At 35.5% G+C, this 71,087-nt stretch overlaps 6 protein-coding genes across 11 annotated transcripts in view; 2 read left to right on the top strand and 4 right to left on the bottom strand.

Moving 5' to 3' along the window:
- LOC7474072 (2-methylpropanoate--CoA ligase CCL4) overlaps window positions 1-1,852 on the bottom strand; it is a 2,103-nt gene extending 251 nt beyond the window's left edge. Inside the window, exon 1 of the mRNA XM_002321898.4 lies at window positions 1-1,852. This exon is cut by the window's left edge and continues 251 nt beyond it. Within this exon, the coding sequence (XP_002321934.3) occupies window positions 62-1,723 (1,662 nt within the window). The 5' untranslated portion in view covers window positions 1,724-1,852 and the 3' untranslated portion in view covers window positions 1-61.
- Window positions 1,853-10,482: 8,630 nt separating this feature from the next.
- LOC7474071 (nibrin homolog) lies at window positions 10,483-19,958 on the top strand. Of its 3 annotated transcripts, none has more exons than XR_002978189.2 (13): window positions 10,483-10,655; window positions 10,826-10,879; window positions 11,037-11,286; window positions 11,496-11,584; window positions 12,591-12,721; window positions 13,230-13,276; window positions 13,384-13,492; window positions 14,931-15,017; window positions 16,442-16,613; window positions 18,251-18,609; window positions 19,031-19,092; window positions 19,331-19,411; window positions 19,541-19,690. XR_002978189.2 is itself a non-coding variant. In XM_002322460.4 (13 exons), the coding sequence occupies exons 1-13, from the start codon at window positions 10,619-10,621 to the stop codon at window positions 19,592-19,594; spliced, it is 1,554 nt and encodes a 517-aa protein (XP_002322496.3). In that variant the 5' UTR covers window positions 10,483-10,618; the 3' UTR covers window positions 19,595-19,958. The 3 variants fall into 3 exon arrangements, 2 of the variants coding, with proteins under 2 accessions (XP_002322496.3, XP_052303552.1); XM_002322460.4 differs by having other exon boundaries at window positions 19,309-19,411; window positions 19,541-19,958; XM_052447592.1 differs by lacking the exon at window positions 12,591-12,721 and having other exon boundaries at window positions 13,240-13,276; window positions 19,309-19,411; window positions 19,541-19,958.
- Window positions 19,959-24,205: 4,247 nt separating this feature from the next.
- On the bottom strand, window positions 24,206-25,399 carry LOC7474070 (NDR1/HIN1-like protein 6). The gene has a single exon (XM_002321897.4). It carries the CDS (start codon window positions 25,280-25,282, stop codon window positions 24,461-24,463), a length of 822 nt encoding a protein of 273 aa, XP_002321933.2. The 5' UTR covers window positions 25,283-25,399; the 3' UTR covers window positions 24,206-24,460.
- A 10,220-nt stretch (window positions 25,400-35,619) lies between these two features.
- On the bottom strand, window positions 35,620-38,553 carry LOC7474069 (uncharacterized protein At1g65710). Its single transcript, XM_002321896.4, has 2 exons — window positions 36,827-38,553; window positions 35,620-36,674 (listed from the first exon to the last, which is right to left on the bottom strand). The coding sequence occupies exons 1-2, from the start codon at window positions 38,123-38,125 to the stop codon at window positions 35,760-35,762; spliced, it is 2,214 nt and encodes a 737-aa protein (XP_002321932.4). The 5' UTR covers window positions 38,126-38,553; the 3' UTR covers window positions 35,620-35,759.
- A 16,281-nt stretch (window positions 38,554-54,834) lies between these two features.
- Window positions 54,835-57,208, top strand: LOC7454527 (uncharacterized protein At4g06598). 4 transcript variants are annotated; one of them, XM_024586842.2, is made up of 5 exons: window positions 54,835-55,127; window positions 55,480-56,158; window positions 56,239-56,314; window positions 56,416-56,542; window positions 56,670-57,208. In XM_024586842.2, exons 2-5 carry the CDS (start codon window positions 55,497-55,499, stop codon window positions 56,849-56,851), a joined length of 1,047 nt encoding a protein of 348 aa, XP_024442610.1. In that variant the 5' UTR covers window positions 54,835-55,127; window positions 55,480-55,496; the 3' UTR covers window positions 56,852-57,208. The 4 variants fall into 4 exon arrangements, with proteins under 4 accessions (XP_024442610.1, XP_024442609.1, XP_024442608.1 ...); XM_024586841.2 differs by having other exon boundaries at window positions 54,835-55,389; XM_024586840.2 differs by having other exon boundaries at window positions 54,836-55,092.
- A 2,345-nt stretch (window positions 57,209-59,553) lies between these two features.
- On the bottom strand, window positions 59,554-61,138 carry LOC7474067 (uncharacterized). Its single transcript, XM_006374549.3, has one exon. It carries the CDS (start codon window positions 61,019-61,021, stop codon window positions 59,783-59,785), a length of 1,239 nt encoding a protein of 412 aa, XP_006374611.2. The 5' UTR covers window positions 61,022-61,138; the 3' UTR covers window positions 59,554-59,782.
- Window positions 61,139-71,087: the final 9,949 nt, after the last annotated feature.

Below are 71,087 nucleotides of genomic sequence, written 5' to 3'. Positions count from 1 at the left end.
TATTAATGAGCTTCTGCATGCATAGGACAAAGCTCCACCCCTGATTACGTGATCTATTACATCACATGCGACTGACTCTTGATGAGCCCATGTCCTTGGCCATGTCTCTAAGCAGAGCCTTTTGGATCTTACCGGTTGCTGTCTTGGGCAGTTCTTCCGTAACCACCACTGTTTTGGGCACCATGTAATGTGGCAGCCTAGCCCTGCAATATTCAATTATTTCCTTCTCTGTTGTGCTCTTACAACAAGCCTCCTTCAAAGTCACAAACGCACAGGGCGTCTCGCCCCAAAACTCATCGGGTCGAGCCACAACCGCCGCCTCGTTAATATCTGGAAACGTGTATAGCACTGACTCAACCTCTACACTACTCAAGTTCTCACCACCGCTAATGATAACATCCTTGGATCGATCTTTGATCTCTAAATAACCATCAGGATGCATCACACCTACATCTCCCGTATAAAACCAGCCATTCTCTGTCATGCACTTGGCTGTAGCTACTGGGTCTTTGAGATAACCCAGCATGATGCAACCACCTCTTAAAACAATCTCACCAAGTGTTGACCCATCTCGTTTCACACTCGTTCCAGTAATGGGATCCACCACGTCCACCTCATTCATTCCAATAGTTCTCACTCCTTGCCTTGCTTTCAATCTCGCTCTCTCTGTTGCGGGAAAAAGACTCCACTGTCTTTTCCAAGCGCAAGACACAACAATCCCACCAGTTTCAGTCAGCCCATAACCATGACCCACTACGAACCCCAAGGACTCAGTACGAGAGAGTATGGTGGCAGGTGGTGGAGCCCCGGCTGTGATGATATGGACTGGATTCTTTAAGGGTTTAATAATGGTGGGAGAGTTTGATAACATGTTGAGAACCACAGGTGCACCACACATGTGAGTGACTCTATGCTTTTCAATCAAGCCATAGATGGTGGGTGCATCAAATTTACGGATACATATGTTGGTCCCACCAACGGCAGCCATGCCCCAGGGATAGCTCCACCCATTAGAGTGGAACATGGGCAGGGTCCACAAGAAGACAGGCTGTTTGGGGAAGGACCAATCAATAAGAGAATCAAGGGTCACGATGAAGAGACCCCTGTGGCAGTGGACGACACCTTTGGGAGACGCGGTCGTACCTGAAGTGTAATTCAGTGCAATCGGATCAAAGTCATTCTTGGGTCGTATCCAGTTGAAGGCAGGATCGCCCTTCTCCACCAAACTCTCGTAGGTGTCGTAAAAGTGAATGGTAGGTGAAGATTGTTGGGAAACGACCTCATCGTCAGCTATGAGGACGAGAGGTGGATGCTTGGTGTTGGGTGGAAAAAGGGAGATGGCTTCATGAACTAAGGAGACATACATGGGATCTACAAAGAGGAGCTTGGATTCGGCGTGACAGAGGAGGAGGGAAATGGTACGCGCGTCAAGACGAGTGTTGAGGGTGTTGAGGATGGCGCCGGCCATAGGGACTGCAAAATGGAGCTCGTACATGGCAGGGATATTGGGGGCAATGACAGAGACGACATGGCCCTTGTTAATACCGATGGAGGACAGAGATGAAGCCAGTTGGAGACATCGACTGTGAGTCTGAGACCACGTGTAGGATATGTCATTGTAGATGATGGAGGGGCAATCACCATACACCGTTGCTGCCCTGTCCAAAAAGCCTACAGGAGTTAGAGCATAAGAGTTTGGTGGTCTTGGTCTCAGCTCATCCATTACGATGTCTCTCTATCTCACACACAGTGTGGAAGTGTTGTGTTATCACAAGCCACGATGATACGATGACTTATTAAGAGAGACTTGGAGGTGGGAGAACTGTTATATTATTATAATTATAATAAAATCTAGGACTGTGCACCATACATTCACAAAACATGGTTATATAATAGTGTTTTCTTTCGGTACTTTCTAGACGATCAAAGTAAAAAGAATCGAAGGAATCAGTGTCATTTTTTTTATTTTAGAGTGAAATGTCTATTTTACCCTAAACAAACAAGAAAACATTCTACACGTGTAATTTAGTAATTTGACTAAGATCCCTTTCACATTCAAAATTTAAATAGGGACAATAACATCTTTTTCTTTTACAAAGCATAATAAAATAACATTTATACTTTTATATTTAAAATTTTTATCTTTGCAATTTTTGTTGAACAATAAAATTACTTGCATGTGCTTAAGTTTAGATTTTCTATAATTTATGTGTTAAAAATATTTTTGTATGTGTGCTCAAGTTTTTTTTGTAATTGTTAAGTTAGGTTATGAGCAATTATATAATTATATATATATATATATAAAAAAAGGTTGTTGACAAGCGTGTTGCACGTGTCAGTGCGTGGCAACCCTTGTGCCTTTCAGGTGGCGCATGCAAGGTTACCTGGTGGTCAAACACTGTCTTTTACATGATGTTTGATTCGTTTTGACGTTGACTCCTTAAGAAGGCAACTAGTGTGGCAAAAGGCAACGAGTGTGGCCAAAGACTTTTTTTCTTCTTATTCTTTTTTTCCTCCCTCAAAATTCATGCTTGAGATTTAAAATTTTAGGGCAATCCCCTTAGTTGGGGATATTCGAGTCTCATTCCTTATTCTTTTGATTTGTAATTTTTATCTTTTGTTTTTTTGTAAGTTTTTTATTTATTTTCAACTCCATCATTTAATCTAGATTTTTTGTTTTCTGTTTTTTTTCAAATACAGTCTTGATTCTTCTTCTTTTTTTCTTACCTTTTTTTGTAAACTTTCAATTGTTTTCAATTCACCCTTTAATAAAAAAAATTAATGTATTATTAAAAAAATTGATCATCATTCTTTTGGTGGTTTCTTCTTTAATTTTTTGTGGGATTAATTTTTCTTTTCAATTTAGCCCTTCAATCCATAATTATCCATCCTTTAAAAAAAAATCTTCATTCTTTTAATTACTATTTTTTTCTTTTCAATCCTTTTTGTGATTGATTTTTTTTTATTTCATCATTTAACATTTGATTTATTGAAATTTAGGCTTTGTGGTTTTTTTATTTTTGGTGTTTTCAATCAAATGGTCTAGGTCACAAGTTTTGTAAGCTAACACGGGTTCATTTCTTTTCTTTTTCTATCTCATTTCTCAACATTGTTTTTTATATATATACGATTCATGTCTTTCTTTGTTTCCCTTTTTATATGGTTATCTCAATCTCATGACCTGGTACGTGTGTTTGACATGTATACTACGTGAGCTTGCGCCTTTTTTTTCTTTTAATTACTGGTTTTTCTTTTAGATCCTTTTGTTTGATTGATTTTTTTTAAAAAAAAAGCATCATTCAATATTTGATTTATTGAGAATTAGCCTATGTGGTTTTTTCATATTTAGTGTTTCCGATCAAATGGCCTGAGACAAGAGTTGGCATCTGTAAATCCTCGTATAAATATAAGACCTAAGGTAGAAATAACCTGACGAGTAATAGAAACACGAGATGGAAAGAAAAATTAGTAAATGATATAAATAATAGAGAATATGATGTGAGATGGAGATAATGGTCTCCATGATTAAATATAAAAGTATGGATGGAGTTCCTACATGAATTATGAATTTTAGTTTAAAAATTCATAACAACCACGAAACCAGTAACAAGTTTTGATAGATAAAAGATTAAAAATGAGAAAATGATCCCAAGAAGTTAATATGGTGGTAAGAAATAAACAATATGAAAGTATGGTATAAAAGAAAAGAAAAGAGTGATGGTGTAAGCACCAATTGAAAATCGGTAATGTTATTGTGAAATGGTAAAAAGTTTATAAATGAAATAATGATGAAAAGACAAATAAAAATATTCTGGGAATAAGAAAATGGTATCAAAGATCTATATGAATGATTGATATGATTCATGCAAGGATGAAATGAAGAAATTTGGATTTTTGACAAAAAATCACAAACTGACTAGTTTTATGTGATTACACATAACTTTTAATTCGTCCGTCAGATCATGCTGAAATTTTGCGTAGAGTCTTATGACATGTTGACCTACTATAATTTAAAATTTTAGCTCAATCAAATTTTAGGAAGGACTTACAGTTTAGGTCTGAAAATCGGGTAAAGTGTATAAATAATACAAGACATAATAAAGTAGTGGAAAAATTATAAATAAGAGGAAATCTCATTTATTTAAAGGTTGTTTCAGCCAAATAAAAGAAAGAAAAAGAGAGGATGAGAGGGTTTGTTTTCTAGATCAAAAATTAAGAGAAAAACCTTAAAAATTTGTGAGATTGAGAAATTAAAAGGATAGATTAGGTAGAATTATGTATGAAAAACATGTTTTGTTGGTGATTAAATAAAGAGTTATAAAGCAAGGGTTTTGAAAACTAGAGAGAGAAAGAAAGAATTGAAGAAAGGAACAAGGAGACTTGAATAAATCTTGGTTTCTTATGCAATTTCTCCTTGATTCCTTGTGTCTGTAAGAAACTCCTCTAAAGCGATTATTTAAGATGATTATGTGATGGGTGAAAGAATAAATATGTTAGTGTTGTGTAAATTTGAATTATGATGTTAGGTTGTTTAAATTGATGTTTTGTGTTGGAATGATAATTATGGGTGCGAAAAATGATTGGATAATGAATTAATTGCAATAAATTGAAAAGAAAACCCATATCCGTCATTAATGAAAAAAATCAGCATAGTTGTAAGAAAGGGAAAATGGGTTTGTTTGAAGTAATTGTCATGTAAATTGAGTGGAATTATGTTGGTATAAATATAAAATGATTAGGTATTGTATTGATTTGCAAAAGATGAAAAGAAAAACCATGTCTCCATTTAAAGAGTAAGTTTTGGCCTAGGGGCTAGATTAAAATGATGAGTTTGCTGATTTAATTGTTATGAAATATGATTAGAATCGTGTTAGTTTTAGTACAAAATGAATGAGGGGTAAAATAAATGAAGAGAAAATTAAAGAAAATAATAAGCTCCTTTGGAATGCATAATTCAGCCGTAACTAGTGTGGAGGGTTTGAATTTGGTGGTTCAAACTAGTATGGAATTTATATTTAATTATGATGTATAATGTATTTAATGTTTGGGTAAGAAATTAATGTGTATAAAAAATCTATACTTCTTTTTAATGATAGGTTCGGCCTAGGAGCGAAATGTTAGGGAATGGATGAGAATGAATGATTTATTGTTTTGTTTGTGTTTAGTGATGCTAAATAGGGATATTAATGTAAGTAATGTATGGAAGAAAAGGGGATGATTTTCCTATCTTGGCCGAAACTTTCAATGATACAAGAGGGAAGGAATTGTTTGAAATTGTTGACTTAGAATTGATTTGAAATGTGATATAATGATGATAAATGATATTCGACAATGTTGCTTATGTATAGGAATAAGTTAGAAGTTGGATTTTTTAACTTGAATTTGTGAATATAATAGGTGTAAAGGTGAGGTTGAGGAAACAAAAAAACAATTAGATATGGATTTTGCATTTTGTTGTAATATTCATAACTATCCAGTTTTATATACATTAGCATAATTCTCAATTCGATTATTAGATCAAACTGAAAATTTACCCAGAGTTCCCAGACATGATTTGACATACTGGGTTAAAGTTTCAAATCAATCGGAGTTCAATAAGGCAATACAACATAGACTAGAAAATGTTGTACATGTTCTGTTATCTGGTTCCTTTTGATTTATGGACTTCTTATTTGTCATGAATTCTTTTCCTAATGAACACTAAGATATTCAGCAGCAATGTGGAATCAGCAAACCCAAATATTTGGCAAAAAAAGTATTTTCAATTCAATTTTGAATTTGTTAGCACAATACACAATAAAGCATGTGTTTTATAAAACAAGAGATAATTGACATCTAAGCCACTTTGGCAATAACATCTTCATATAAAGTGAATAACACTTTTAGATTCCTTATAGGAAAAGATAGATGGGGTAGTCATGAGCAGTAAAAAAGAAGTAAAAAATCATATAAAAACAAAAGGTGACAGATTACAGCACTAATGAATAATTTTGACAGCTTGTTTAATTCAAATTTTGTCAAAAAAATTTATTCAAGCTTTTGTATTTTATTTGGTCATGTTCAGAACAATAGATTTTTATTTTTAGGAAGTATAAATACCTTTTTGAAAGGGATTGTAAGGGGCTTGAATTTCAGACTATAATAAACAATTTGTTTGTGTGTTTGAAAGAGTTCTCACACTTTGGTTTTTGAATGAACTAAAAATCAACTTATCAGAGAATAATTGTCTTCATGACATCATTCATTATACTTCTCATTCATGATTCATTATAATCATTGGATGGGGGTTTTATTTTCAATAGTATAGGTGCCTCAGTTCAAGGTAACTATTGTGTCACACTTTCAATCTTTAAATATGTTTTTTTTAGCTTTAATGAGGCTGTTTCAATCTTCGTTGAGGGTTACGTGACTGTGTAATTATGAGATTCGTATAACTAGATGCATGTGTTATGAATGAATTATATTTAAATTTAAATCTAGAAGATGTTGTTGAGAATTTGTATACTTAGCCTAAAGGTATGTTTAGGCTAAGATTGACTCTATTCATTTTTTAAGATCCTTTTTTAATTGAATTTTTTTTTAATTTCACCCTCAAACAACTCAATCTTTTTTTTTAGTTTTGTTTTCAATTTTATCTTTCAATATTAAGTTGTTTGGGAATTGGAATTCATGATTTTTTTTTAATTTGCTTTATAAGTATTTATCCCAGTATCATGAATTTAGTTTTTTTTTTCCTTCAATTCAACCTTCAATATTTTTTGAAGTTATTCTGGTCTCGTGACTCAGGTTGTAGATTTAATAGGTTGACCCGGTGATGCAGGCGGAAGCACACAAAACAACAATAAGCATATAAAATAAGATGTAGAGTGAAATATGATTAAAACATGAAAAACCATAAAACCTTGTTTTATTTATGAGAATACCAATATGATAAAGTCTGCCTCTTAAAGTGGTTTACAATGTCTTTTATAGGCTAGAAAATCTAACCTAGACTAGAAAAAAAAATCATAGCACATAAAGGAAATTAACGCATAATAAAAAAATAATAAATCCAAAAATATATAGGAAAATAGAAATATTGGCCTAAATAGCAACTTCTAGGTCTAGTTTTTGTAGAAATTCCATAGTCCGAAGAGCGACACAATAAATCTTTATAGAGGAAACAACCTATAAAATCTTCTATAAAAATTTAAGTCCGTTCAAAGGATCGGATCTCATGTTATTGTCATTTTAAGTCATTATTCTGGTTTGGCATGATCATGACTTCTCTTTGGCCTATAGTTGTCCAATTAGTCCACGAAAATATCTGTCAGGCCATCCACATAATCTATTTGGTCTATTTGGGGAAAATCTCTATATAACTGCTTATAACCCCCAATCTCTATAAACCTAGCTACATCACCCAAGTTGACTTGAATTGTTTTTATAGGTTATTTTTTTAATTGTTTTTTTTAATTCTTTAAAATTAGGTTGGTTAGAGATTGAATTTTATAATTTTTTTATCTATTTTCTATGGGGTTATCCCGATCTCATGACTCAAGTCATTAGCTGACAAGTTAACCTGTGTTGACTTAGATAATTTTTTTCTCTTTTTAATTAAATTTTTTTTTTCAATTTCATCCTTCAATATTAGGTTGGTTAGGAATCGATCTTCATAGTTTATTTTGATTTGCTTTCTATAGAATTATTACAGTTTTATGACTCATGTCATATATTTGACAGGTTAATCGAGTCAATTTAATATGTCATGATCTCATGACTCGAGTCACAGATTTGATGGCTTAACCGGGTCAATCTAATATATCATTATTTTAATATTTTTTTTTAAAATACTATCTAATATATTTTCATATAATATTTTGAGTTTATTATTATTTTTTTAAAAAAAACATGGTGAATTAAATCGCATTTAATTACATAGACTACAAAAGCCAACTAATAGTCAAATCACGTTGGACGCTCTGCTCGTGAAACTCGTGAGATGGGGTTTGATGGTATTTCACGGAGGCAGCACGCCTCCTGTAAATGCTTTTTAGTTGATGACAAAAAAAAAAAAAAAGAAAAAGAAAAAAACTTTTCAGCTTTATTCCTTCTCTCTTTTTGTTGGCAGTGAATGGTTAATAAGATTTGTTCAAGAGTGTTTATTAAGAATATGCATTTACTTATAACTAAAGACTATAAATCAGGTGCAGTTACTAAATGGCGAGCAACAATCGGATTTTCTGGTTAGATTTCCTGTCGATTGAAAGGCTCCAAATTTATAACTAAACTCAAACAGAATTGAGATGCAGTTTTTGAAATCGAAAAAATCAGGGTTTTTTTTTTTTTCTTACACAAAAAGATTGAATTAAGATTCCGTAGCTTAGTTGTTACTAACAGTATTTCTAAGCTTGGATCTCAGGTCTATCATTGTTAATCTGGGTAGTTATTTACTGTTATTTTCCCTTGTGCAGTATAAACGCAAGGACAGGTTGCAGAGATTGTTTCCGTAAAAGAATTTTGTTATTTTCTCAAGTCTATCATTGCTGACCATATGCTTGTTCTTGTTAAGATATTCCTTTCTGCTGACGAAATGGGAACATTAACACTCGTTTGATTTTGGGGAGATCAATAGTTTTTTTTTTAATGATTTTTCAAGGTTCTTACCAATTCAAAACTTTTTATAAATTTTTTTATTTTGTCTTTCATTGCTGTCTGAAATTAAATTCTCCTTCTTCTTTTAACTACTTGATTTTGCTACTTTTATAAGTTTTTCATCCATGTTGGTTGTTTAGTTTTTTCACTGTCTTAATGAAAAGCTTGATTAGGCAATGACAGAACTTCCTGCCTTTAATGGAACGAGCATCGCTGGGTTAGATTACCCCAAATAAATAAATAAATAAAACATTTTTTTTTATTTGGTTTGCCGAATGTCACGTAGGTACACAACTAAACTCGAAACAAAATCCAGGAGAAGCAAACAAAACATAGTGACACGAGTCAATATCACACGCGTCAATATCCTCTTCTTTCTAAATTATTATTCACTCGAACAATGATTTATTTGTTTTATTCTTTGTTTTTTTTTTCAATCAATGCTATTTTTTTCTTAATTCTATCTTTTAATATTATATTTATTTTTTATTGGGTTGTTTTATTTTTATAACACGGATCATGGGCTTGACGAATTAATCCTGTTGACAAAGAATTGAGCTTCATAATTTTATTTTATTTTGGATATCTTGGTCTTATAGTCAGGGTCACGGGTTTGACAAGTTAACTTAGGTTAAATTGAGTTGTTTTTTTTTTAATTTTCTTTCTAAAAAGTTATCTCGGTCTCATGACCTAGATCATCGGTCCTTCAACATTGAATTTTTTATTAAGTTGTCCTAGTCTCATGACTCGGTTCACGAGTTTGGTGAACTAACCCAGTTAAGTTAGAATTTTTTTCCTCCAATTTTATTATTTAATATTGTGTTTGATTGAAAATTAGACATGATTTATTTTTTTTTTTTTTATTAAATTATCTCGGTCTCATGATCCAAGAATATTGCTTGGTAAGTTAACCCGAGTTGAATTGAGTTATTTTTTTGTGTCATTTTTTTAAATTTAATTTCTTACAAATTTCATCATTCAACATTGGCTCCGATAATGTTAGTTTAGAACTGAACTTCATAATTTTTTTTATTTGCTTTTTATAGGGTTATCTAGGTCTTATGATTAGGGGCACGAGTTTAGCAGGTTAACTTGGGTTAAATCAAGTCATTTTTTTTTCTATGAAGTTATCTCGGTCTCATGACCTAGATTATGAGTTTGACAGGTTGACTTGAGTTGTTTTTTATTTTATTTTTTAATTGATTTATTTTTTTAATCTCATTTGTACTTTGTAAATTTATTTCAATTTACTTTCTATAAGATTATATTGGCCTTATGATCAAGGTCACATGGTTAACCTAATGAGAGATTAACTTGAGTTACGATGTCATGCTTAGTTTTGATTTTTTTTTTTTAAAAATAAACAAATGAGAGATTTTAAGACTGCTAGTTTTTTTTTAGCTAAAAAAGAAGAAAGGGTCATTTAGATAACTAGATTATTTTAAAATAAAATTTTTTGGATGGCGAATTAAAGTAATGAGATTAAATTTTAAATTTATTTGTTTCATTTTCAAAATTTAAAATTAATCAATTCAGTTGAATATTATTGCTGCTAAGTAGTTTTATATGTAAAGTATAGAGGAAACTTAAGAAAAAAATAAAAAAAATGATTTAAAATATAATAAAATACAGGGAGGTCAAAATTAAAATTGAGAATATAATAATATAACCAAAATTTAATTTAATTTTATTTTTAATTTATGCGATGTAGTTAGAGTGAAAAAAAATGGATGGGCTCTGGAGTGAGAGCAGAAGAAAGGAAAGATAAATCGAAAGCAGGCCGGAAAAAGAGAAAATGCAGGCTAAATCTCATGGGTCATGATGACCCAAGTGACAGTCCTATTTAGCCCAAAATCAAATATATGTTAGCCTTCTGGCTTCTGCTCATGTCGAGTGTAGACACTGTAGAGCAGAGAGCGAGAGCGAGAGCGAAATAAAAATCGTAGAAAGAAAGCTGCTGCTGCTTCATAAGATCAGAATCAGAATGGTGTGGGGTCTTTTTCCGGTCGATCCTCTTTCAGGTCAGTTTTACATCTCATTCTTCTTTTTCTTTTTTAATATTTCAATTTGGTTGGGAAATTACTTAATTAATTAGTTAGAATTTATCATGTCTCTTTGTTTCTCAACCCCTCTCTCTATACACACACTCAACTCAGCTGATTGTTTGTCTACTTAACATGGAAATTGGCAGGTGAAGACAAATATTATATCTTTACAAAAGGTGTCTACAAAGTTGGCCGAAAAGGTAATTTTGTTATTAATATTGTTTGGGATTACTGCACTGTAATTTCATTCCTTGATTGATCGATTGCTTGAGGCTTAGGACTTTATCACACCTGAGCTACTCTAGTTATGCTGATACCCAATTCGCCTGAAATAATCCAAAATTATCCTTGTTCTAGGTTGTGATGTAATTATTTGCAAAGACAAAGGTGTTTCTCGAATCCATGCAGAATTAGTTGTTGATGAAATGATTTCAATGGATCATCCTCTGCACATGAAATCTGACCTACCCTCCCGAGTTCTGATTAGAGATTGCTCCAAGTATGGAACATACATTAACAAGGAAAAGGTACATAAGTTCCTAAATAAAGAAACATCTTTAAAAGATGGAGATGTGGTTTCCTTTGGAACTGGTACTGCCGTCTACAGGTAAAATTAAGTCTTTTCCATGTTCGGCCTTTTGGTTTTTGCATGTTTGACATTTTCATCAGATATAATTTTTAAAACAGTAACAGAACTTAGATTAACTCTGGATGGTCAGTCTTAGAGCAATTTGTAAAGTAGATTAAGACCATAAGACATTAAAAAACTGTGTGTTCCTCCAATTTAACTATTGTCATGCAACTAAAATCTGGCAGGTTCTGTTTTGTTCCACTCGTATTTTTCGTCTACTGTTCCGAGTCCTTTCAAGTGGATCAGCTTCTTCGAGACAAAGTCTCATCAATTGGTAAGTTAGAGAAACAACTTAGCTACCTATAAAATCTCCATGTATATTTGCTTTTATATTATTGAGTTGATCTCCTTTTTGCCCTCCATTTGGTTTGGTTACATGTCCTTCAGATTGCAACATCTGTGACTTATGCAACCTATATTTTTCTTCCCTAGCCTACAGTTTGCCATTAATATATGATTACAATTGATAGGAAAGAAAATTTGTATTCTGACCAAAGCACAAGGCACATATTTGTGATAATATTGGTCATAAGCCATCACTGATAATTGCTGTTTTTCTCATGTGACTGGCGGTGATGTGCAACTAATGTGTTTTGAGAATTATTGAGCTTCATTTTCTATAAAAAACTGATATACACTGCAAACCTTCTGATCTAAACTATGACAGCTATTGATATGTTGAAAGAACCGGTGGTAGTTGGTTGGCAGGGTTATTAGTCGTGCTATTCTTCCTATGCAACTCAGGGAAGCATTCCATACACCCAATCCTGTCTAGTTTGGGATTAAAAATTAGTTGAGTGGACCTTCATATGCAAATTAGTGTTGGTAGTGGTAGTGGGTGCCAGGTGTGTTAGTTACCATGATTGGGTTTGCAGTGCACTTAGAATCAAGAAATCAGAGATTTGATCCCTCTTTTAGTGTGGAATTTGGTTAACTTTCAATTGAACAGTGTAGATACAGCGTGTTTGTGACTTGCAAAAGACAATGAAGAGAAGAAAGGTAATGACTGGTGGTAACTACGGGTCTCATTGCTTTATTAACCAATCATGTTGTCTCCCTGCAGTTTTAATGCTGCCAGTTTTCTGAGAGCATAAATGGTATTGTTACACCATCACATTTTTTTAGAAGCTCGCCATTTTTTCTTTCTTCGGAAGTGATGCTTGCTCTTAACCCAAGCAGCTTTTTGAGTTAGTTTAGTGGATTCTACAATTTACTTGAAAGCCATTTGCTGTTGCAAGATATTATAGTCATCCTCATGTTAGCATGCTGTCTTTTTATAGGTGCTTGCATTACCTACAATTTGAGTGAAGAGTGCACACATGTTCTTGCTGATGAACTCATGCCAGTTAAAGAACATCTTGTTGATGCTATTGTGTCTAAGAAACCTATTGTTCTCAGGAGTTGGGTTGAGGTACTAGTTTAATATCCCTTGCTTCTTATTTAGGGTTTAATAGTAGCTGATGTTCAAGTTAAAACCTTTTGAGCGCTAATTTTGGATGTTAACTAACAACTTTACTTTTATAAATGGAGGTTTGGAAGGGAATTGTAACTTTTGCAAACCCTCACTTGACACTTCCTCATTGCTTCTTTTCTTTTGTTTTTTTATTTTGGACGAAACTAAAACAGAATAGAGGAGTCTTGTAATGAATTTATCTTTTCATGAGAACGTTTGAAAATGGTTAGGATACACCATGGTGTTGCCGGAGCTGCTGCATTAACTGGGAGTGATTATGGATCCTTTTGGTGCATAAAATGTTAAGTTGTAAATAATAGCTATGTTTTCCATGGAACATTTGGGAATGGTTAAACAAGTCATATTTGGTGACACTAGAGGGGCAACAGTAAAATGCAAAAGTATTTATCTAACCGACATTATTTATTTATGTCTGTACAATCACTAATTACTGTATTATGATTAGTTGGTTGCAGAAAAAAGGATTGGATTAGAAATTCCTAGCTGGAGCTCGTAAGTATCATTTCAGTCATGGTTATGCCGATTTCTTAACGCTTATCTGCAGTTCCTTTTATATATTCTGATGAAGCTAATACAATACATTATACCTTTTCCCTCAGCTATATTCCTACATTGACAGTGGAAGGAGTATCAGTCAAAGTTGCAGCATCAGGAACTCGTGCTAAGTGTTTGGAAGGATTCACCTGTCTACTGGAATCAATAAATATGGTAATAAATTGGATCTGGTTGACTAGCTCTCCTTGAAAAACTCAGGATTTTCTCCAGTAATTACAAAATTTTTCTATCACTTCTGATTCCCTTGGGGAATCAAAGTATTGTAACCTTCTGACACTCTTGCATTGAAGCGTGATATTTCAATTTTCAATGTGTACTTAACTTTAAAGTTGCCGTGTCTTAGACTTTGATATTTCATAAAAGCTTCAACTGACCCTTCATAACATTTGTAATCTCTGTTGACATGAATAGAGGACATGCCAAAATACACTGTTCTTATCTTTGCTATCAAAGGCAACAATGACATGCCAGCCAGAACCCTACTTCTCAGACTACTGTCTTTTCTTTTCTTCTTTAAGTTATAATATTGAATTTAACTGCTTGTCTTTATCAGCTTAGTATTCTTATGTGCCTAATATCTTTGCGTGTGCATAACCACCCATGGACTTATTTAGCTTGTGTTGATTCAAAGATCTATGATGCCTACACCAAAATATTTCTCTCTTCAATTTGCCTCACCTTCCCTATTATATCTTAAGCACCTTCATTCATGGATCATGTTTGAATGGTCCAAAAAATGAGGGTTTCATTGATGTTTTACATCTCTATAACTGGATGTGAATATATGGCTTTGAGTATTGTGATTGTAGTGTTCAATATGCTATTGCTTTTGCACAATGGAAGGATGGTTTTGTCTATCCAATTGTTCATTATACTGTTGCCTTTGCCCACAGGGAGATGGTTCATTAATTGTCTGTGCAATCTAGGTTAATAATTTAGCTGCATGTCACACTTTGATTGTCAAGATGTATATGGAGCCATCTCATTTCAAAGATGAAGGTAAGCGTCTGGGAGAGTTTCAGAAAGATTTTTTTTTTTTGGATGTTCCAATTTAGGATTAACTGAAACTCGAAAGGTACAAGGTTTTGTTTTTACCATGAGGCTTATGGTTTTTGGGGGTTATTCCAAAAAAAACAAGGCACCACTGGTTTTGTTCTTTGTGATAGACGGAGAAGTTTTTGCTTCTTTTATTTTTTATCTCAAAGAATAAAGAAAGTTAAACTGATCATGGAGGGAGTGTCTGGTCATTTTTCTTAACTGTTGTTGAAGATGACAATGAGTTAAAACAGGATGGATAGCTGCTGTTTCCCATTTTGGCTGATGGAGGAGGGCATGATATGATAGTGATCAGTCTATGGATGCGGTTGAATAAGAGTAAGGTAGAGAGATGAGCTATTCATCCACTGATCCATGCGCATTGTTTGTCCCAGGGCGATTGTTCCAATCTCTTTGTTATAGCGTGAATATTTGATTGGTAGTTTGATTCCTGTTTGGAAGCTTAGTTGTTTGCTGACAATATTTGTAAGCTTAGATCTGAAGTCTTATCATTATAAATCTGGGTAGTTATTTATTGTTATTTTCCCTTGTGCAGTACAAGTTCAAGGACAGGTTGCAGTCTCTGTTGGAAGTATGCGGCGCAAAGATTGTTTTAGTAGAAGAATTCTGTTCAAATGCCAAAGTATGCAATTCATGCTCTTGTTAAGATCTGCATTTTTGCTGATAAAATGGGAACTTCATCACTCGTTTGATTTTGGGGAGATGAATAGTATATTTTTTTATGAAATTTCAATATTCTCACCGGTTAAAAACTTTATTATCACTCATTTGATTCCGGGGAGATGAGTAGTGTATTTTTTTTATGAAATTTCAAGATTCTTACCGGTTAAAAACTTTATCTGAAGACTCTTATTTTGTTCGTTTGATTTTTGGGAGATGAATAGTATTTAATATTCCTACCGGTTAAAAACTTTATTATCACTTGTTTGATTTCGGGGAGATGAGTAGTATATTTTTTTAAAATGAAATTTCAATAGTCTTACCGGTTAAAAACTTTATCTGAAGACTTTTATCTTGTCTTTCATTGCTGTCTGAAATTAAATTATTCTTCTTCTTTTAACTAGTAGATTTTGCTACTTTATGCTATCCATGCTGGTTCTTTAGGTTTTTCAGCCTTAATGAAAAGCTTGATTAGGCAAGTACAGAACTTGAACTCAAGGCCTGCAGACTTGCCTCTAGTGGAATGAGTATTGTTGGGCTAGATTGCCCGCTGCTTTGCAAATATCTTCTTGTGTTACTGTTATAAATGCTTTGTTTAGCAGTAATTGTATCATAACGACTTTTCATAATGAACACCTACTTTTAGAGAGAGAATATTTGATGGGGAAAGAGTGAACAGTGACATAAAAATGCCATGTCTCCTCGAGACTTGAATTCTGTTCACTAATGTGAGATTTTTGAACTATTGATTGGGATGGCAGCACCTCATTTTTTAGGCGTTTAGGCTATTGGTGGAAACTTGTTGGACAGATATTCCTTTAGAATATATTCTTATAACATGGGAACTTGTAGTAAAAGTTAAATGAAGCTCAATGATCCTTTGTTTAGAAAGGAACATTGTACTTTAATCTCCACACTAGCACCCATCTTCACATGTCTGTTCATATTTACTAAGTTTTTTATTTTTGATGTATCTGACACATGTCAGTGCCAGATGCTTTTACAATTTCCATGAAACACAGGTTTAGATTGGCATCGGTACCGTACAATCCTGTTCCTTTTCCCCCAATCTATATTTATGGATGCCTTTGCATAGCTAAGATGTCAATACTTCATCAGAACAGTAAACTATTGATCTACGTACTTTAGATATTTTCCAATCACTGCAATGGTCAGCCTATAAAGAGAATGTGATGTTGAATGGAGCATCAATGCTTTTTGTCAAAAACCTTGCATGGGGCTTTTGTTTATCTTACAAGCAATTGTCATGTTTGACTTCTCTTATCTACTAACATGTATTGAGTGAATAATATTTTCCAAGTTTGGATCATGCAGAAAAAAACCATATGATCTTCTAATGCATGTTGGGTGAATATTTTCTTTCAGGGTTTGGATTGTGGGCAAGACAGTCATGTGGTATGCGTCATCCCCAGAGGATCACCAGACAAGTTTAATTTGTTCAACAAGCTGGGTTCATTGTCTAGAGTGAATGAGTTGGATCTGTTAAGAGCTGTTTTAGCCGGACATCTAGACTTGTCTGTTTTGGTATCACCATCTGGTCAGTATCTTATTTTCCAATGTACAGTGTGCCTTGCTTTGCAATTTGCATAAGCAGTATTACAGACAGGACTTGTAACAGCATTAAATATGGATCTACCCTCTTTCACCTTTCTAAGCACTTGTACTTGCATAATAGTTTGGTTAGTTGATCTGCATTGCAGTTCATTTTTGCTCCTTTAAGATAAAGAAATGTGTATAAACTTACTAAAATGAATTATAACGTCATCCAAAACATGAAAGAAAATCAAAGGAGTTGCCCAATCCTGCTGAGTGCCGGTTAGTTGAGTAAGTTTACAAATAAAATTTCCAGCAATTATAATGGTGGTTGTGTTGTGAATTCTTAGGTGTGATATATAGGTTTTCCATCTTCTAGGTGTGATTCCTTGAGAACCTACTAGTATGAAGCTAGCAGCCCTGTTAGTTTATCCCTGACTAAATTCCAAACCCTATATCCCTTTCTCTTTACTCTAATCCCTTTAAATCCTCGATTTCCAAGCCCCAATCCACCACAAACCCCTAGTAAGATCGAAACTTCAAATCTGTCCTGCTTCAAAAACTATTCTATCTCACAAAAATTACATCGAAGTGCACTGGTTCTTAAAAGTTCTAGCATTTCTCTAACCAGGTGCAGACAGGACTGCACAGATGACACAAAATTACAAAGTCTTGTGTCCTTCCTCCTCCTGAAACCAAAAGAAGAGATCAACATTAAATCCACCCCCTTTTTTCATGGAAATAACCTAGAATCTCCACTATAATTAAACAATTTACACCACATATCCCCTGAAGCTGGGAATGTAGAAATAAGTGACTTTCAGATGCTTCATTTTGATGATACGTAACATAACTAGTGGAATGTAAGGCCTTGCAAAGTTCCAATTTGCAAAATATCTCTAGTTTTAATTTTGTTGTGCACCAATATCGAGATGATGATTGATGGCATTTAAAAATCATTTACAGTCCTATTATCAGGCATTTCAAGAATATTTAGTCATAGGCCCTGTCATCCGAACTTTTTTTTTTTTAAAGTAGTGTTGGTTTTGTGATGCAATTCCCATAATAATAAATCTAGGAAAGCAATACTACATTAGTATTGGTATCGTCACTGAGATTTTGGAATCTCTTGTTTCTAGTTTCTGGTCATTCTGGATATGCCACTGTAGTTTCATTGAAGAAGCTTACAAGTAACTTGTTGAAGGTTGAACACCATGCATGTTATAGAGTTTCTGAGCGATTACATCGTTATGTGATTCAAAGCTAGAGAGAAGTACATGAATCTATTAGCCACTTTGAGGAATTATGCTTTGCCATGAAAGAGCCTTAAAAATCCTGGATGTTGCAGAATATGATTTTGGGATCATATTGTGGTAATGTGATACAAATCTTAATGTGTGAATGCATATTTGCTACACAGAATCCTTGGTTTCAGCAGAAGTCTTTTTTGGTTGTGAAGGCCCAATTGTTTGGGATCTATTATTTCTCTTGCTTCTTTAAAGTAATCTGTAATTCAACTTCTTTTTCCACAAATTCCTATCGTTTCCTTCAATTGTAGAACACATATATACATGCCTTATTTAAATTACCATTATATTACACATTTCTTTGACGTAATGCTTGCTATATGTCCTCTTGCAGTTCTTGTTTCATCATCATGCTCTACTGATGAGACAGTAGTAGCAGATTCTGAGGCAGAAGTGGAAACACCAACATCAGAGCATTTCACTGCAGATATCTCCAATGAAGAAGCGCCAAAATATGTGAACAAACTGGAAATGTCAATTGACCCTCATCTTAGATCAGAAAATAACCATGTTGTAAGCTCTACTTACAGTATTGGTAAGATGACAGCAAAACGAGAAACAGTTGATGAGGCTGAAAGTGGAAATTCTGATATTATTTATAGCCAAGATTTAATCATTAGAGATTTGAATTTACCTGCTCAAATCAGTTCGACTCCAAATAATGAAGTTTTGAATTTCAAACGCTTCAGAAAGGTACTGGAATTTTCCCCTTTTTTACCAGTCTCATGCCTGGGAGTTCAGACTCAATTAGTTTTAGCTGGTGTATTAGAAAATCTTTGTCCAGTCATTTCTCTCCTCCACGGTTGTGATGGGAAAATATGTGGAGCTGATCAAATCCATGATTTTAGACTGAGAAATATGTTGAAGAAAGATGCCATTGAATTGGTCACATGATGCCTTTAATTTGTGTCCTTGGGATTCAGTTCAATTGATAAATTGTTATCTGTGCATGCGCCCTTGCCATCAATTTTATGTTGAGTCAATGAAAACAAATAAAAATAAATGCTGCATCTGCATTTTTTTTCCTTATTCCTTTTCTCTTATTGCGGTTTTTTTTTGGGCATGCCTGTTGACAAGACATTAAGTAAAATTCTTTTGCTGTTTATCCTCTCAGGGTAACACTCAATCAGGGAATAGTTTCAACAATCTGATTCCATTCTCGAAATATCCATACAAGTAAGATCATGGTTACTATAGAGTAATGCTAGAGATACCATAATTGTTATTAAACTTTTTAACTAACCCATGTGGCAACCTTTTGATTGACATTATAATTTGTTCATTTAATTAAAAGACATAAGTTTGTGATTTGAGAAATTTGTGTTTTTTAGTAAAAGTGTTACCACTTGAAATAATACTTATCACATCAAGTCTTTGTTTGTTTCTTGATAGAGATTTTGACTATGGGAATCAGGATATGCTCGAGTCTGTGAAGGAAGAGAAAAGGCGAAAGCAAATGGAAGCAATTGCAGAGGACTTATTCAACACTGAAAAGGTGACTACCAAAACTTGTTTGGATGAATTGGAATGAGGGTTTAACTGTTAGAAACTGAGGTGTGTAACTTGATTAAGCTAAAATGGGACAAGACAATGAGAAATACTTGCTGCTTCCTAAACTATGCAGGGAAGGCGGCGTGGAGTTGCTGGTTCTCTTCACGTACTTCTTACACGTGGCTGACAACAGGAATGAGGCTACTGTTGATCATCTTCTTCATCGTTGTGCAATATCCACTAAATTCTGAGCTACCTTTTCCCTGTATCGGTATTCTTTGGAATGAGTTTGAAAGGATATGATATCTGGAGGAAATTAAGGGGAAGGGGGCAGTGTTGCCATATGTAGCAAGTTCCTTTGATGTGTGATATGATAACATTTCACTGGAGAATGAAGAGAGCAGTATTTGAGGGTTTGGAGCAGTAAGAACCCGATTCATTATTTCTAGACCATTTCCCTTTCTTATTTCTAAGTTGCACACCTGATTCTAACCATGCCCATTTGCTGTAGTGTAGCTCAAGAAATAAATGAAACTCGTTTCCTTTTTGTATTTCTTCTATTGCAACTTGATACGAAAAATATATTCCAATTTCTAATTAAGCTGGTAAATAAACTGGTGCAAATTTTTTTGTGGTTAATATTTCGGAGAAATGGATCCTCATGAAAACACATCACTTGACTGTAGATAATCATGTTTAGATTTTACTAGCCATTTAACCCGCGGGTTTTAAATTTTTTTTTTTTTAAAAATAACTAGCTATATAGATTGTTTCAATATATAATTTTTAACATAAGAAATTCAATGTATAAATTTGGAAAGCCTATACAAGTGTTTCATTAAATAAATTACTAATCATTTATGTAAATAAATGGGAAATTTTTTTATTAATAATAATCAAAAGAGAAATTCATAAAATTAAGAGATGAATGTAAATTAAGATATTTAATCACATAAAATTATTCATGTGTTTAGTGAACTTGTTTATTAAAATCAATAAAAGATAAATTCACAACCTAAAAAACTCATGACTTAAAAGATAAGCACAAATGAAACTAACTAGATAAATTTATGCAAGGCCAAACACACCAGTAATTTTATTTAAAAATAAATATTTTTTATTTTAAAAAATAAATTTCATTTGTATAGAACAAAAAAAAAACATCTAAATGAATTAGCATAACATTTTGAAAAATTAAACACAAACAAAACAACTTTAAAAACCTTATATTAAAAAATAACATGCAAAATTCGTGATCTGAAATATGAGACTGAGATAAATTTATAGAAAAAAATAAAGATAATTATAAAATCAATAGTAAAAAAAAATGCAAAGCAATAAAATTGTATGAAGCCGGATCTCTAAAAAATCAAATGTCTAAAGATGAAGTCAAGAAAAAAATTAATTACATTAAAGAATTTAAAAAATAAAGGTGAAAGAAACATTAATTAGAGGGCAACTAAAAATTTGATTTGATATGTACTCCATAGCGGGTTGTAATTTTTCTTTCTTTAAAAAAAAATCTTGAGTATACAAACTATTTTGATATGTTTTTTTACATAATATAAATTATAAGTGTAAATCAAAAAATTTATCCAAATATCTAATATTCATCTATGTAAATAAATAATTTTTTTGTTAATAATAATAACTTAAAGAGAAACTAAAAAAATTGAGAGATTGATGTAGATCAAAATATTTGATCTCACAAAACGAGATATTTACCCGTTTGTGTTCACCAAATTAATTCATTAAAATCAATAAAAGATAAAACAATATGAAACAAAGTGAATATGTATGTATGTATGTATGTATGTATGTATGTATGTACGGCCGAATATATAAGAAATATTATTTCAAAATAATTATTTTTTGTACAAAATAAAACCTATTTGTATAAAATAAAATAAAATAAAATAAACAATTTGCAAAAAATTAAACACAAAACAAAACAACTTTTTTTTTTTTATATATATAAAAAAACTTTTATCCAAAAACAGCTTGCAAAACCCGTTGTTCAGGTAATGAAATTGAGACAAATTGATAGAAAAAATATAAAGGTAACCATATAATTTTTTTTTAAAATAGTGTAGAATGATAAAATCATAAAATATAAAGAGGAAAAAAAATTTCTAACTATATTAACATTTAAAACTTGTGATTCATATTATTAAATTGAAAGCGTTACAAATGAAAAACCGTGAAGCCTAATCCTAAATAAATCAAACATCAAAGGATGCATCCAGGAAAAAAATTAACCACATAAAAAAAATTAATTAAAAAATAAGGGTGGAAACCAAAATAAAATATAAATTTAAGGGCATTTAAAAATTAAATTGTAGGGTTAAATTGAAAAACAAATAATAAAAAAAATAAAGGCTAAATTAAAAAGAAAAACATAAACTAATCTTTCTTTCTTAATAGACACATATACACTAACTGCTACCTGCTTTATGTCTGGTTTTTATTTCAATTCCAATGCAATCAAAATTTATTTATATGTTTTAAAAATCAACAAACTAATTTAATTATAAATTACCAAGTTTCATATAAAACTATTCAGAGTTAACATGTTCGTTTTCCTGCCTATGCCTTCTTCTTCTTCTTCTTCTAAGCACAGGCAGTATAGCATGTTTTTACCTTTCAATCGTTAAAATATGACGAAACCTTTTTTAATTCTCGTATATTTGTTCTATAGTTTCAAGTTGGAATAGTAGTCGAATTATACTTTATATGAATGAATGGGGAATTTTGTATTTTCCATTGAAGTCGCCCCAACTAAAACAATTTGTTTCAAGTTAATATTATTTGAGTCTCTACTGTCTTTTGCTTGTTCATTTTCTGTAATCTATTTTGACGCCCACCCTCACCTTAATTATTAAATATACATAATATTACCTGCTGTTTCTCGATAAATAAATAAAAAAGCACCATCATATAATATCTAAATTAACAAGAATTCAGTTTCCCAAACCATATAAATCAATAATCTTAATTTTAATCAAACTCAATGAAAAGGGTAGAGGAAAATGGTTTTTTTTTCTATTACTGAATATACTGAAAATCGTAAAACTCACTCCAAAGCGCTTATAATTAATTAAGATTCATATCAATAATAATAATAAAAAACAGTAATTGAAAAAACCCATCATAAACAGTGTGGCTAAAAAGTATTTTCTTTTTCTATTTCCATGTCATCTTAATTATTTACTACTTTAAGATTCCATACTCCAAAGTACAGTAGATTGGGAAAAAACTCAAATAGCAACACTAGCCAGACATCATCTAAAGTTGTAGGTCCAGCTGTAGTGTAATTAAGGGTCTAGCTGCTGTGGTCAACCGTGTGACTTGTTCCGCCCCCGTCCCGGGTTCGACCCTCTATGTGCACGCCTGTCACCCCCGCGGTGCCTTACCTGCTCCTGGGCTTGCAGGATGTCCAGTGGGCCGTGGGGAATAGTCGTGGTGCGCGTAAGCTGGCCCGGACACCCCACGTAAATCAAAAAAAAAAAAAAAAAAAAAGAAACCTATATAGTCTTAAGTTTGCTCCTTGAAAATCACCTGCAAACCCCGGTTGAAATTTTAACAGAAAAATAATCTAAGTGCTTATAAAATAGATTTAACGGAGAATAAGCATTAGAATGAACAAAAAAAAAAAAGAGAGAAATCTTGAAAATGAAAATTGACCAGATTGATTAGGGGAAACAATCATGGAAGAACACAAAAGAGCATTAAGATTTAAAATAAAACTAGCCAAACAAGACCTAGGAGAAGGGTCACTTGATATATATAAATTGTGTGGATGGATTGTTTGAGCTGTCGAGAGTATTGATGATGATATTAAAGTCCGGAATTGTGGGATCTTGTTGTGATGGATTAAATGAGTAAATTGAAAGTAGTTGATAATTTGGGACGTTTTATATACAAAGAAAATTCTGTTGAAATTTCAGTAGAATTCTTTACATATAATAATAATAATAAATTATCCTAAAATTAAGAGTATATGTTGGGATCTTTTAGCGTTGATAGAAACGAATAGCCAGGACTGTTACATCACCAATTCGAGTCCCACAAATCTCATGGCTACTGGAGGTTTACATGGTCGTTAACTTCAGGGCCCGTGAGATTAATCGAGATACGCGCAAATTGGCCCGGACATCCACATTAATCTAAAAAAATGAAACCTAATTGAATTGGAATTAATCTGTTTCTCTTGTTGCTGCTAACACATCTGCGTTAATTTAAAAAAAAACCTAATTGAATTGGAATTAATTTGTTTCTCATCTGCTGCTGACATCAATGATTGAACTTTGGCTGCTGGAGTTTGGAAATAATTGGGTGATTGTGAATATAGTAATGGTTGTTTTTTAAAATATTTTTTGTTATTAAAATAATATATATATATATATATATATATGATATCAGTATATTAAAATGATCCAAAACATATAAAAAAACAATAATTTTAAGCAAAAACAATTTTAATTTTTGACCAAAACGAACCTGGAAGCTTTGGTAAATTAAAATTAATTTGTTGTATACCACTGTACATTATAAAGATTTTTAATCCAAGTTCAAGCATTACAGTTTGCATAAAATAATTAGTTACTGATCGATCATGGTTTATAATTTCACCAACTATATCTTAACTTTACATGTTCCAATTTCTCATTGCATCAACATTGATTTTAAAAATACTTTTGTAATTAATTATATATATTAACATTTTCAGTACTGCATGATCAACTATTTCTATTAATCATCAAATGCTAAATCTTAATTAAGGGTGAACAGTATCAAATGGAAAAGTAATGTAAAAATTTAATATATGCAGAATAAATGCAACACTAATAGTAATACATGGCAATTTAAAGACATGGAGGAAAAAAATCACATAATTATAATCCTCCATCTTTAATTAGGAGCGGGTAAAATAGCTAAGAAAAACTGTGAAAATTAAAAGAAAAAAAAAACCTTTTGATCAATGGTCCATGGGCATAATACATGTAGCTCGATCAAAATGAAATATAGATATGAAATAATTCATAAAGTTAATTTATAGCCTAAACCTAAACTTACAGCTACTATTTCTAATATTAATGGCGTTATTAGCAGCTAAGTTGTCGACATCTAGTCTGCATCTGACCCTGAACTTCACCTTCATGATCTTCAACTTGCCAAACTTGATTCTCACAGGCTGAATAACCCTGAGGTTCAAAGGAATGATTCCAGTCTGCTGCTGTTGCTGTTGCAGTGAAGTGATCAATGTATTGGCATCATTTGTTTGTCCTGATAACACCACATTAAGCACGGTGGTGTTCCTGTGACCCTGGTAGAATCTTGGCAGCGAACCTTGACATAGATTTGTGCCTGTGTACCACACGCTTATATGGCTCCCTCCCTCATAGTAGACGCCCACTTTCTTGTTGGGATTCCTAGCCGTGATGGTGACATCGAAGGTTGCAGTTAAGCTGGAATTGTTTGTGAGATTGAATTGGGTAATTTGCAACCGATCGATGGAGTACTTTGGGAGTTTAGGTTGGAAGACAAGGTAAAGAATTCCAGCAACAACTCCAATGAGAAGAATGAGGAGGAAGAGAAGAGAGAGTGTCCAACACAAGAATCTGCAACAACAGCTGCTTCTCTCCTTGGGTGGTTTAGTGTGGATGACCGGGATTGTACGCTGAAAAGGAGGGTAGTGCTGGTTGTCACGAGGAAGGAGATGTGCAGCTGCATCGCCTTTATCAGATTTGGAGGAGCCTCGGGGCACCAATGGAACCGTGGGAGCCTGTGGTGCCTCAGCATCTAGTTGTTGATCATCATGGGCACTACTACTCATATTGAGCGGATGAATCTTCTGATGATTTGCCATATCCATCCGTTGATAGATGGATAGTTCAAGATTTATTTAATTTGGATGTGCAATATCTCAGGTGTGGAATTAATACATATATATTGAAAAGAATTGAGAGTTGGACTAGTTCGTATGTATTTGGTGTTAGTGATTAGGGCATGAGACCGACGCACATAATTAAATATTAAGATAGATATTTGGTTGATAATGGAGCTCGCCCCCTTGTTTGACTTTTAAAACGTGATTGATGCACAGAGGAGGTTGATATGTCCCTGTCAATTCAAGCGTTTTTCTTTGGGGGTACGTCCTCATCCTCTCTTAATTTCAATGCGTTATTTGAGTCCAAATTCAAATGCTCCTCCTGACGTTTTCTTTTTCTTTCTTTTTTCGGGGTGATGAATATCGGAGCCTTCGGCTGATCAAGGCTAATATTAATCTTTCACATTATCATGACCATAGCTCCTTCCAAATTAATTTGCTATACTATGTTTCCCATTGCAATATCCTCCACCTTTTCTAAATATTGTTTTTTTCTCTCAATTATAATTTGATTACTTTCAGAACAAATGTACCAGTAAATGATGTTCTACGACAAAGTATTAATTTGGAATATGAAAGGCAGGGCCGGAAGAGTGCGTGTGTGTGTGTGTGATACGATCTCCAATTTAGCGTGTGTGTATATATATATATATATATTAATTTAAATATAGTAGGGGTCGTCATAATTAAAATGTCTAATAAATATACAAAAAAGTCATTTCATCAAGATCGGTCTAGCTAGTACTCCTTTTGCATTCAAATAAATAATTAAAAATACAAGCTTCCCATTCACTACTAGTCAAGGAAGGATAATACAATTCAAGTTGTGTTATGGATTTGTTATAACAAGGGTACCTGGATTATATAGCTGATGTTTATGGATTAATAGGGGGTTTAAAAAAGGCAAGGTGATTAACTTAATCAAAAGATTTGCAATTTTTTTATTTGGTTGTTAGATTATACTTAAAATATATATTTTACATAAATTTAATTCCACCTGTAACTAATTTTGTTATTTTCTCTTTCTATTTTTGGATTTCTTAATTATTTGTATAAGTACTTTTATTACTTTGCTTTTATTTCTGGATTTCTTAGTTGATTTTGGTTGGATTTTTATGTTGGTTTAAAGAGGTAATAAAATCTCTTAGTGACGTACGTGTTATTTTTCTTGTACTGTTTTCATCGGCGTTACAACGCCATGCTTCACATGATTAATATATTCTTGCTGATTAATTAATTAATTAATAAGTAATCTAATCAAGTGTATTTGTTCCGACATCCATTAATTAATTAGGTTTTAGTCACCTAATTAAACCTTCTCGACTAATTTATTTGGGAGATAGGGCGCCCTCCATCATCTCTCGTGGATAACTACTGATCATCCACGGCCATTACCGGTACTGCTGCTAGTGCAATTTAAAGTCCCTGCAAGAAAATTATCAAATGCAAATAGAAACCATCAGAATAATGGTTTAGCCGCAAAGAGATTTTGATGATGGTGACGAGATTTTGAATGTGTAGATACGAGAGATGAGATCTTGTGCTTGTCATTATATATTGGCGTTGGAACCCCTAGCTCTCTTTACTGGATTTTCAAAATCTGGACGAATTCCATCAAGGTTCTCACCATAAAAATCTTAATTTATATTTAATCACCACAAAAACATGCATGAAAAATTGAATCGATGAAAATGATTGTAAACATAGATCCTAAATTCATAATTTTATTTTTAAAAAATAAAAACAAATAAATTATGCTTCTTAAACAGGTTTGCAGTTCTTTTAAATAGGTTAGAAAAGTTAACAAAATAAGAATCCTAGAACATAAAGAAAAATAACATAAAATCCAAAATAAAGCATGAAATCTGGAAAAATCAAGGAAACCTAGCCCATTCCATGCCTGATGCTTTCTCACCTGCAACAAGATATGATATGACAGTAAGTTTTAGTCCTGAATTGCTTTTGTACCGAGTTCTGTTTGTATTGAGATAGTAAAATCGCACATTGTTGTAACTCGGATGAAATGGATCTTCAAATATTCAGATTGTTGTGAGTTTGTCTTCAAATGTTGTAAGATGTCCCGCTGTTTCACTTCGCTTTTGTGATGAGCTCCAAGCTAAAAGAAAGGAGATTGACAAACTCAGATGAAACTATTTGGTGGTCTCCCTTGTTGAAGTTTGCTTTAAGATGCTGCGGTCAAAGATTCTGTTTTTTAGTTTATATTTTCCTGCAATAATAATAGCTTGTCCTAGTCATTAGAAATTTGTTAATCTGTTAGTTTGTTAACAGATCATGGCTTTATTTTAGCTTTTTCAGTTGTAATTTGCTTCTATAAATATGTACGAGATTGCTGTCAACAATTAAGCAATTCTGTATTAATTCATTCTTAATAAAAGAGTGCAGTATCAATATTGATTTATCTTCTATTCTATTGTTTCTTCAAACACACTTCAAACACCTAAAACTCCAGCAACTACAAGAAACACCTTCGTCAGATTTCTTGCTAATAAAACAGTACAAAACAGCCACTGTTCAGATTAAAATCTGGAAATCTTATTTACTGTTTCACTGTTTTTAATTCAAACACTTTCAATTGGTATCAGAGCTATCTTCTTGAAGGGACCTGTAATGGAGGTTGAAACAAGTTTTTCTCACATGTCTTCTCCTATCTTTGATGGAGAAAACAAAACTATCAACTGTGGGCAGTGAAGATGGAGACCTATCTGGATGCTATGGATCCGTGGGAAGCTGTTGAGGAAGATTATGAAGTGCATCCTCTGCCTAATAATCCAACAGTGGCTCAGATCAAAAACCACAAAGAGAGAAAAACAAGGAAATCAAAAGCAAAAGCATGTCTATTTGCTGCTGTTTCCACAACCATTTTCACCAGAATTATATCACTTCAACAGCAAAGGATGTTTGGGATTACTTGAAGAAGGAATACGCAGGAGATGAAAGAATTCGTGGCATGCAAAGTCTCAACTTGATAAGAGAATTTGAACTGCAGAGGATGAAGGATTCTGAGTCCATAAAAGAGTACTCAGATAAATTGCTTGGAATCGTCAACAAGGTAAGGCTACTAGGTACAAGTTTCTCTGACTCCAGAATTGTAGAGAAAATCCTAGTAACTGTACCTGAGAAATATGAAGCATCCATAACCACCTTGGAGAATACCAAGGATCTATGCAAGATCACCTTGGCAGAATTATTGAATGCCTTACAAGCTCAAGAGCAACGGAGACTTATGAGGCAAGATCAGATTGCTGAAGGAGCTTTACCAGCCAAGCATCAGGACCACGGCAAGGACAAAACGAAATTCATCAAGAAATTTCAGGCTTCAATCAATGAAGCCACTGCCAGCACCAGAAATCAAGGCAAAGGAAGAAACTCAAATAGAGGCTATCCACCTTGTAAGTATTGTGGTAGAACAGGTCATCCACCATTCAAATGCTGGAAAAGGCCTGATGCAAAATGTAACAAGTGCAATCAGCTTGGACATGAGGCTGTTATATGCAAGAACAAATTTCAGATGAGGGAAGCAGATGCTCAAATTGCTGAGAAAGATGATGAAGATCAGATTTTTGTGGCAACCTGTTTTTCAACCAAGAGCTCCTCAGAATGTTGGCTGATCGACAGTGGTTGTACAAACCACATGACATATGACAGAACCCTTTTCAAAGACTTGCAGTCCACTGAAATCACAAAGGTTCGAATAGGAAATGGTGATTATATTTCAGCAAAGGGAAAAGGAACCATTTCAATTACAACAAACTCAGGTACAAAATCTATTTCAGATGTTCTTTACGTACCTGATATTGATCAAAATTTGCTGAGTGTGGGTCAGCTAATAGAAAAGGGATTCAAAGTTACATTTGAAGATCATTGCTGCCTCATATATGATGTTGCTGGCCATAAAATTTTACAAGTCAAAATGAAAGGGAAAAGCTTTTCATTTTTTCCAACTGAGAAGGAGCATACAACCTATTCCACAAATACAAGCATCACTGAAACTTGGCACAAGAGACTTGGGCATTGTCATCTCCAGCGAATACTGACAATGAAAAAGAATGAAGTGATAAGAGGATTGCCTGCTCTTGCTGATCAAATGCCGAATTGTCATGCTTGTCAATTTGGCAAACAAAGGAGGCTGCCTTTTCCTAAATCTTCCTGGAAGGCATCTCAAAAGCTGCAACTCATTCACACAGATGTAGTAGGACCTCAAAGAACACCATCACTGAAAGGTAGTCTCTACTACATTGTGTTCATTGATGATTTTTCAAGGATGTGCTGGATTTTTTTCTTGAAGTTCAAGTCAGAGGTTGCTGGAATCTTCTGGAAATTCAAGAAGATGGTGGAAAATCAGAGTGGCTGCAAGATTCAAAGCATAAGATCAGATAATGGGAAGGAGTATACTTCAGCAACATTTAATCTATTCTGTGAAGAAGCTGGAATTGAACATCAGCTCACTGCTCCTTACACTCCAGAGCAAAATGGGGTTAGTGAAAGGAGAAATAGATATGTAATGGAGATGGCTAGGTGTATGTTGCATGACAAGGAGTTGCCTAAAGAATTCTGGGCAGAGGCAGCAAATACAGCAGTCTTTCTTCAAAATCGACTTCCAGCCAAGTTTTTGAATGAAAGAACGTCATTCGAAGTCTGGTATGGATATAAACCTTCACTGAACTTTCTTAAAGTATTTGGCAGTGTGTGTTTTATCCACATTCCTCAGGTCAAGCGCGACAAGCTTGATAAGAAAGCACTTCCAGGCATATTTGTGGGATACAGCTTAGTCTCCAAAGCATACAAAGTGTATCATCCACAAACAAAGAAGATATCAATTACAAGGGATGTACACTTCAATGAAGATGAGCAATGGGACTGGAAGAACCTTCAACAGAGAACTCCTTCTGAAGATCAAATAGCTCCTCAGTGGCAGAATGAACTAGAAGATGATCCTCCAGTTAAAGGCACAAGGCTGCTGTTAGACATCTATCAAAGATGCAACATTGCATTTTATGAACCTGCTGGATATGAAGAGGCACTCAAAGACAGCAAATGGAAGAAGGCCATGGAGGAGGAGCTGTCAATGATTCAGAAAAACAATACCTGGGCATTAGTTGACAGACCTGAAGACAGAAAAGTTATAGGAGTGAAGTGGATATATCGAACGAAGCTGAATGCAGATAACTCCATCAATAAACACAAGGCCAGGCTTGTTGTTAAAGGGTATGCTCAGATTTTTGGTGTTGATTATTCTGACACGTTTGCACCTGTTGCTAGACTGGACACAATCAGATTGCTGCTAGCAATCTCAGCACATAAGGGCTGGAAAGTGTTTCAGTTAGATGTAAAATCAGCCTTCTTAAATGGAGTTTTACAAGAAGAAATATATGTGGAGCAGCCTGATGGATTTGTGATTCAAGGAGCAGAGGATAAGGTCTACCTTTTGCAAAAGGCTCTCTATGGGCTGAAGCAAGCTCCTAGAGCTTGGTACAGCCGGATTGATGAGCATTTGCTAAATTTAGGCTTTGTAAAAAGCTTATCCGAGGCCACTCTGTATGTCAAACTGAAGGACAATGATGTTCTTATAGTGTCCCTTTATGTTGATGACCTTTTGGTGACAGGAAATAATGAATTGCTGGTTGAAGAATTCAAACAAGAAATGATGAATGTGTTTGAAATGACCGATCTTGGTCTTATGACTTATTTTCTTGGAATGGAGGTCAAGCAAAGCCAGAATGAAGTCTTCATCTGCCAGAAGAAATATGCAAAGGAAATATTGAAGAAATTTCAGATGGAAGAGTGTAAAGCAACCAGCACACCAATGAACCAAAAGGAAAAGCTAAGCAAGAATGATGGGGCAGATAAAGTTGATGAAGGATATTTTAGAAGCATGATTGGATGCTTAATGTATCTTACAACAACAAGGCCTGATATTCTATTTGTTGTAAGTCTCTTATCTCATTTTATGCATGGTGCTAGTGAATTACATTTAAGAGCAGCAAAGAGAATATTGAGGTATGTTAAAGGGACTGTCAGCTACGGGGTCAAATTTGAGAAATGTCAAAGCTTCAAGTTGTATGGATTTTCAGATAGTGATTGGGCTGGTTCCCTTGATGATATGAGAAGCACTTCAGGATATTGTTTTAATCTTGGTTCTGGAGTTTTCTCTTGGTGTTCAAAGAAGCAGGAGATTGTAGCACAATCCACGGCTGAAGCAGAATTTATTGCAGCCACAACAGCAGTAAACCAGGCTCTATGGCTGAAAAAAATCTTAAGTGATTTGTCAATGGAGGAAAGAGAACCAACGGAGATTTCAGTAGACAATCAAGCTGCTATTGCAATCTCTCATAATCCAGTATTTCATGGGAAGACTAAGCACTTCAACATCAAGCTTTATTTTTTACGGGAGGTGCAGAAAAATGGAGATATTAAGTTAATTTATTGCAAGTCTGAAGATCAACTTGCTGACTTATTTACCAAACCACTTCCAGTAAGTAGGTTTGAGTATCTAAGGAAAATGTTAGGAATTTGCACTTCTTAAAGCAAGGAGGAGTGTTGAAGTTTGCTTTAAGATGCTGCGGTCAAAGATTCTGTTTTTTAGTTTATATTTTCCTGCAATAATAATAGCTTGTCCTAGTCATTAGGAATTTGTTAATCTGTTAGTTTGTTAACATATCATGGCTTTATTTTAGCTTTTTCAGTTGTAATTTGCTTCTATAAATATGTACGAGATTGCTGTCAACAATTAAGCAATTCTGTATTAATTCATTCTTAATAAAAGAGTGCAATATCAATATTTATTTCTCTTCTATTCTATTGTTTCTTCAAACACACTTCAAACACCTAAAACTCCAGCAACTACAAGAAACACCTTCGTCAGATTTCTTGCTAATAAAACAGTACAAAACAGCCACTGTTCAGATTAAAATCTGGAAATCTTATTTACTGTTTCACTGTTTTTAATTCAAACACTTTCATCCCTCTTCTTTCGATCTCTTTTCTCAATCATGATCCTGCATGCCTTCAGTTTGAGTCTTAAGGAGCTGACAGCAAGTGATATACCGACGCTTCTTTATACCTCCATTTTCGAAAGTGCCATTAGTTATGGTGTGTACTTCTACACTGCAACAAAAGGTTGATTTTTCATTTTGGCTGTCTATTATGTTTCACTGTTTGTTGATTAAAACCAAGTTGGCCATATAATACGAGGTTCAAATGATCTTTTTGCTTCTTTTGAACTTAAGTTTGCTTAATTTCCTTGAATCTGTCCAAACTTAACCAAGAATCCTTTCCTGAAATAATCTACCTTTGCTGATGCTTTTCAGGTAGCTTGAAAAAGCTCAGTTCCCTCAAATTCCGAACCCAGATGTTTGCTTCAATTTTTGGTTAAGTTCCATCAATCAGAACAACATAAGAAATGAAAATATAACTCATTAAACTGCCTGGACTAACTTGTGTGCACAAAACAATCTTAGACGGATAATCTTAAGATCTGCAATCAAAACAACATGTGAAATGGATGAGAAACTTGATTTCACTGCCTGGTGTAATTAAATCCACTTGGAAAAGAATAATAGACAAAAAGATAAGTTGAGTAGCGGCCAGGGCCAAGTAATGATGTATGATGCATTATATTTCATAGGGTCTGTCTGATTTGTTTTGTCATGTTAGATTTCTAACCCCAGGTTTTTATAGCTTGGTGAGACTTTTAAGGCAACAATGCATTATATTTCATATTGTAATTTTTTAAATAAAAAGAAAGATTTTAATAGAAAAAGACAACAATGCCCTTGGTAGAGTAAATATTAAGTATAAATGAATGAGGGATATTGAGGTAATTGCACTATAATTGATAAAAGAAGAAAGAAAATAGAAAATCTAAAATTGAGAGAGATAGAACCGGAAGTGGAAGAAGAAGAAAAGAAGAGAGAGAAAGATAAAGGAAAGGGAAGAGAATTGGTGAAAATAGATCTTTAAGGTAAGAGTTATGTTTTAATATATAAGATTTTGTTAGGATTTAGGGTTTTAAAATTTATGTTATGGGTTACGTTGATGATTTAGATGAAATGTCAGGGGTTAATTATTTTAAGTTTTTGATATACATGTTGGATTTTTGGAGGTCTGTCATTGTTGGGAGACTAATGGATCGAGAATTTGGAATCTCGATCAACCGGTTGATCGATTTGTTTGAGTTGATCGACTGTTTAGACTTTTTGAATTTAGTTGACTTGAAGGGTTTTGGTTGACCAGTTGGTAGATTTAAATTGATCGATTGACTGAACAATAACGGTTAATCGATTCTTTTAGGTTTGGTTAATTTGGAATATGTTTGGGATTGATCAGTGGATTTATTTTGGTTTTATAATTACATTTAAGTTCCTAAACGTATAGGGTTATATGTTAGACCATAAATTAAGTGTATTAGATAGATTATACATTCTTTTTTAGTTTCTTTTGAGTATGTTTTCTTTTGTATTAAGATATACCTGATATTCTACTTGTTAGGCATTAGTAAAATTTCATCAATTTGTTTTTGTATTTTTTCTGCTTTCGAGTCAGGTGAGTAGATAATATTCCATATACAAAATGAATAATATAGATATTTGAATTGTTAATATGAAATGAATCATGTTTCTTGGTAATTTATATATTATTTATTATATCTTGTCTATAATAAAATATAATCATTTATTAAGACTAATTTTTTTATATGAGCTATTATGTGCTTTTAAATTGATAGCTTCTTATTTAATTGATTATATAAGTTGAGATTTTAAGAAATGATTTTATTTTGTTTGATTATAACCTTATGGTATGCCAATCATAATATTCATTATAACAAGATATTGTTAGTCCTTGTGTACATCGTAATCCTAAACCTTAGTTGGTCGAGGGAATCACCAACTTGTGACGACTGATTATCCCATAATCTAGAGCGTCATGCTCATTGCATTTTGATTTTCTAATGAACATTACCTTATGGTATTTCTTGTTATGGTCTGTTATGAAACTTTCAGAAAAAATTTAAAGCTAAATTTGTGTGTGTATGTGTGTATTCCTCATTAGTATATTACCTCGTATGTGTATTTTGAACGTTATCTACTCACTGAATTGTTGAATTTACCCTCTCATTATTTTTTTTTTCAAGCTTATAATTTGTTGCCAAGTTATTTTTGTTGAACTTTTAAAAACTGTTTTTTTATTTGTAATTAATGTTATTCAGTTATGTTTACATAGTGCTCTATATTTACTAATTTATATCAACTTTTGTATTAAGAGAATTAATTTATATTATGGATTTATTTATGTTATTATTGTTGTATTTAACTCTGATAGAGTTAACAGGAAGAAAATGTTTATATGTATGTTTAGATATGAATAGGTAAGGAACCCGAATATAAATCTTGTCTATTGGGTTTTGAAAAGCTAGGGCCAAGTAATGATGTATGATGCATTATATTTCATCGTGTTTGTCTGATTTGTTTTGTCATGTTAGATTTCTAACCCCAGGTTTCTATATCTTGGTGAGACTTTCTCACCCTTGCAGCTGGTTGGGCCCATTGTTACTGTGCTCGCAATATATATAGTTAATTGTCGGAACTGTAATGAGTGATGTATTAGTGAGAGAGTGGGCTATATAAGATGCAGACAGACAGGGAATAAGACCAATTTTGATCATCAGGTTGGCTCTTGATTCTGTGGGCTCTACCCCTCTATTCAGTCATATTCAAAACATGTAAGTGGAAGTTCAATAATCAAGTTTATAGGGAAAAGTTGATCATGGGATGTCTGCTGTGGGTTTACAAGTTTTTCTTGGAATGCTGGAATAGTTGGGAGCTCTCTCAATTCTCGAGGCTAATATACCGTTCACATTGTCGGAGCCATTTGTTTTAGTGCTCTTGTATCAGGCAGACTGCTCCCTGCAGGGACGTTGCACTTGTTCAGTTCCATATTGAAGTAAGAACTAACTGTCCTCTTGTTCGCTAATCAGTTTGAAACCAGTCTTGTGGGAGATTGATCGAGAGCATTTGGCATGTACATGGTTAAAACTGATGGCATCATCTTCCAGGGCATTGTATCATGGTTCAGGTTCCATAATTATGTAAATTATTGTTGTTGCGAAATATTTTATTTATGATGTTCATATATTTATTAGCTGAAGCTTCCTCTGGTGTATCTACTCACGTCTGAGTTTATTAGGATAATACTCCTGCTTACTTGTGATCTCTACATATGAATAAGGATTGAGTTTACTTGCTTGAAATGGTATCCCTAATTATCCCTCATTGGCATCCAACCACAATGGAAAGAACATATAGTGAACACGGGAAGAATAAACCTCTTTGAATGAACAAGAATAACAGATTGCAAGTTTGCAACCATACAAAGTAATCTTTGCAACTAGAAGTTGAAAAAAGCCACAACTGCGTGGAAAATGAAAACAACACAACTGAGTGGATTATGTTGAAGCAGCACTTGCAAGGATAGCAGTTGAGTGGAGATTTTTACTTGTACCAAGTCTCCCACGTCCAATTCCACTCCTTTGTCCACTGAATGGCCTTCTGGCCTGTTCCACATCACGCCATGTTTCAGACAATTCATGCTTTTGAAATCCCAGTGGGCTCTTCTCGTCCTCATCTCTCCAGTTGGATCTTGAAGTCCAGTGATCAATTGAGTCCGCTGAATTGGGTTCCCAGGAAGAGGTTGAAAATCCTAAATGCTGTTGGCTGCCACCAACAACGCTGTCACTGCCTGACGATTCTTGACCATCCATGTCTTCCCCGCATAATGTACCTGCTCTTCTCACTGTTACATACTTGTGAAAGCTTGGCTCTATAAGGTCATCGCTTGCAAGTACCTCAGATTCTACAAATGGGTCTTTTGCCTCAGGTGGTTTCTTCCCAACAAGATTAGCAGCAGCCACTGTAGGGGGGCTTCTTCTATCATAAGAGAAGGCACATGACAGGTTGGAGCTTGTAGTGGAATTCAGGTCAGCGACTGCTTCAAGAATAGAGCAGGCCTTGGTGACACAAGCTGGGAGAGAAAAGGAAGGAGTGTTCTTCAGGTGAAAATTTTGAATGTCTTCCAGCAGTAGTGCGGTATATGAAGGCGTTGGATTCAACAAAGTTTCAGGATTGAGGTCTAGGTCTCGCGACCGCCTAGCTGACCTGCTTCTGGTTAATGTCTGGGGCTTCAAGCTTTCAACTCCCAAGTCTACTACAGTGGTCATGTCTGTTGGCTGTCCTTTAGCCTCTTCCATCTGTTGTTCCTTTGAGATCTTGTTTTCCAGTGAAACTATGCTGCTGCCTCTGCAATTAGTCACTTGAGCATTGACTCTGTTGTTTTTCTCAGAATTTTGCTTCTTCATTGGAGTCTGAAAAGCATGCATAAAGGGAAAATTTATGTCCCAGAAACAGTATTTTTACTCTCTTTAGCTAACAGGTGCCTAAAAAAAGACATTTGTAATGGTGAAAATCGCGCATTCCTCCTTTAGCCACAAATTATGCATTGAAAGGTAAGCAATACCTGATTTAGAAGATTGAAAGATTCCTTCACCACCACTTGTCCTTCGATATCTTTGTTTCTGATTCGTGCTCTGTTGTTGCTGGTGCAGGTAGCCTTGTTGGCAGGTGGTTGCGAATATTGAAGTGAATTGAGATCAATTTCACTCAATGGATTTCTTCTGTAAGGAGATTGGTCTGCTTTTCTTGAATTGCTGCGGCTAAGAGATGGCTGCTGATTATTCTCATTAGAGGTCTTAGCATTGGTTCTGGCAGGAGATTTGGAACTTGGCGATGCGACCATCCTTGAGCAGGTCAACGCTGCCTCACCAACATTTCTCTTAACTGAGATCCGCCTAATTCCAGCCGTTGCTTGCGGTTCAACCCCATTGTTGCTCTTATCCACCACTAAAGAAGAAACAGTGGCAGGGACTGATACCAATTTTCCAGGCCTATTACTAGGACCACCAGTATTGTTAGCATTAACAGTAGCATTAGCATTTCCAGCAGTAACGCCTGTGTTTTGGGTTGTTTCTGACCTTCTACCCGGTGATCGACTCACCCTTCTCCCACTGCTACCACTGCCCCTCTCTCTGCTGCTGGGGCGCTGGTTCTGGTCCCTTTCCCTGCTGGGTGTCCTCCTCCTCCCTTGAGAAGAAGGAGAAGGAGAAGGCCTGCTGGATTGGCGGCGGCGGTTGCGATGCTGCCTTCTCTCGGCTGTAACCTCGCCATCGTCTTCATCATTGCCTTTCTTTCTAAAATCATAATGATCAGCAGAAGTGGAAGACTCAACATCTTGGTCCTGGTCATTATTATTATTATTATTATTATCAAAGTCGTAGCTCCTCTTGGAACCGGAGTACTTTATGCCAGAAGAAGGGGGCTTTCCAGCTCCAGAAGAGTTGCTGCGGCTAAGCCTTCCACACTGAATGAGAATGGCATCTACCTCTTCTTTTGTGCAGCTTGATGTTCTCAGAACCATATTATGAGCACCAACATTGGTGTTGCTGTTGCCCGATAATATTTCAGCAGCAGATGCAGTAGCAGTGGGCGCAGGGCCATCTTCTTCTAGTGGTGCAATATTGAGGTTGGGAGGAGGGATGCGTTTGTCTCTATCTTGGCTTTTCCTGTGTTTGATGACAAAAATTTCTTTCTTGACAAAGCTCCCTTCTTCTACAACCTGTTTTTTGACCTCCTTATCCTCAACTACCATCATGTTGTTGTTTTGGATCTCATTCTTGTCAACCTTGAGAGTGTTTAGAATTGGTTGGGAGGCATTCAAAGAAGAAGAAACTTCATTTTTTTTGCTAAAACAACAGCCCATGATGGTGATTGGTGAATCAATAGAACAGAACAGAGAACGATTTGATGAAGTGAGTGAGAGAGGGGGGTTAGGGTAAAAACAAGAGGAGGAGGAGCCTAACTAAAAGAGTACTAGGAAATTAAGGGGAGTTTATTAGAAAACAGAGAGTAGTGTAAAACTAGATTCAATCTATTTTAGGAAAACAAGGTCTAAAAGGATTGGAAGTGAATGGTTTTGTCTCTCTCTCTCTTGTACCGTAAGAAACTTGAAGTAGATAGATCATAGATAGATAGATAGAAAAGAGAGAGTGACGTTGTCCGAGAAAGAAACATCAACATTTTCAAAATCACATGCTTTTGGGATTTATTATAATAGTAATTAATAACAGAGAGGCAGAGAGAGAGAGAGAGAGAGAGAGAGAGAGAGAGAAGCATTTCAAATTTTTGAGGGAGAAGCGAAACGGGCAGATCTGTCTGTGAATGAAAGAAAAAGGAGCCGTTAGTTAGATAAAAAGGACTGAATGATCCGAACAGAAAAGAAGATCATATTATAATTATATACATCCCGTTGGATGAATGAATGTGATTGGTGGGTGTGGTGTCTGCTCTTGTTTTCTACTTGGTCCCCTTCTGATCCCACCATCTCACCACCACTACCTCCAATTTCTTTCATCTTTTATCCTTAATTAACAACAGATGAAAGAAATTGTGTGTGTATGGATAGAAGGTTGGCAGGCAGAGCCACAAGTTTTTATCTGCCTATTCTAGCTTCTTGCCAGCAGATTGTCCTTGGCAGTTGTACCACGCTATCTGATCAGCGAATAGAACCAGCTTTTAGAAATCGACAGCCCTCCATAAATGCAGCCAATTCTAATGCAATCACCAGCTGATATTTTCTTTCATCGAGGTCATGCAAAATGCATAGATATCTCATCTTTAATGCTGCTTCTGTTTCCTATTCTGTGTAAATCAGTTGCATTGATAATGAGGTTTGATTTATTTATATAAAATTAATAATAATAATAATAATCTTTCACAGATTTAATTAAAAGTAAGATCATTTTTTCATCTTCCATGTTCATGCACGTGTAGACAATTTTCAACTAACTTTCAGGAAAATGTCTTTTGCCAATATCTGTTGATGTGGAGTTCCACCAGAGGGAAAAGCGTCGCATTAGTGTCAGCGATAGGTTGGGAAAGCCATGCGATGGTGTATCTTTGGGAAGCAAAACCGTTTGAGGTTTGTGGTAGTTTGGATACAGTCTATCAGAAGCAGGAAGAGCTTAACCAGCGCAAAAGAGTGCTTCCCGTTTTAAACAATGAACTTAAAGGGGTATGACTGAAGGAGTCCCTAGCTAGCATTGGTAACATCCAGCCTGAGAGCAGGAAATAATAATAGACGAAACAGACACTCTGGCGAAATTTGTACGGACTCGATGGTTGAGCTTGTTCAAAGAAGATTCTAAAGCTACTCCATATTTGGTTTTGGTATGTGCTGCCTTCTAAACCATTGTTAATTAGTGATAAATGCTGCAAGAGTATTAAGGTAGGTCTAGCTCCGCAGGTTATGGGAAACAGCAACTAAAAGAGGATTTTACTTTTCTATTTTGGACAGTACTGACGATTGATCTTATTAAAGAGCTGATTTGCTTTTTATCTCACTCCTCTAAAATATGTTGTTAATTTTACAATAGGAAACATTTGATCAGTGTGTTGAAGCATAAGGCCTTTGGTGCTGCGGGAAGTGAAACAGAAATTACATAAAAACGTAATGGAATTGTCAAAGCAGGTTGAGATGGAAAGTCCAATTTGCTGTCTCTTTCTGGTAGGTTATTCCACAACTGAACGAGATGTATACATAGCTAACAACACACCACCCCCTCCCCCTCCCCCTCCCCCTCCCCTACACGCACACACCCCATACTGCACGGCTATGGAAATAGCATAGATACTTGTCTTGGTCAGAAAGGAAGAAAGAATGGAGGGTATAAGCTGATGAATTTTAAAGAGGAGAATCTGAACAATTTTGTTTGATGCACTATTCCTAAGTAGCAATCGATCTGGGATCTAATTTGAGTAAAAAATGAAGAAACACATTTCACAGATTGGAAATAAATACATCATATATGATTGCCATTCAAATTAATTCGATGTTGGTGATGCAACTTGTATCTTCTTGAATGATGCGGTCTGATATTAATTGAATAGAATCAGCTTAAATAAAGAGTTGCATAATAATGTTAAGTGTAGTTTTTGCGGTTTCGATGCTTCAAATGGTTTAGGATTACAACTTGTTGTTTTGACAAGTTATATGGATCTCCAAGATTTCCCTTCCATAATATCTTCCTCCTTTTTGATCTTGCTTAACAAGTTGACAATAACGGTTGAATTTTCTATTGCTCTCAGTGGATATCTTCATTCATTAAATTTTATAACCATTTGCATTTGCAGATGAAGAAATTCATGCAGAGGAAGATACTGAATCAAGAACTGTGTTAGTGACAAATTTAAAGTCAATTCAAATGTTTCATTTGCTTTTTATCTTCTGTGTTGAATTGTTTACTGACGAGGCATGAGTATTTTAAAAGGTAGCATTGTTTCATCTTCAGAATGTTGTTTTTTGGCTCGTATTAGCAAGTCACAATTACTTTTAGTTGCTGAATCTACAGGAAGTTTCAAACCTTTCTTCATTTCCTATACATATTTTTGGTCAGAATTTTGGGAGTCAGAGTCAGTGATTTCAGCTTGACAGCTGCTTTTCTGATATGTATAAGATCTGGAAAAGAAGAAGCAATTCTCAGCTATAGATTATGGAAGAAGACGGTAGTTTCACAAAGCCTTATTACCTGATAGAATGAGTTTTTCTTGACTGAAAAAACCACTGGCCAGAGCATTTGCTGCAAAATAAATTTAGAAATGTTACCCATCTGAACCATATATTGATACTCTGGCCTTATCTCTGAATATTGTTTGCTAAAAGTCTCCCCATAGACTCCAGGATGTCTCATAATCATGCCATGGCTCTACTATAAATATATCAGGTACATTTTGCAGCAGCAAAAGAAGCTTTATCGTTGTACTTCGCAGTGTGTGGAGTGGTTGAGAACGTTTAGACAAAGACTTTGAAAGTAAGTGATTATCTATACCTTACAGCGGATGAATATATCAATGATGCATTACAGCCATGCAAATTAAAAAATAAATGAGTGAAATATCTCATGCTATCCCCCCCCCCCCAGTCCACCTTCTCCAATACTTGCACGTTAGATTTGTTAGAATTTATGAGCATTTGCCAGAATCTGAAGACTGGAATAAATGCTACTGTGATTTGGTCTTTTGTATTACTGTTTTAAAACAGATTTTGCTGCTAGATTTTTTTATTTTCTGTTAAGTAGTAGTAGTGACAACAAACTATGATTGTTGTTGCTATTTTTTAGTATTTTCAGTTGAGTTCTAAACCTTTAAATAGATATTCTTTATTTATGAAAGAATTTAACAAAACTTCAACAGCGGTATCAGAGCTATTATCCTACGGGTTATGGGGCAAGTTTTTTTAGTGCTAAACACGGTAAGGTTGAGTGCTAAACACAGAGAGGATGAGCGTAAACACTAGTGATTTATTTTTCTACTGATTCTATGTCTACTTCAAGTAATACTGCATCTGCAATTCCAGTGTTCAATGGTGAACACTATCATATTTTTGGGTTGTCAAGATGAGGTTTTATCTTAGATTTCAAGTCTTGTGGAATGTTGTACTGTCTGATTCTGATCCACCACCATTAACAGCAAACCCCACAATTGCTCAAATGAAATCGCATGAAGAAGAAAAACTCAAGAAGGACAAAGACATCACCTGCCTACATTCTGGACTTACAGATCATATTTTCACCAAAATAATGAACCTGGAAACACCAAAACAAGTATGGGACAAGCTTCAAGTTGAATTTAAAGGTAGCAACAGAGTCAAAATAGTTAGGCTTCTTGCATTAAAAAGAGAATTTGAGTTGATGAAGATGAAAGACAATGAATATGTCAAAGATTATTCTGGCAGATTAATGGATGTTGTAAATCAAATGAGACTTCTTGGAAAAACATTTGAAGATCATAAAGTGGTAGAAAAACTTATGATGTTTGTACCATAAAAGTTTGAAGCCAAGATCTCTGCAATAGAAGAATCTTGCGATTTGTAAAACCTAACTATTGTAGAGTTAATTAGCAAACTTCATGTACAGGAGCAAAGGGTATAAATGAGAGATCATGAGGCTGTTGAAGGTGCTTTTCAAGCAAACAACAAAGGAAGGAGTACTGGTAACCTGCCAAAAAAGAAACCTGTCAAGTTTTCTAAAGGAAAAACAAGTATATCTTCAAGAAGACAAATTTTCTCACCTTGCTCTTATTGCAGAAGAACTAACCATGCTGAGAAAGATTGTTGGTTTAAGGGTAAACCCTCTCTCTAGTGTACGTTTTGTAATAATCTTGGCCATAGTGAAAAATATTATAGAATCAAGAAGAAACAATCTCAGCAGCAAATACAACAACAAGCAAATGTTTCTTAAAAAGGAAAAGATGATGAGGATCATCTGTTATGGCATCTCAAACTTGCAACACCTCTGAACTGAATACATGGCTTATAGACAGTAGTTGCACTAGTCACATGACTAAGTTTCTGTCAATTTTTTCTTCTATTGACATACCAGTTCAACCAAAGATCAAGTTGGGAAATAGAGATATTGTGCAGGCTAAGGGAAAAGGCACTATTGCGGTCATGACAAATAAAGGTACTAAAACTATCACCAATGTTCTTTACATTCCAGAACTAGACCAAAATCTCCTTAGTGTTGCACATATGCTAAGAAATGGTTATGAAATCTCTTTTAAAGAGAGATTTTGCTTTATCACTGATACACATGATTCAGAGATAGCAAAAATCAAAATGGATGGAAATAGCTTCTATTTGAAGCTCAGTGCAGTTGAAGGGCATGTGTTCAGTGCCAAGATTGATGAAAGTATTGTTTGGCACAAAAGATTTGGTCAATACAATTTAAAATCATTAAAGTTGTTGTATGATGCTAGTATGGTAGAAGATATGCCTGAAATTCATGTCAGTACCCAAACTTGTGGAAACTGTGAACTTGGGAAGCAACACCGACAATCATTTCCTCAAAGTATATCCAAAAGAGCTACTCACAAGCTGAAGTTAGTCCATTCAAACATCTGTGGACCAATGAGCACAGCTTCTTTGAGCAATAATGTGTATTTTATATTTTTTATTGATGACTTCAGTAGAATGACTTGGGTTTATTTTCTGAAAACCAAGTCAGAAGCATTTTCAATGTTTAGAAACTTCAAGTGTATGGTTGAAACTCAAAGTGATCAAAAAATTATGGTGCTGAGAACTGATAATGGAGGAGAGTATACTTTGAATGAGTTCAATGCCTTTTGTCAAGAAGCTGGGATTGTTCATCAGCTGATAGTTCCATACTCTCCATAGCATAATAGAGTTTCTGAAAGGAAAAACAGGACTGTGATGGAGATGTCCAGGTGTATTTTGTTTGAAAAGAAGTTACCAAGGTTTCTATGGGCTGAAGTAGTAAATACTTCAGTATATTTGCTTAATAGACTACCAACTAAGTCTATTCAAAGAAAAACACCATTGGAAGCATGGTCTGGTGTCTGATCTACTGCCAAACATCTCAAAGTGTTTGGATCACTATGTTACTTTCATTTGCCATTTGCCAAAAGAGGGAAACTTGATGAAAGAGCTGAGAAAGGAATTCTTGTGGGATATGTGGCAGAATCTAAAGGTTACAGATTATACAATCTGAATGCAGCTAAAGTTCAAATTAGTAGAGATGCTCATTTTGATGAGAATTCCTGCTGGAATTGGGAGTTAAAGGAAGTTGATCAGATAACCACAACTACTCTTGAACCAGCAGTAAGAAGAACTGGTGTTGAAGATCAACCAGACATTGAAGCAACTTCAGATACAACAGTACTTAAGGTGAGGCCATTGTCTGATGTGTACAAAAGATGTAATCTTGTACATGCTGAGCCTACAAACTACACTGAAGCTGCAAGAGTTCCAGCTTGGATTGATTCAATGAAATTAAAAATTGGTGTGAAGTGGGTCTTCAGAACCAAATTCAATCCAGATGGTTCAATTTTCAAACACAAGGCTAGATTGGTTGTTAAAGGCTTTGCTTAAGTTGCTGGAGTGGATTATGGTGATATTTTTGCACCAGTAGCTAGGTATGACACTATAAGACTTCTACTTGCACTTGTGGGTCAAAAGGAATGGAAAGTTTATCATTTAGATGTCAAGTCTGCTTTTCTAAATGGGATACTCCTTGAAGAAATCTATGTTCAACAACCAGAAGGCTTTGAAGTTGCTGGTCATAAACACAAAGTATACAAGCTACACAAGTCTCTTTATAGCTTGAAGCAAGCACCAAGGGCCAGGTACAGCAGAATTGATACTCATTTGATTCAACTAGGATTCAAGAGAAGTGAAAATAAAGCTACTTTATATCTGAAACAAGATGAAGATGGTCTGCAGCTGGTAATATCACTTTATGTTGACGACATGCTAGTGACTGGAAGCAATGTAAAATTGCTGGTAGAGTTCAAAAAAGAAATGCAAGATGTTTTTGAAATGTTTGATCTTGGCATTATGAACTACTTTCTTGGAATGGAAATACATCAATGTAGCTCGGGTATTTTTGTTTCACAAAGGAAATATGTTGTTGATATACTCAAGAAATTCAAGCTTGAATCATGCAAAGAAGTAGCAACTCCATTGGCACAAAATGAGAAGATTTCAAAGAATGATGGTGAAAAACTTGAAGAACCCTCTGCATTTAGAAGCTTAGTAGGTAGCCTACTATACTTGACAATAAGCAGACCTGACTTGATGTTTCCAGCTAGTTTGCTGTCAAAGTTCATGAGCTCACCTAACAATATTCACATGGGAGTTGCTAAGAGGGTGCTGAAGTACATTAAAGGAACAGCCAACCTTGGCATCTGGTACTCAAAGACAGGAGGAGTAAAATTAATTGGATATGTAGACAGTGACTGGGCAAGGAGTGTTGATGACATGAAAAGCACTTCTGGGTATATTTTCACTATTGGTTAAGGTGCAATCTATTGTAATGCAAAAAAGCAACAGGTGGTGGCACAATCAACTGCAAGCAGAGTATATCTCCATGACAGCTGCTGCAAATCAAGCAATCTGGTTAAATAAGTTGCTTACTGATTTGGGCCAAGATTAAAGCTCACCAATTGAGCTTTATTGTGACAACAAGTCTGTCATTTCTATTATTCAAAATTTGGTTCAACATGGCAAAACCAAGCACATCAATGTGAAATTTCACTCCATAAGAGAAGCTGAGAAGAATCTACTTATAAAGCTTCATTATTGTCCAACTGATGTTCAACTTGCTGATATTATGACTAAAGCACTTCCTAAATCAAGGCTGGAATTTCTAAGGATGAAACTTGGTTTGTCTAAGGCAAATCTCAAGGAGGAGTGTTAGAATTTATGAGAATTTTCCAGAATCTAAAGACTGGAATAAATGTTGCTGTGACTTGGTCTTTCGTATTACTGTTTTAAAACAGATTTTGCAGCTAGATTTTCTTATTTTTTGTTAAGTAATAGTGCCAACAAACTCTGATTGTTGTTGCTATTTTTCAGTTGAGTTGTAAGCCTTTAAATATGTATTCTTTATTTATGAAAAAATTATCTTTTCTCTACTTCAACTCTTCTCTATTAAGAATCCTTTCTATTTCTACAATTAGCTATTTGTTCAATTAACAAAACTTCAACAAGATTTGTCTTAATCTCGCATTACATATTTGAACTTCTAAGTGACCTTGTTTTCCATTGAGCCATTTTTCATGCTATTTTGTTTCTTTTGCATGAGTACACAAACAGGTTCTGTATGTGCGCGTGCGCGTGTCTGTGTGTTTGTGAGCTTCTACCTTCAATTACATGCAGAAAAACAAACCAAAGCACGCAAACTTTAGATCTAATTGGAAGTTACAATGGTTGAGGAAGGTTGTGTAGATAGAAAGTCTTAAGGTAGAAGTGACTTTTAATCAGATGTTGCAACAATGTAAATTGGCCCAGTATTAGTGGGTTGCCATTGTTGAAGTAATGGCACCAAAGTTGGAGTTTTTTTTCAATGGTTCTTTTATTATTTATCAGCTAATGTCATTGTTATCTTAATGTTGTTTGAATTCATTGTTTGAATTCGTAGATTTAAGTTTATTGAGGATAAGTCCAGTAAGTCATATATATCTCCTTAGATAAAGGAGATTATGGTTGTTTTTTATTCTTATCTTCTATAGTGTTTGATTTCTTCTATAAATAAAACTAGAGGGATGGTAGAAACCTCATCGTTCAGTTTCTGCTCTTTGTGCTTCATGTTTTTCACCACTATTCTTTTTGTTCTCTATTCTCTGTTCTTTGTTTTTTTAATTAAAGCTCTACATATATCATATACTAACATTTGATATCAGAGCATTTTCTTGATCTTAGAAGGGATTGTGAGTGAAACACGAGAGATTAAGTGAGTTTTTTTAAAAGAAATGGATTCTGCAAATTTTCCAGTAAAGACACTAGTGTTCACAAGGTAGAATTATGGTGTGTTGGCTGTCAAAATGAAAATTTATCTCAAAGATTTTGACTTATGGGAGATAGTATAAAGTGATAAGTAACCAACTCCACTAGGAAACAATCCTATGATCGCACAGATGAAGTTTTTTAATGAAGAAAAGGCAAAGCGATTCAAAGCTCTTACATTTCTTCATAATGTTGTGAGTGAAGAAATCTTCACCAAAATTATGACTTGTAAATCTGTTAAAGAAACGTGGGATAAACTAAAAGCAAAATTTCATGGAGATGAGAAGTTAAGAAAGATGCAAGTCTTGAATCTCATAAGACAGTTTGAAGGACTGAAGATGAAGGAAACTGAGACTATCAAAGACTTGTCTTCTCAAATTTCAAAACTTGTGAATCAAGTGAGACTTTTAGGGGAAGACTTTTCAGATTCAAGAATAGTGGAGAAGGTTTTGGTAAGTCTACCAAAGAAATTTAAACATAAGATTTTCTCTCTAGAAGATTCAAAAGATTTTTCAAAAATGAGTTTTAAGAATTGGTTAATGCATTACAAACAGTAGAGCAGAGGCCAGCTTACAAACAAGAAGGAATAAGTGCAGGAGCTCTTGTTGCAGTTTTCAAAGAGAAGAGTCGGGCTAATAATTCTGGCAAAAACAATCAAGAATGAAAAAAAGAGAAAAGGAAAGGTTGGCAATCAAATAACTGGCATTAGAACAATATCACTTGAGGGAAAGAAAGAAGAGAGCACTTCCCTCCTTGCAAATTTTATCAGAAAACAAATCATCTAAAAGCTTGGTGTTGGTTTAAGAATGCACAATGTAGAAGTTGTAAACAATTTGGTCACATCCAAAGGTTATGCAAAAACAAACCAGAAGTAGTGAAACAAGCTTATATTGCAGAAAATTTAGAAGCCAAGGAAGATCATTTATTCATGGCTACATTAGAATAGATGTGCAACATAGCAGAGGTAAACAATTCTTCATGGCTTATTAATAGTGGATGCACTAATCATATGACTACAGATTTGAGATTATTCAAGGATTTGGATAAAAGCTACATGTCCAAAGTCAGAATTGGCAATGGAGAGTATGTGAAGGTTAAAGGTAAAAGGGGCGATTGAAGTTGAAACAATGTCAGGTACAAAAACTCTAAAAAATGTGTTTTATGTACGTAAGATTAAACAGAATCTAGTGAGTGTGAGACAATTACTTGAATCTGGCTACTCATTATCTTTCAATGATGAAATGTGCAATATTAGAGACAAAATAAGAATATTATTGCTCTATGTTAAAATGATGAATAGAAGTTTTAATATTGATTTAAAAAAAGCTTGTTTGAGTGTTAACGCTTGTGTCTATACTGATTTTATTCTATGGCATAAAAGATTGGGGCATTTCAATTATGCAACCTTAAAAATGATGGCTGATCTGCAGATGGCCTCTGGTTTACCAGAAATACAAGAACAACAGGATATTTGTGAAGTCTGTCAATTAGGAAAGCAGACTAGAATTGTTTTTCCTGATAATGCATTTAGAGCATCATCAAAGCTTTAGCTGGTACACACAGATGTGTGTGGTCCGATGCACAATAAATCTTTGAATGGTTCAAAGTACTTTCTATTATTTGTTGATGACTATAGTAGATTCTGCTGGGTTTATTTTCTTAAAAGGTTGACATGTTTGCTGAGTTTGTAAGATTTAAGACAGCAGTTGAACTAGAAATAAGAAACAAACTAAAGATGTTGAGATCTGACAATGGGGGTGAGTTTACCTATAAAAAATTTGAGGGATATTTGACAAAAGAAGGGATCAAACATCAGCTAACAGTGCCCTACACTTCATAACAAAATGGAGTCAGTGAGAGGAGAAACCAAACATTGATGGAAATGGCAAGATGTTTGCTATATGAGAAGGAAATGGCATTAAAATTCTAGGCAGATGCAGTAAACACGACATCCTACCTTCTAAATCGTATGGCCACAAGAGTTTTAGGAGACAAGACTTCTTATGAAATCTATTATAACTTTAAACCCAATGTTGACCATTTAAAAGTTTTTAGCAACCCTTGTTATGTCTTGCAAACTGAAGTTAAAAGGAGAAAACTTGATAAAAAAGGCTGATATGAGAATTCTTATAGGCTATAGTACAAAATCTAGGCCTATAAAATCTATGATATGAAATTTAATAAAGATATGATAGCTAGAAATGTAAAAGTTGCAGAGAATAGTACATGAAACTAGGAAGTTGCATCAATTGAAGGGACAAAACAGGAGCATCAAATTGAACTGGATGTTGTAAAGGGTGATGATGATATCGATGACAAACTAGTAAGGGGGACAAGATCCTTAACTGACATTTATAGGAGGTGCAATATTGCTGAAGCAGAACCAATAGATTTTAAAGAAATTATCAACTCACAAGTATGGATAACGGCAATGAAGGAGAAGCTCATGATGATAGAAAAGAATGAAACATGGATGCTGGTTGACAGACCCGTTCATAAGAAGGTAATTGATGTGAAATGGATTTTCAAAACCAAGTTGAATGCAGATGGGAGTATCAACAAGCACAAAGCAAGACTTGTAGTGAAGGGTTATTCACAAGATCCAGGTATTGACTTCACCGACACATTTTCTCCAGTATCTAGGCTAGATACAATAAAGCTTTGCTTGCTCTAGTAGCATAAAATGGTTGGCATATTTTTCAGTTGGATGTTAAGTCTTGATTTCTAAATGGTGTTCCAAATGAAGAAATACATGTTAAATAATCTGATGGCTTTGAAAAGGAGATCACATCAAACAAAGTGTATTTGTTAAAAAAGGCTTTGTATGGACTTAAACAGGCTCCTAGAGCCTGGTACAGCAGATTGGACAGTTATCTCTTGAGTTTAGGCTTTGAAAGAAGCATGAATGAAGATAATTTATTGATTGCAGGAGACAATGAACAACTAGTAGAAGAGTTTAAAACAAACATGAAGGATAAGTTTGAGATGAATAAACTTGGCTTGTTGTCATACTTATTAGGCATGTGAAGTAACTCAATATGAGCAAGGTTATTTCCTATGTCAAAAAAGGTTTACTATGAAGTTACTAAATAAATTTGCAATGGAAAATTGCAAACCAGTCAGTACACATATGGTATTGGGACAAAAGCTGATGAAGAAGGATGGAGCACCCAAAACTGATAGTAAAGCCTATAAAAGTTTAGTTGGCAGCCTGTTGTATTTAACTTCTACACGTCCAGACATTGTGTTTAAAGTCAATTACCTTTTTAGGTTCATGCAAGATCCAGGTCAAATTCATTTTGTTGTAGCTAAGAGAGTTCTGAGATATTTGAAAGGGACCCTAGAGTTTGGCATGCATTTTGTGAAATCTAGTTCTGTTAAACTTGTTGGTTTTTCTGACAGTGATTGGGCTGAAGTGATGAAGAAATGATGAGCACCTCAGGTTATTGCTTTGTTATAGGAGGAAGCATTTTTTGTTGGAACTCAAAGAAGCAATAAGTGGTTGCATATTCCACTGCAGAGGCAGAATACATAGCAACATATGTGACAGCAAAGCAATTGATATGGCTAAGAAAAATGTTAAATGATCTAGACTTTGATTAATGAAGTCCCACATAATTGTTTTGTGATAACCCATCAGCAATAGCTATTTCAAGAAATTCTATTTTTCATGACAGGACCAAGCATATGAAGATCAAGTACCATGCTATTAGACAGTTCTAGCAAGAAGGAGAATTATAGTTGATTTATTGCAATTCAAAAAAACAATTAGCAAACCTGTTTACCAAGCCTTTAGCTAAAGACAGGTTTGAAACTCTAAGGGAGAGGATAGGAAAGTGCAGCTTTGGAACCAAGGAGGAGTATTAAAGTAATGGCAACAAAGTTGGAGTTTATTCTACAATGGTTCTTTTATTATTTATCAGCTAATGTCATTGTTATCTTAATGTTGTTTGAATTCATTGTTTGAATTCGTAGATTTAAGTTTATTGAGGATAAGCCTAATAAGTCATATATATCTCCTTAGATAAAGGAGATGGTGGTTGTTGCCGCACCCTCGCGAGAGCGCGGCGTCGCGGCAACCCTTTCCAGAGCGGGGATTTATTTTCGAGGTCTTTGTTTTGTGAAAAAGGGAGTCGCCACCTAGTATTATGGTCACTAGGAAACGTAACTGGTCTTTTAGAGATTCTAAGGTAAGGAATTGGTTGCGTAAAGAAAAGGTTTTAGCACCCCTAGTACGCCCTACCTAAGGTAAGTTGCTTGGTGTTTGGTTTGCCTTATAATTGTTATGGTATTGGTGTTCTCTAATCAGTTTTCATTAGGATAGGTTTGCTATGATGAATGGACTTGGGTTCAAAGTCTAAAAGTAAGAACCCTTGGCCAATATAGATCATACCTTTAGATATGTCTACAGAGTGCCAAGAAGAACCGATAGCTATCTCTTAAAATCTGTGTTTGATTTGAACTAAATTTATAACCTATGAATTAAAAGATAGCTAAGATAGAAATCTAAGGAGATTCAATGTGCTTAAAAGCTCATTTTTCCCTTAGTATTTCAAGTGTTCGCAACTCGTAAATCACAAGGAAGAGGAATAAAAATTTTAGAAATATAAGGAAATTTAGAGCACTTTAAAAGCCTATTTCTGCCTTAGTGTTTCATACTTTCACAGCTCGTAAACCGTAGAGTTAAAAAATTGAAATGTCCTCAATTATAATCGAGGCTTCTTTCAAGGATGTGTGATGACTTATTATTCCTAGAAAAATATTTTAGATATTAATCACTTGGGTTTTTTTTTATCCAAACATTAACAGTGAATAATAACAAGTTATTCCCAATAATATTTTGTATATTAATCCCTTTGGGATTTCTTTATCCAAATATAAATGGTGAATAAAGTAGAATTCTCCAAAAATAAGATTTTGTATTTTTTTGGAATATTGGCCAACACTCTTTGGAGTTTTACAAACATGTTGTAAAATCCAGAATGTAAGAAAATAATTTTTTTTGTTTAAGAAATCCATGCTAAAACACATTTTCTTTTAAAACTTTGAATATTTGTTTTTTTTATAAAAGGAGGAATGTTCATAATATGTTAGGGTATTGGTCGTATGCAACACACAAGAAAATATTATATATATATATATACAAGAAAAAAACATAAAAAAATACAAGAAAAAAAACCAACGATCTTACTCGTTTTTTTTTTAGCTGGGTCCAGCTCGGCCCATGTGGTTGGGCTGAACACAACAAGCATAGTCGAGTTACTGGTCCAAACTAGTGACCCGGTTGGGTACAAAGGCATGCATGAGTTTCCTCACGCGTGCTTTGCCTGGTTACTGTTAAAGTGAATTATAATTCACTTGAACAATAATAACGTAACTAAGAATGCATGCAAAGTTGGGAATAACAGACCTGGAGGCGGAAACGAAGGAGTTGTAGCAGTGTTAAAGGTGTGCTAGTTGATCTATCAGTATCCTCGTCTGTTTTTTAGCCCCTTTTTCCTTCTATTCTCTGTTTGCATCCGTCTCCTGTGTTTTTCTCTATGCCTTTGTCCCTCTCTCTCTCTACTAGTTTTAGCTCATTTGTTCTCCCCTGTTCTGCAGATTTGTTTGCAGAAAATGGAGCAAAGACCAAAAGGCAGTCCCTGCTTGCTTTAGCTTTTGATGATCTTAAGAAACCTTAATCCTTTCTGTTATTTCTTTCTAATCTCCCTCTCCTTCCTCTTCTTTGTTCTCTCTTCTGCCTCTATGTGTTTTTTTTCTTTTCTGCCTCTCTTTCTCTGCCTAGTGTCGCCTGCCTCTCTCTTGTTTCTCTTCTCTCTTTTTTTGTTTTTCTTTTCCCTTTTTTTTTTGTCCCCCCTTTTCTCCCAGCAGAGGAGGTTTATATAGCCTAATCACAACTTTTATTAGGAAACGAATATTACATTAATTCTAGGATATAATCTCGGATGATCAATTAAAGCAAAAATAGGAAACTAAAATATTTTGATTCCTATTCTGTGATCATTAGTCACTACCTTCCACATTAACACCTCATCCCAACCATCTATGTTAGGGATAAAATCCCATCCATTAGATGATGGTGAGGTTCCTCTCTTCATGTCATGTTGCAGCTGGCACAGAGGAGGCACAAAAGTTGTTGTCTCCTTTGGATTGAAGTTGGAAAAAAAAACATGATCTGCAGCTCCAAAATCAAGCGAGAGAATCAAGGAAACCAACAGGATGTTACAAAGAAAAGGAAAGAAATCAACCGGGATAGTTGTGCAGAGAAAAGGAAAGAATTGCAAACAGGGAGGCACTATTCTCACAATGCAAATGGACAGTGCTATGTTAATTATATTTTCATGAAGGGGCTGTGGTTTGTGTCAAAACAAAGGGTAGTATGGCGTCGTCTTATTTAAAAATGAGAGCAAAACATGAGTTATGTCTAAAAGAGGGATGACGTCGTTTTTTTCTTGAACCGAAAGGCAAAAAACAAATAAAGAAACAGCAATGTAATCCAACATGGCTAATTTTTCTTTTCTGATCTAATCCCCGTTCTTCAATTTCTTCATCCGACAAAATTTCTTCTAATTTTACCTTCAATCAACTCCTTTATTTTAGCACCTTTTTTATTTAGTCCTTGGACAAAAAAAAAGGACTTTAAATTGGCCTGTAATTGGTCTTCAAACTTTAAGCATCTTGCAATTGTGTCCTTGCAAACTCGGGCCAAAATCCTTCTCACGGCAAGATTCTCTGCTTTCACACTAGATATTCAAACGGGAATATTTTGAGCTTCTAATATCGAAATTAGACGATTCAAAAACTCAAATTCATCTACATGTACAGGACTACAACTTTCATGAAGGATTTAAAGTCAGATAAAATTGTTTTGAAGAACAGAATCCAGCAGTAAACTGGTTGGTTAAAGTGAGTCTCTTGATCTGATTCGGAAACTGACAATGTTGAGCATCCCATATGACTAAGAGTCTAACATAAAAATAGTGGGCCCTATGACCCAATAAAGGTGTAGATCAATTCTTTAACATGTCATGAATGACATAATATAGCTGGGACAGTCTGATATTGCGCGAAATCGAGTTAGAATCAAAGTCTAAGTTGGAACAAAATTGGTATTACAACAGAATTGCGATAGCAGCAGAATTATTTTTTAGTGCAAATTCTGAGGGATTTATCCAAACTTAAAGACCAGATAAAGAAGAGACGAGTTTAGCATCACGAAGACGCCGAATAATCTAAGAATCCTGACGATTTTGTCAACGAATGGGAAGAATAAAGAGAGCAGAAAACAGCTAAAACAAAGTTCGAAAAACATTCATTTCTTCTCTGCTTTTGTCAATTTTTTATCGACCATGAACTAAACTCTTGCATTTAGTTCAAGAGGGATACACACCATCTCCAGCACGTGGAGCCCAAAAATGAGTAACAATTGTTGTTTTTTATTCTTATCTGTAGTGTTTTATTTCTATAAATAAAACTAGATGTATGCTCTTAGTGCATTATGTTTATGTTCCTTTTTGTTCTCTGTTCTTTAATTAAAGCTCTACTTGTATCATTTACTAACAGCCCTATCATGAAATATTATCTCAGCATTGAATTTGACTCGAAAAATAATGATTTATCTATTAATGGGGTTCCATTGGCTTGGGCTGGGTTCATCATTTGAATCTGGGGTCTGCCTAATTTGGAGGACTAATGTTATCTCCGAGACTAGGAATTTAGTTGGCATATTCTGTGACAAGGAAGGCAGAATCAACATCAGTAATGGCCCTGCTTGCTGGGAAGCCATCTCAAGCTCTATCACCTCACTACGTCAACAGGAAAGCTGTCCCCGAATATTTCATTTTTAAGAAATGATATGACCTCAAAGCTTCGCTAGATAAGAAACTCGTGAACGATATCGTTAGCAGATTGTTTTTTTTTTAGAATGACTATATTTACTTCACTTGGCAGTATTTATGGAAAGAAGTGAGAGCCAAATTAAAGCAGATAGATAGGGTTTGCTTAAAATGAAGGGAGACAGCCAGACAGCCAGAGCCCTCTACCTCCCTTTTGCATGGCATGGATATTGGATTAAATACGACTAGGGAGCATTTTCCTTATTATCAGTAGTAAATTGTTTACGCAAAATGCGGTTAGCCCATTGGCTCTCTTTTTTTGGGAATCACATTAAAAGCTTATATTCTTTTGATTGTGTTTTCCTTTGGTGTCTCTCTCACTTGTACGAGAGAGAGAGAGAGGCCTTTAACACAATGGAGCCGACAGCACATCTCCAACATATATAATAATATATACCCCTTCTTTAGCTAACGCCTCCGCTGCCTGGCTGCCTTCCTCTTCATCAATATATACTCTATTCATCCTGCCATCCGGTTCTCTCCCTCTCTCTCCTTTTTTCTTTTTTTTGGTACTCTACCTTTTACACATCTTCTAAATTGCCTTTTTCAATTTTCTAGATTTGCTCTATTTCAACCTTCGGCTCTTTGCTTGTTTTAGAAGAAACGCGAGGATTTATATATGAAAGAAACGACTGTATATATGTATATTGGCCCATAATAATGTGGTTTTGTCTCCATCAAATCAAATGATTTCTCTTAATGTTTCTGGTTTGAATGATCTGTCAAGTCTTTGAGCTCTTTTGATAGCTTTCTGGGTGCTTGTCAAATTATGTAGGAAGCAATGCAGCCCTATTTAACTTTGTTTCTTAACATTTCGTTTTGTAATGATATATATTTCCTTGAACACGTGCATTCTAACAGGCTCATGACCTCATGATATGGAAACTTTTTCCCTTTGTCCAAAAGAGAATCCAGCACGTACTTCTGGAAACCCCGTTGAAATGATTTTTCCACCCTACAGCACCGATTACATCTCTACTTGTGCAATAGAATCTTCAGAGGGCTTTTTGAGGCCTGTGGAAGGAGAGTCGCACCATCAACGCGCCTCTTCTGATAGTTTTCTGGTTGAGCAATTATCTTGGCTTGATGATCTCCTGGATGAGCCAGACTTGCCTTTGTACAAAAGTCATCGACGTTCATCAAGTGACTCTGTTGCTTTCCTGGACACAGCAAGCAAGACATTTAGGAAAGAGGAAACCATGCTCAAAACTAGTGCTGCAGCTGGTGGACCTACTTGGGAATTTCACACCATTAATTATCATGAAAATTCTTGGAAAACTAGCTTTCATTCAGGTTCTACTCCTGACAAGGAAAAGAATAAGTCCAGGGAATCACCCCTGATTTCTGTGACCAGCAGTTCCAGTGGAGTTGTGCCTTCAACGGATAGCATTACTCTTCAAGACTTTGCTCCACGAGAACCAGCTGGAGTAGGTTTGCCATCGAAACCTATTGTTAAGCAAAATCAAGATGACTCAGAAGTCTCATCTAATGTTAATCATAATCCTTCTAAATCAAAAACGGATTCCAAACGTGCTAAGCAGTGAGTATTCAAGTAATGCCCTTTTTGCTTGCAATTGAATTCTGCAATTGGGATGCTCTAACATCTTTAGAATCATGCAGGCAATTCGCTCAGCGTTCACGTTTGAGAAAACTTCAGTATATAGCTCAACTTGAAAGAAGTGTCCAAATATTAGAGGCAAGCTGGCTGCAGAATTTGAAGCATCCCTAGTGTATCTTAATCAACTGTCATGCTATATGTACTTTAAGATTTGACAAAAAATTTTGTTTGCCGTACAGGCTGAAGGATCTCAAGTTTCAGCCAATCTTGAATATCTATACCGACAAAGTCTCATACTCGGCATGGAAAATCAAGCCTTGAGGCAACGTTTGGATAGTTTATCACAGGAACAACTCGCAAAATACCGTAAGTCTCCCGATGTGACCCCCCTACACTTTTATCATTTTTGCAATCCCCCTCCCCCGCCCTAATATTTTGGACTACAGCTTGAGTATCATTTGTACTTGTGATGTGCATATGTTGTTAAACACAGTGGAGCAGGATATGCTAGAGAAAGAAATAGCAAGGCTTACGTTTTTATACCATCAAAAACAGCAGCAAGAGCAATGGCCGCGACAGCAGAAGCAAAAGCAAAATGAGCAACAGAATTACTCTACACACAATCTATCTATAAGTAGAGGAGTGGAGTCACAGATGACTAACCTATATATATGATGAACGGGAGTTGGGTTCTGCAGATGGAGGATTGCTCCACGTTTAGATGATGGTAAAACAAAAGAATCAGATATGGAATACATCCTATACATGTATTTGCATTATTTTTCGTGACTTGGGACCTCATGGGGCCTTAAAACCATTAGAGTCCTCTGTCCCACAGGCATCGTCCGTCTTTCTTTCCTTACCATGTTTGTCGGCCATACTAGGCAAAGCCAACCTCTTGGAAGAGAGGTCGTGTCAGATAGTGGCTAAGGTTGTGTTGATAAATACATTACCAATTCAATTCAAGCTTGTAGTTTCCATAACTTGTTTGAAATAAAAACAGTATCTGAAGTGGATTTGATTTTTTATAAATAGACATGATGGAAATAAATGCTTCCGTGAATTGCTCTATAAACAAGGAAGATAAGCATGCTTTGAAATTTTAAGCTTTTCAAGCTCAAAAATAAGAAAAAACAAGCCATGCATACAAAGTCCTATTAATTGGCTCAAATCTCCTATCAAGCTCTTTCAGAAAATATAAAGGCATATGGACGCCTTTATATTTCAATATGACCCCGTACTATCATCCAATTTCAGCAGACTCAAAATCTCATCAGCTCTTTCATAAAGCAAATGGACAAGGAACGCAAGCACGCAAAACTTCTGCGATTTAATACAATCAAGTAAAGGATTGACCGGATCTAGAACGGGCATATCGAATAAATTCCCATCCCCATTCCTTCTTTCTTTTTAAACCAGTTTTTCCCCTCTTCATCCTCCAAACACCCCCGAGCACGTTTCGCATGGTTTGTGCAGTGCATATCAGCCTACCATCTTGCAAACAGAACCATTCAGTAGAAAAAATCAGTTAAAAAAAACAAGATTATTATATTATCCATACATGGCCAGCAGGCCAACAATATCAGACACGAGAGAAAGTAGTGGCCAGAAGCAGCTCCTCGGTAAAGAACTTTAGCGCCAGGTCTCTTGATTCAACAATAAAATAGGTGAAGAGTGTAGACATTGATCACGACCTATTTAGAATCCAGCCTCCAAGGCAGTTTTTTTCTATATTGCTGGGGAAAGGATTGGGGAGCCCCTGTTTTCTTCCAGAAGAACCAGGAGCAATCTCGTGAATGAAACTTTCAATCCAAACATCATCAACACCACCAAGAATGGAAGCTGCCAATTTATATCGGAAGGGGTTCCAGACCCTGTACTCTGTTTTAGTTCCATCTTCATTCTGAGAAGAAAAGAATGATTTAATAAAATAAATACATAAATAATATATACAACACAACATATTCACCAAACAAGAAAGAGAAACTTGATGCAATAGAAAAACAACACTCTTCGGTCTTCACAAAAGATGCATTTTCATGAATGGAGATAACAATAGAAGAAAAATAATGATACCTGAACAGATTTTCTTCTGATTATGCAGTCTCACCAGGAACCATCTTCTTCACCCTTAGCAATGAATGCTCCTTCATGTCTATGAGGCTCAACCATAACTTCGCCCCCAACTCTCATACCTCCACTACAGCCTCTTCCTCCAATTCAATAGTTTGTAGTTTCTGTAGCTTGTTGTGGACATAATGGAAATGCTTCTACAAAATGAGCAACAAAGAAGAAGATATGCATCCTTTGAAATTTAAAGCTTGTAATGCTCAAAAACAAGAGAAAATAGGTCATGCATACAAAGCCCTAGTACATTAACTCCTGTAGAGCAGACACTGCAGCCCAGGTTAGAAGAGAAGATTTCTGAATAGCAGACAAACTAGGGAAACCCAAACCGTTTGGAAATTTTACCGGGAGATGTATTATAATTTATAGCAACTAGCGATGGCAAGTAAAATCATCAACACATGCATATCCCTGAGAAACCAATTTTAGAGTGATGGAATTTTTCCATACCAATCAATCTGTTATATAGAGTCATTCAATTGTGGTCAACATTCAGCAACCAAGATAGCTTGTCCATTGGCAGAAACATCAAGCTCTTTAAGAAGATATAAGAGGCACATGAACACCTTAAGTTTCAATTTGACAGTGTATTTATCCAATCTCAGCACACTGAAAACTAAATCAGCTCATTCAAAAAGCAAATGGGTAGGAACAGCATGCAATCTTTTGAAAATTATGACAACAAAAATAGAGATGACAAGATCACTGTTTTGCCACTATAAGATCCCATCACTTCTTTCTCCTTCTTAAGTTTTTCTTCCCTCTTCCTCTAAACAGTCTTCCATTTTTTAAGCTCCTATGGCTCACAATTTCCTTAGAAACCAGTATTTCATGACAATGGGTCGGGGCGAATCGGGGCAGGTTTTCTATGCAACAGCACTCGACCCAGTACACCGATAACCACCACTTGCACCCAACCTGGTAACACCCATATCCATCACCCCCACCCAATCCGCATCTGGTCAGGTCAGGTTGGGTGTAGGGTCCTTTTCACCCCTTGGTTACCATTACAAGCAGTTCAAAAGTATGTTTTCCACGGTCTAGCAATGCATATCAGACAATTAACTCCTTTCAGTTTCCTTGCGAGACAGCATATGGAACCATTTTGTAGAAAAATCAGTATAAATAGATATGCTTAATTCTAGTTCATGCAGGTTCCAACATCTGAACTAGAACTAGATTCTAACCATCATGCAAAAAAATGACATTTCAAGAGACAAGAAAGTAAATTTGAGATCTAAGCAACGGAATACTAAAGTAGAAAGTTACCATTCTATTTGTTCTCCATAATCAAGGTACATGATTAAGTTAAATAAAGCTTTTATGCTAAATTTGCAAATATAAATAAACTAACAAAAAGTTTACGGCACCAATACCATAAAGACCACAACCTGCTAAAAGAACCGACAGGCGGCAACCATACACTGATTCTCTCCAAGTCCAGCAAGTAACAAATTCCCAGGAAGCAACATTGAATCATTATGCAGCCAATCTTTTCTTCTTCTCACCCCTCACTTGCATTCCCCCACTCTCTGAAACCAAAGAACCTTTCTTCAGCTTCTTCTGCTTGATACCATCTTCATTCTTCACTTTCTTTTGCTTGACACCATCTTCTTTCTTCAACTTAGCTACCTTCTGCTCCTTCTTTTCACCTTTCCCTTTATTATCTCCTTTCTTTCTCTTCTTCTTTAACAGTTCATCACTGACCTTTTCAAAATCATCATCATCATCATTATCTATATCCCCTTCACCATCACTCCCCAACTCAACCTCATCAACAACCTGACCATCCCCATTATTATCATTATTATTATTATTATTATCCATATATCTAACCTCTTGTATCCTTCCCTTCTTTTTTCCAACTCTCCCCTCTTTAGCCTTCTCTTCCTCCACGGAGACGACACCCTCATCATTCTCCTGCTCTTTGGGACCACCATCAATCTTCAACTTCGAATCAGGAACTACCTGATAAACAGGCAAAGCCAAGCTATCAAGCAACTTCAAATGGAAAGACCTAACACCACCCCACTTCCTAGGCACAATATCAGCAATCCCATTAATAGCAGCCATCACATTGTTGGCAATCTCCTCTCTACTCATGGAAACCCTCCCTACCTTCACCACGCTACAAGTACCACTTCTCAGATACAACAAGGCAGAGCCACAGGCCTTGTCAATCTGCTCCTTCCAGTTGTGGTGCTTCAAATCCAGAGTCACAGGAATCTTCTTCTTCTTGAAAAACTGTTTCCCTAACATCTTAGGCAAGAGAGGAACCACCCTTTTATCGGCAAAGAACATATCATAAGAATCACGGAGTTTCCTCTTAGCCTCAAAAGGACGGTAATCAGTCTTGAGCTTGGAAACCTTGATGATTTTGGAGATGGGTAAGTTGTCGTTTTGAATCTTCTTCTTGGCAGCATCTTTATTGAGGCCTGACTTGGGTCTGTCATCGATGATTAAGCAGATCTCAGGGGCTTCAATTAAAGGGTTGATCAAGGAGTTGGGGAGAGGGATTTTGTGGGCGTTGATGCGGCTAACACCCTTTTGTGGGATCTTTTTGAGGGTTAGAATAAGGTAGAAAAACTCGTCTTGTTCGAGTAATTGAGGCTTTTGGGTATTCAATGTGGAAGATCTCCATTTTAGAAGAGCATTCACAGCTTTCTCCACTGTTTTGGGGCTAACACCAGATGGTGGTGGTGGTGGAAGCGTGGTCATGATTGATAGAGAGTCACAGGAGAGAGAGAGTTACAGCTGCCGGGTGCTGTTGGTTATCAGTATATGCTTTAGGGTTTAAGAGGAGAGGAGAAGGCGGTTGGGTTTAGTTTAGGGTTTTGTTGTCCTTTTCAATTAAAAGGGCAGAGGGAGAGAGTACTAATGGGCCGCGTTTGATGGATAACTGGGCTTCTACGTGAGAGAATGGGAAAACGAAAAGGGAAGGGGGATGGCCCATTTATTTTTTTAGAAAATGTTTGTGGTGTTATTGTGTGTTTTTTTATAATTTTTAATTTTTTTAAAAAAATTAAATTAATATACTTTTAGCGTTTTTTATTATTTTAATGTGTTAATATTAAAAATAAAAAATATTATTTTAATATATTTTTAAATAAAAAGCAATCGGTATAAATATTATTTTGCCATATTTTTACATCCTGTCCTGTACATCAAAGTTTTTTGATCCTACCATTATTTTAATAATGAGTTGAAGCAAGCAGAGAAGAGGAACGACAGCTACGGTGATTTTTCAAGAGCAAGTAAGCCAAGATTTTATCTATATGGTATTAAAGATATTAAAATTGAACTTGTATCTATCTTCAATATCGGACATGACATGACTAAAGATATTAAAGCAGTTGTTTGTTTTTTCTAAGATTTAGCACAGGATATTTTACGATGTTATTGGTGAAAATGCGGACAGAAAAAAAGGATGTGGTCAATATGGACACAAGAAGGAGATTTGTCCCCACGTCCAACACCATAATGAAGATGGTAGAGATAAGCAACAGTCTGGTTGTTCCAATGAGCCGGAGGAGATGAATCTTGAAGTGGCGCCACATGAAGAAGCTCCTGTGGTTAGACCATAGGTGGTTGATCCCTACGGCAAATGGATGATTGCGAACAGGACGGGAAGGAAGGGGAGTAAAACCCCTGGCATCACGGGTGCACCTAATCCCTCTAATTCAGGGCAGAAATTTCAGGAAAGTGATAAAGGAGCAAAATCTCAGCTGACGGGTAAGGAAACTATGCTACTTGGGGACTTCAATGAGATTCTCTCATGTTCAGAAAAAGTAGGAGGGGAGCCAGCTGACATGAGAAGGTGTATTCGTTTTGGTAAATGGGTGCAGGATTGTGGTCTGATGGATCTAGCTTGAGACCAAAATTCACTGGGAAAGGCCAGAGTAGAGAGGGGCATGGGCATGTCTATGAGAGGTTGGATAGAGCCTCTGGTAACCAGGCTTGGAGATTGCAGTTTCCTGAAATGCGGGTGAAGGTATTACCTCGAATTAAATTTGATTATCACCCTATCTTAGTTGAACCGAACTATTCGAGTGAGAGTTGGCAAGGATCTCCTCGCCCTTTTAGATTCGAAGCCGCTTGGACCACTCGTAAGAATTTTGCAGCCTTTCTTAATGAAAATTGGCAGGGTCACTTGGAATTACATAGCTCTCTCAAGTCAATGGCTTTGAAATTACAGGAGTGGAACATACAAGTCTTCGGTAATATTTTTTTCTCGAAAGAGGAAAGTTCTAGCTCAGATTGGAGGTATTCAAAGAGCAGTGACTCAAGGTGTTAATCCTTTCTTGTTAAACCTGGAAAGAAAGTTAACAGAAGAGTTGATACGAGACAACAAACAAAAGAATTAAAGCCGGGAAAAGAAAGAAGCTTTTAGAAAAAAAGCTGAGAAGAGAAAGCAAAGAAAGAGAAGAAAGGGGATTGGAGATATGCAAAATCTGCAAATTTTCATTAATCATCAAAAGTCCCCTAATATTTAGAAAAGTTGGATATAAATACTAAAACCCTAACTAGAACAAACGTTTGGGCTTATAGCCCACTAAATAAAATACCCAACAATAATTAAATCAAACCCAACAAATAAAACCAAATTAATAAACTTTAACTAAAAGTTCATATAAATTAAACCCATAAACATAAGTTAAAGCCCAATCTCTCAATTGTTTGGGCTATCCTCTATCGTCTATGATCATTCGCGTGCATAAATAATATTTCGGGTTCGGTGTCCCTATCAATTCTCCCGGGGTTGGAAGAACTCGACCCCGTCGAGTATAGGCCAAGGCGACTCCGATAACGCTCTCAAAGATAAAGATCAAGCTGTTGTGATGTCTCTCTGATAATCCAAGTATAATCTGAATCTGGTCATCGAGCCCATATACTGGGATTTGCTGAAGTTCACCATCCCTGGTAAAAACAACTTGTGCATTCAAAGTAGCATTAATATGTTCCTTTTATGCCAAAGATATGGATAATGAGGTAGGGGTATCAAAAGGAGCATCATGGATAGGCTATATTTTATAAATACTAAGGTCTTTCATGTTAAAAGTAGAGCTAATATCAAAGTTTAATGGCAATTTAATGACATAATTATTTGATTTAATCATTTGCAACACTTTGAATGGTCTAGCACTACTTACTTGCAATTTATGATCGGTTTCCAAAGGACACCGTTCAGGTCTAATCTGTATCATGAAATAATCTCCAACATTAAGTGTATCATGATACTTAAGTAAATCAGCTCAAAATTTGTATTGTTCATTACTTGCTTGAATTTGTTTCATGATCTCAATATGCAAATTATGAACCCTACATGGTAACGACTCAGCTGACTTAGACATCCTATCGTGAGGAGATATGGGAAGGTGTTCTATAGGCTTCTCAGGTTTGTAATTATGAACACTAAATGATTGAGGGTGTGGAATGAGACAAACATTGTTTGAAACCTGTGTAGATATGGTATGGATACAATCAAGTAAACTAGGATTATCTTCATCTTCCTCATCACGTGCATATGGTAAGGGATCAAAAAGCTTAACATGTTGCTCTAAACTTATGATGTGCTGGACACCAAGCATGTGGGATAAGGAACCAGGTAGTTTATGAGGAGTAATATCATGAGACTCTTCTAAAACTATACTCATCTCTATAGGCGATTCCACTGAAGAGTTTCCTAAAACTACCTCTACCATTAAAGCAGACATATCAGACTCTTTCTTAACCTCATTCTCAAGCTCATGTGGACTCACTATGTTGGGTCCCTCTTCTTGCACATCCTCTTCATCTACTAAAATCCTCAAGATTAGGCTCATACACTTCAACACTACAATATTCCTCTTTACCTATATCCTTATGTTTTTGGATGACTAAGGGTTTCGAGGTGCAATCTAAAGAGATATGACCAAAACCTAAACAATTAATACACTTAACCTTTGAACTCACCTTAGACACTTCATTGACCACTCGTTTGCCCTTATCTTTCTTACAAAGTTGGGCGCTACTAGGATTAGGTCTGTGGGGTGGAGCACCTAACAAAGAATCACTATTTCTGAATTGGGACCTAGTAGGGATACTATAAGAGCCCTGACGATTCATCCTCTGATTCTTCGTGACCAACTTCTAATCTTGAACTAAGGTATAAGCTTGGTTAAGGGTAGATACACCTTGAAATACAACTTCTCTTCTAAGATCATCATTTAAGCCTTTACAAAATCTACACAAAGTCATGGTTTCATTCTCTCTTATGGCACATCTAATCATGTAATCGTTAAACTGCGTTATATACTCATTGATAGACTTATTCTCTTGTCTTAGATTGTTTCATTGGTCTAAGAGTTTATTCCTATAAGACTGGGGTAGGTACTTCTCCTGAAGTTTTTGTTTCATTTTGATCCAATCAGTTATAGGAGGTTTACCTCTCATCTCTAAACAATCCTCAACAACTATCCAATAAATTTTGGCTTCATCAATGAGTTTCATCTTAGCAAATCTAACTTTTCTATCATCAGACAATTTATGTCACTCAAAGAATCTATCCATATCACGAATCCACATATCAAATATCCAAGGGTTATGATGACCTTCAAAAGTGGGGGCTTCTATTTTGTTAGGACTCAAGACTCGCTCATCAAAGTCATCGTGTTTAGAGTAACCTAAATGATAGTCATATTGGTGGCGCTCAGAGTGAACTTGTCCATAATGATTATTCTTGTGATATTTATTGGTCTTTGAGTGCCTTATTCGAAAACTCTCTTGAGGCTCAATTCTCCTAAACATGTTGATCACCTAAATTTGCAGTTCCCTTTAAATGGTCGTAAGAGTATCACTAAAGGTTGAGTCTACAGTAAGTGTAAACTTAAGCTTGGACACTAGATGATCATGACACAAATGCATGCAACATTGAGATCACAAATGGTTCTTGCAAGTAAAATCACAATACAAAAATAAAGGTAACTTTTTTGTGTGTGAAGATTAATAAAGAACAGATTATGCCAGGAAAATTATAAGCACGCAATGCTAGACCTTTTAAATGTAAATGATTAATCAAATAATGCTCACAACTTTTACTAGCTTCAGCAAACTCAACAGATAAAATGCAATGTGAGATTTTTTTTTTCTAGGCACAAAAGTAATATTAATGATAATTTTGAATACCAAATGCAATACCAAAATAGTAAAATCAACAAATTAAAAACTAGAGTAATTTACCGACCAAGATTCAAATCATTGAATTCGATCATGGATGGACCTCTTTGGATCATGCAAGTTGTTGTTGATGTCGTCATGATTTCCTGAATGACTTCCTTTTGATGCTTTCACTTTTCTTTTTCTTTTTTTTCTCTCCTTTTTTTTTCGGTTTACTGTCTCTTTCCACTCTTTTTTTTAGCAATTTTTTTTTGTCTACTGTCACTTTTTTTTTACTTTCTCTTTTTTTTTTAATAAATCAATATAAAACAAAGTTACAGATTGAACCAAAGAAAGGGAAAAATAATAATAATAATAATAATAAATTAACTAATAAACAAATGAATTCTTAAACCCGTGATTTGGGTTTCTGTGACAACTCCATGACAGAAGACTTCCCGTGGTGATGGAGCTGTTGTGAAGGAGCTAGTGGCCGTAGAGAGAGTGGCGTGGCATGGCTATCTGGATTAATGGTTGCTGCTGGTGTTGAATTTGGCTGCTGGAGAAGATGATCTGATATGGCTGCTGGTTTGATCCGTTGAACTACTGTGATGGCATGGCATGGCTGAGGCGTTGGAGGGGAAGTGCTGGACTGGATCTGTGGTGGCTGCAGCGTGGCTGATTACGTGACAGTATTTGCTAACTTGGCGCTGACTAGGCTGATGACGTGTTAAGGTTAATTATTTTTCCTTGAGAGCTTCTGTTTCCTTGCTTCCTTGCCTTCTGAAATTCGTTGTTGCTGCTGACAGCGATGGCGCAAGAGAACGTGTATCTGTGATTTTGCTTGGGATCGATGGTGCGAGGAAAGGAGTTATGGTGTCGCTGCTGGGTGGCCGGTCTGTTGCTGCGTGGATCTGTTGTTGCTGCTGAGGACGACAACACTATGGACCAGGGCAGATGAAGATCTGTTGCGCTGCCTGCCTTTGCTGCGGTGAACCACAAATCAGTGATGGCTGTGATGGATTTTGTGGGTGGCTGGTGGATGAGCTGTTATAGATTCTAATCTGTTGCGATGGAGGCGCTGCGGGGGCTGTTGTGGAGGCCAATCTGTTCAGGAAGATGAACAGTTTTTGATGATGAACAATGTAAAATGTTGATTGTGGGGTTGTTTGTTGGTGGAGACAATTAACAGTTTTTTTTTTTTGTAATCAGAACAGTAGGTGTTTTTTTGAACAGTGAACAATTTTTTTTTTTTAGATCAAACCAATCTAGGGTTTAGCATGAACATTGTGTATCGTTTAATTGTAAGAATAATTAAAACCCTGGCTCAGATACCAAATTTGACACGGGACAACAAACAAAAAAATTAAAGCTGGGAAAAAAAAAGAAGCTTTTAGAGAAAAAGCTGAGAAGAGAAAGCAAAGAAAGAAAAGAAAGGGGATTGGAAATATGCAAAATCTGCAAATTTTTATTAATCATCAAAAGTCCCATAACATTTAGAAAAGTGGGATATAAATACTAAAACCCTAACTAGAACAAGTGTTTGGGCTTATAGCCCACTAAATAAAATACCCAACAATAATTAAATCAAACCCAACAAATAAAACCAAATTAATAAACCTTAACTAAAAGTTCATATAAATTAAACCCATAAACATAAGTTAAAGCCCAATCTCTCAATTGTTTGGGCTATCCTCCATCGTCTATGATCATTCGCGTGCATAAATAATATTTCGGGTTCGGTGTCCCCATCAAGAGTATAACCAAATTTGTTCTCAAGAGGAAATCCATTGGTACCAGAAATCAAGATGCCAACGGATTGCTTTTGGAGACAAGAATCCTTCCTACTTTCACACTAAAACTGTTATTTAAAGACAAAAGAATAAAATCAAGGCTCTTAAAGATGACAGTAACAAGTGGGTTTAGGATGAAGAAGTTATAAAAAGTATGGCTGTGAAATTCTTCAAGAAGATGTTTACGGTTCAGGATAACCACAGTCACAATTTTCCTCTTGAGGTATGTTCCCAAGCATAGATCAAATGGGGAAAGATTTGTTGCAGGCTTCAGTCTCAAATGAAGATATCATAAAACTTTATTTGATATGAAAACATACAAAGCTCCTGGTCCAGACGAATTTCAGCCTTTCTTCTATTAGTCTCGGTGGCGTGTTATTGGTTCCTCAGTTTGCAAATTTATTCATCGAATATTGGATGATTCAGTTGATGTGGCATATTTTAATCAGACATGCTTGGTTTTGATTCCTAAGATCCTCAGGCCAGAGTTTCTTCATCAATTTCATCCACTGGTTTATGTAATGTTAATTATAAGATTCTAACCAAGCTGATGGTTAACAGACTAACAAATCTAATGTTGAGTTTGGTTACCAAGTATCAAAGCAGTTTTGTCCCGAGAAGACAGATTGCATGATAAGGGAGAATCTCATAATTCTTTATAATATACGCTGCAATCTCTTCTGTTACTGTAATATTGCTAATATATAGCTGTAGGATAATTACGCCATTAATTCCTATTATATAGGATTGTATAGTTGTCGTTAGGTTAATATATAATGAATAGACTTCTCCTTAGCATGGTAAGGAGACATTCAGCCATTCCCACTGTCCTGTAAACATCTTTATGGTATCAGAGCTAGGTTTACAAATCTCCATGGCTGACTTATCTTCTCCTTCATTACCTGTTCTTCCGCTCAATACAATGGTGCACATGCTCACCATTAAACTGACTTCCTCCAATTACCTGTTGTGGAGAAATTAGTTTGTTCCCCTGTTAACTAGTCAAGAACTGTTTGGATTTTTAGATGGCACAATCATCGCTCCAAGCCTCATGGTTACAGACTCTAATGGAGTCACAAAGCCAAATCCTTCTTACAGTTCCTGGATGCATACAGATCAGATGCTGCTTAGTTTACTTTATTCTTCTCTTACAGAGGAGTCTATGAGTGAGGTGCTAGGACTGCAGCATTCTCATGAGGCCTGGCAAGTTCTTGAAGCCTCATTTTCTAACAAGTCAAAGACTCGAGAATTACAACTCAAGGATGAACTCCAGCTGATGCAACGCGGCTTTCGATCCATTGCTGAGTTTTCTCGACTCTTTAAAGGTCTCTGCGACCAGTTGGCTGCTATTGGTCATCCCATTGATGACACGGACAAAGTGCACTGGTACTTGAGAGCATTAGGGCCAGACTATAAAATTTTCTCTACCACCATGATGTCACAGCTTCCATTACCGTCATTCTCAGATATTGTTCCAAAAGCCTTAAGCCATTAGATATTTGCAAGGTCTGTCAACCATTTGCTTTCCAATTCGGTTTATTATGCACAGCAGACTTCCAAAATGACAGGAGTTAAGAAATGGAAATCTTGGCCTTCCACGTCTTCTACACCCTCTGTCAACATGAAATCTTCATCCACCTTCTCTGTTTACTGTCAGTTGTGTGACAAAGAGGGACACCTGGCCAAACGTTGCTGGAGCTTCTTGAAACTCAAGAAGAAGCAATCGGCTCACTTTGCTGAAGCTTTTTCTGCCTGCTCCATTTAAAAACTGAATTACCCTGAGTGGTTTCCCGACTTTGGTGCAACCTCTCATATGACAAGTAATCCTGACAACTTGGATGATCCTGCTACTTACTCTGGTAATGAAAGGGTGATGGTTGGTAATGGTCAGTCTCTGCCTATTTCTCACATTGGTTCTGTTTCCACAGTTGCTCCTAACAGTTCCATTCCTTTGTCTAATGTCTTGGTTGTTCCTGGCATTAAGAAAAATCTTATTTCTATCAGTCAGCTTACCAAACAAATTAATTGTCGTGTAATCTTTGATTCTCTTCGTCTTATCATACAGGATCGCGTCACAGGAACGGTGTTGGGGGTCGGTCGATGTGAGAATGGTCTCTATGTCCTCAATCAGCATCATCATGCTCTTGTTTCACTTTTGTCTGCCCATAAACCACGTGCCTCTGCTCAGTTGTGGCATACACGCCTTGGCCATCCCAATTATCGTATTATTTCTTCTCTTTCCAGATTAGGGTCTATTCTTTGTAGTAATAGATCACTGCCGAATAATTCCAACATTTGTGTTGGTTGTCAACTTGGCAAAAGCCACTGTTTACCTTTTTCTCTAAATGATGAACATTGTAGCATGCCATTTGATCGATTACATTGTGACTTATGGGGTCCGTCACCAGTATCTTCTGTTACTGGATACAGATATTATGCTATTTTTATTGATGATTGTACTAGATTTAGTTGGATGTTTCCTTTGAAACACAAATCTGATTTCTTTGATACATTTGTTCATTTACAACATTATATTGAGACTCAATTCTCCACAAAAATAAAATCTTTCCAATGTGATGGTGGAACGGAATTTACAAATAATAAGTTTCGCTCTCACTTGCACTCTTGTGGTATTGTTCTTCGTCTAGCATGTCCTTACACCCCCAGTCAAAATGGTGTTGCTGAACGCAAACATCGTCATGTCACAGAAACAGGTCTTACCCTTATGTTTCATGCCCATGTACCAGTTTCATTATGGGTCGAAGCCTTCTCCACTGCTATTTTTCTCATCAATCGACTTCCATCACCGTCTCTTGATGGCAAAACTCCTTATGAAATCTTGTTTGGTAAGTCACCTGATTACTCTATGCTTCGTACTTTTAGGTGTCTTTGTTTTTCTTATTTAAAAGATTACTCACCCCATAAACTGTCTCCAAAATCCGCTCCATGTGTATTTTTAGGCTACAGTACTCTTCATAAAGGCTTTCGTTGTCTAGACCGAAAGACTCATCGTGTCTATGTTTCACGACATGTTCAGTTTTATGAACATCATTTTCCTTATACTGATGCCTCATTTTCTACTCTACAGTCCAATACTGACTATACTTGTTTTTCAGATTGTGCGGACTGTGTTCCTAGTTCTTCTCATGATGTTTCTTGTGACTCTTTATCGTCCTCTTCTGTTTTGAAATCACCATGTCTGCTTTATAGTGATTTTCCAGGTTCCTTGAGTTCTTCTTCACTGCAGGTTCCTATTTCTGCAGCGTCTCTCCCCGCCACTACACCTTTGAATTCCAGGGTTCCTTCTCCTATGCCTTCACCTTCTCCTGTTCCCGCCAACCGTCATCACATGATTTCCAGGGGGAAGGCTGGTATTTTCAAACCACGGTTGCATCATGCTTTGACTGTTTTATCTTCCAATCAGTTCTTTCAGGCTCTTCTTGTTACCAAAGAGCCCAAGGGTTTTAAGTTTGCTGCAAAGAATCCTAAATGGCTTTCAACCATGGATGATGAGATTCTTGCTTTAAAGAGAAATGGTACTTGGACTCTTGTTCCCCGGCCTTAATCTCATAATGTTGTTGGCTGTCGTTGGATCTTCAAAGTTAAACCTTGTTCGGATGGGTCTACTGAACGACATAAAGCACGCCTTGTGGCTCAAGGTTTCTCTCAGGTTCCTAGTCTTGACTTTGGTGACACCTTCAGTCCTGTGGTTCGTCCTGCTACAGTCTGACTCATATTATCATTAACAGTTGCTTCTGGATGGCGTTTACATCAGTTAGATGTCAACAACGCTTTTCTTCATGGTTTTCTCAATAAAGAGGTATACATGGAACAACCGTCAGGTTACATTGATCCCT

The sequence above is a fragment of the Populus trichocarpa genome, chromosome 15 (assembly GCF_000002775.5).
Source record: "Populus trichocarpa isolate Nisqually-1 chromosome 15, P.trichocarpa_v4.1, whole genome shotgun sequence".
In the NCBI taxonomy this organism is placed as follows: domain Eukaryota; kingdom Viridiplantae; phylum Streptophyta; class Magnoliopsida; order Malpighiales; family Salicaceae; genus Populus; species Populus trichocarpa.
This window is presented reverse-complemented; position numbering and strand designations above follow the sequence as displayed.

Excerpts from the sequence above, each read along its gene's own strand:
- LOC7454527 (XM_024586842.2), top strand. The coding sequence starts at position 55,497 with ATGGAAACTTTTTCCCTTTGTCCAAAAGAGAATCCAGCACGTACTTCT. Across the intron at positions 56,159-56,238 it reads GATTCCAAACGTGCTAAGCA|GCAATTCGCTCAGCGTTCAC; the intron begins GTGAGTATTCAA and ends AGAATCATGCAG. Across the intron at positions 56,543-56,669 it reads GGAACAACTCGCAAAATACC|TGGAGCAGGATATGCTAGAG; the intron begins GTAAGTCTCCCG and ends TGTTAAACACAG.
- LOC7474071 (XM_002322460.4), top strand. The coding sequence starts at position 10,619 with ATGGTGTGGGGTCTTTTTCCGGTCGATCCTCTTTCAG. Across the intron at positions 10,656-10,825 it reads TCCGGTCGATCCTCTTTCAG|GTGAAGACAAATATTATATC; the intron begins GTCAGTTTTACA and ends GGAAATTGGCAG. Across the intron at positions 19,412-19,540 it reads ACTTATTCAACACTGAAAAG|GGAAGGCGGCGTGGAGTTGC; the intron begins GTGACTACCAAA and ends TAAACTATGCAG.
- LOC7474070 (XM_002321897.4), bottom strand. The coding sequence starts at position 25,282 with ATGGATATGGCAAATCATCAGAAGATTCATCCGCTCAATATGAGTAGT.
- LOC7474067 (XM_006374549.3), bottom strand. The coding sequence starts at position 61,021 with ATGACCACGCTTCCACCACCACCACCATCTGGTGTTAGCCCCAAAACA.
- LOC7474069 (XM_002321896.4), bottom strand. The coding sequence starts at position 38,125 with ATGGGCTGTTGTTTTAGCAAAAAAAATGAAGTTTCTTCTTCTTTGAAT. Across the intron at positions 36,675-36,826 it reads CTTTCAATCTTCTAAATCAG|ACTCCAATGAAGAAGCAAAA; the intron begins GTATTGCTTACC and ends CATGCTTTTCAG.